Source organism: Rattus rattus, chromosome 3 (genome assembly GCF_011064425.1).
Source record: "Rattus rattus isolate New Zealand chromosome 3, Rrattus_CSIRO_v1, whole genome shotgun sequence".
NCBI lineage: Eukaryota > Metazoa > Chordata > Mammalia > Rodentia > Muridae > Rattus > Rattus rattus.
In genome coordinates, this window is record NC_046156.1 from 142,572,243 (window position 1) to 142,644,331 (window position 72,089).

Below are 72,089 nucleotides of genomic sequence, written 5' to 3' on the forward strand. Positions count from 1 at the left end.
AGGCTGGATGTACCAGTATGGAGGAATGCCAGGGCAGGGAGGTGGGAGGTACCAGGTGCGTGGGTGGGGAAGCACCTTCATGGGAGCAGGAGAAGGGAGGATGGGAAAGGGGGTTTCCAGAGGGGAAACTGGGAAAGGAGATAACATTTGAAGTATAAATAAAGAAAATATCCAGTAAAAGAAAAGAAAAATAGAGTTATCAAAATGATTCATCATTTTAAATAATAAGATAACTAAATGTTACCCAAGGGATTGTATTTGCAATGCAAATACTAGAACTTTTAAGAAATTATTTACACCATGAAGTATGAAGGATATCTCTAATAGAATCCAGAAATAAAATTGCTTCATGTGGTTCCTATTTTTCACAAAGTTTACAATCTACTAGAGAAAAAGAAAGTAGGATTATCTTTGTTTGTAACTTATACACTTTCTTCTGAGAGACCCATCAACTAGCTCAGGAGAGACATTCAATATAAAAGTGACAGGAAGTGAAGAAATCTAATCCACTGCCACCAAATTATAATTCTTCTTATAATAAGCATAATCAAAAATTTTTGAAAGTTGTAAGGCTTTAACAAAAATGTTAAAACAACTAAGCAAGAATAGGGAACTAAAGGTGAGCAAAGTGCAAGCCGTCCATGGGTGAGTGTCATTGTTTAAGCTCTTAATGTGAATACCTAGTTTTAAAAGGAAAAGAAGTCATGACAAAAATCATTTTCTCAGACAAACATAAACATAGTGAACATTTAAACAAAACTGTGTAAACTGAAAAACTAAATAAGATATCTGGCAAGACTCTTTTAGCTTTGTCAGGTTTTATTTATTTATAGGGTGACATATGTGTCATGGCATGCAAGTGGTCAACAGACAATCACAGGAGTTGGTTTGCTCCCTGCACTGTGTGGGTCAAACTCAGGTCATCAGGGTCTGGAACAAGGACCATCTCACCACTCAACCATCTCACCAGCCAAGAGATTAAAAACAATTACTGGCAGGAGTGAATCCTAAATATAAAAATGTAGTATGGAGCTGAGGATGTATGTCTCAAACAGAATACTTGCCTAGCGTGTGCAGGACTCTGAAGTGTATACAGCACAAGGGAAGGAAGGAAGGAAGGAAGGAAGGAAGGAAGGAAGGAAGGAAGGAAGGAAGGAAGGAAGGAAGGAAGGAAGGAAGGGTGGGAGGGAGGGTGGGAGGGAGGGAGGGAGGGAGGGAGGGAGGAAAAGGAAAGAAGGAACAAGCAAACAAACAAAGAGTAAGAAAAATCTTATGAAGCTCACAGGAATACAAAAAATTTTCAAGAGGAAAGAAATAGACCCAATTACATGAAGGAACTTCAATCACAATGAACTTTTACCAAGTTATTGGAAGAAAAGTAAATTATTCACTATATACTTCCAGGAAACTAGCTATTTGTGTAAAAATTATATATGCTACCAGAAATAATCATCAACTGCGGTTTACAGAAATGCAAATGTATTTGCAGAACAGTTTGATGGATATTGTTAGTGACATTCATGATTCCTAAATAATAAAGGAAATTCATTGCAATTAAACGCACTTTACAGGGGCTGGGAAAATGGCTAAGCAGTTAACAGTACTTGCTCTTGGCACGAAATGGGGTCCAGTTCCCAGCATCTACATGCTCATAACTGTCCATGCCTCCAGTTCCAAGGGATCCAGTACCCTCTTCTGACCTCCACAGACACCAGGCATGCACATGGTACACAGACATACATGCAAGCAAAATTTTCACATACATAAATAAAGTTAAGAAATTACAGGTTTGCCCAGATAAAGCTCAGTATTAACAAAACCTAAACAAAATCAACAATAATATTAATTATAATAGAATTCTATATATTTCTTCAGAAAAATTTTAATCTTTAAATGAACAAATAAGAATAAAAACTGCTCTGCAAAAATTATGCAACCCTATGTTTATTAACACTGTTTGGGTCACTAAAAGTCAACGAATAATAGCATAACGTTCTCAGCCACTTTGGGCTAAATAGAAAATGATTGATAAAGTCCAGATACATGCATTTAAATCACAGTTTAACAAAATCTCTTCCGGTATAGTTTAGTAGTAACAGGAGACAGTAGTGTTTTAAAGTATACCCAATTTGGGCCAGAAATCCCTATAGTATTAATCTGTATGGAAATGCAAGCATTAGCCTGTAATGCATCATTGATTGCAAGGGAAACCCAGGTGACAGCTGAGTTCATGAAAATGAATGGGATATGTTTATTTTCATGTACCCTTAAAATAAGAGAGACTAGAGGATTCCATCATTAGCATATATATGACCCTATGACCCAATATCACACTACATTTCCTCAACAAGCATTTGGTGTATTAAGCTCAATTTGGTGGCAGAGTCCTTATAACTGTAACTTCATCTTTCTTTGTAACTTTTCTCCCACATATGAACTGATCTAAGAGCTGAGTGTATGTATGCATATGTGTACACGTGTTGTAGATATATGTGCACAAGCATGTGAAGGTGTACACATATTATAAATATGTGTAAGGACGCGTGTATAAATACAAAAGGAGAACGCTCACCTGACATACATTTTATGAAACAAAAAAGTCACACACACACACACACACACACACACATCTAAAACAATGTGATTCATACAGAAACTATTGTCAATCACCCTGCCACCTGGAAATAGAATTAATATTAAAATGTTAATTTTTGAGTTAAATAAACTGAAGGGAAAACCAAAAGAGTTGGTTAGGATCTGAGCTCATTAACCTTTTTCGACTCCAACCCCTTCTTCCTGATAAAGTTTGACTTGACTACCCTTGTACAGATGCATAAAACCAGCACACAAATCAAATATTTAATGGAAATAAGTCATAAAGTAACTTACCATTTGTTAGTATACACATAATTTTACCCCTGAATGATGAAAGCAAACATGTTCACTAACGAGTGAATGTGGTCCTTTAGTTGTACATAAAGCATTAAATCTTGGCTCAATAAAACTCCGGGAAGTGTGGGGCAAATGCAGCTAGGGCAGGCACTGATGACACAGGCCTGGAGCAAGAGTGAGGTGCAGACCCTAAAACATCTCATCTTGAGCAGGAGAAGGATGGCACCCTACTTGTTTTAGGCCTGCATGCCTGGGGCATGTAGCCATGTTGAAGTAGTCACACAGCCCCATGGCCAAATTACAAGACTAAGCACCTGGAATTCCTCTAATGTACATGAAATGTTCCCAGCACCTCAGCTTCCCGACAATGTATTTTCACCTCAACCCCCACCTCCCACTCCCAAGGCTTATATTGCCCTCGTTACCCTGAATAAAGAGCTGATTCACTGAATATCAACTTGCAATAGTGCCTGAATACTCCAAGGGCAGAAGCAGAGCCAGGCCCACAGGGAAGTGTGCACCTTCAACTTCATTCAGTTACTGGTGCATAGGTTTTGTAAACATCAACACTAGTGTAAAATGACCAACGCGTGCACGTACCATCACGGAAGTCACTGGGTTCTGTCCTAATTCCAAGTTAAGGGTCATTCCATATTTGTTACTTAGCTAGTTTATTTGTTGATTTTTATAAAACTTAAGTCAGTAATTCAAGCCTCAGTGTTAAAGATCATACCTTCTAACACAAGACGATTCAAAGATACATTGATTTGACGCTTATGAAGAGATGGCCATAAGAAAATCTGAAAGTCTTCCTTTTTATTTTTAAATCACTGTGTTTCCATGACACCAGAGAAGTTCACATGTACAAATACTATGGTTCATAACAAACGACCTGGGCCCAGGTGTCTCAAGATCGCCCATTCAACAGCACTGCACAGGCAAAGAGCATTTTCAGTGACCGGGCATGTGCAGGGGTGAGAGGGCATGCGCAGGGGTGATAGCATGCACAGGGGTGAGAGGGCATGCGCAGGGGAGACAGGGCATGAACAGAAGTGACAGGGCATGCGCAGGAGTGACAGGGCATGTACAGCAGTGAGACCGCATGTGCAGCGGTGAGAGGGCATGTGCAGGGGTGAGAGGGCATGTGCAGGGGTGAGAGGGCATGGGCAGCAGTGAGAGGGCATGTGCAGGGGTGAGAGGGCATGTGCAGGGGTGAGAGGGCATGTGCAGCGGTGAGAGGGAATATGCGAAGAGGATATATGTAGGGTTAATCATGGGTGCTGTGTTTTGAGCCAAGGCTTCGGTGAAGTCCTGGGATGCAAAGAGGTTAAGCAGTACCCCGCACACCTTGGGCTCACTGTGCTGTCTTTTTAGTTCATTTTGGTTGAGGAGTGTTCAGGAATCTGTCACTATTGCCAAATGTTTCATGCCTTCTCCACTGGAATCACATTTTACCATTTAAGGAACTATGTCCTGAAGAAGTAAAATGAACAGCTCAAATGATTTAAAGATGACTTTCTAACTCAGAATTATTCCTCATTTCCCTCCTCCCGAAGCTTACAAAAATCATACCAGGATTTGTGAAGAAGTCCTAAGAAAACCCAACTTCTATAATTTTAAACACGTGGAGAACAAGTCATGTGGACAAAACAGAACTGTGCAGAGCTGTCCATATGAGCAAAGTGGAAATTCACTCATTAAGTCATAGCATAAAATAAGAGACGTGGTGCCCATTAGAATGAAATTTTTTAGAAAACAACTTCTGAGGTGAGGAACTAGTTCTGAGGGCTTTGCATAACCTCTTTTCATCCCTCTTTCATTTCATCCCCTCCTCCTACACCCTAAATCTAAACTGTGACTAAGGCAGGCCTGTCCTCAGCAAATACTTGGCATGTGTAACTCACTTCACAATCAGGAGTCTTGTGATGTAGCCTCACGGTTTACCCCTAAATGTGAACTAAGCTGAATGCCAGTAGGCAAACCGACTGCATCACATACTCACTAACCCTCCAGAGTGATCAGCACAGTAGATCACTCAGGAACTTGAAGAATCAAGACTTAAGCCTTCTTGTCTCACATGCGTCACTGTGATCCTTTACTTCCTACTGTAGAATCCAGAGTGTCTCTCCTCCCATGTCCCTAGCGCTCCATCTCTCTGTTACATCTGTGATGCTGCACAGTATAAGGCTGCTTCATTTACAACCCTAATTCAATCAATTACAACCCTGATTCTAATTCAATCAATTAGAAACAGAGTCTTCCAAACCTCACATAGAGCTGAAATGGACAAAGAAGAGAAGGAAGAGGGGAGCCTCCATAAGCATCTCAACAAAGCATCACTTCAGGGGCTTGAATATTCTTGCTTTCTATATGATTTGTGTCACACCAAGAACAAATACAATAAAATATCTGTTGAACTTATGAGAAAATATGGAAATCAGGAAAAGAAAAAGAGTCACACTCCATCACTGAGGGAAGTCAGGGCAGAAACTCAAGGCAGGAACCTGGAAGTAGGAAACAAAGAACAAGCCATGGAGGGGTGCTGCTTACTGGCTTGCTCCCCATGGCTTACTCAGCATCTGTTCTTATGTGACTCAGCTTCCCAGGAGTGGCATGACCCACAGTGAGCTGTGTCCTCCCACATCAATCATTTGTTAAGAAAATGCAGAGAATGGCATTGTCCAGCATCAATAGGAGGAAAAGCCCTTGGTCCTATGAAGACTTGTTTCCCCAGTGTAGGGTAATGCCAGGGTGTTGAGCTGGGACTGGGTGGGTGGGAGTGAGAACATCCACATAGAAGCAGGGGTGGGGGTGAGAGGATATGGGAGATGAGATAACATTTGAAATGTAAATACATAAAATATCCAAGGAAAATAAAATTTAAAAATAAGAAAGAAAAGAAATGCCCCACAGGGAACCTGATGAGGGCATGTTTTTATTTATTTATTTATTTATTTATTTATTTATATGTACATTTGGTGTTTGGCTTACATGTATGTCTGTGTGAGGGAGTCAGATCCATTGGATCTTGGTTACAGATAGGTATGAACTGCCATGTGGGTGCTGGGAGTTGAACCAAAGTCCTCTGGAAGAACAGCCAATGCTCTTAACAGCTGAGCCATACCTCCAGCCCCCTGTAGAGGTGTTTTTTCAATTGAGGTCCCCTCTCCCTAGATGACTCCAGCACATGTCAAGGTGACAAAAAACAATTATACCAGCCAGACATTTTAGTTTACATTTTTACTGTAATTATCTATGTAAATTTTACTGGGTCTATATCTCACATTAACCTCATATTGGTTACAAAAATATTGTGGTCAAATTACTTATAAATAACATGCTTTGCTTCATTGTCAGATGCTTGTAGAAGCTTGGTCACTAGAACACTTACTCTTTGGTTTCTTATTTCTAGGGATGGAACCAGGACCATGTGCAACCAATGTTCTATCAATGAGCTGCGTCCCAAGCCCTTCTTGTTTCATCCATTTGTTTGTTTGCCTGTTTGCTCATTGTAGAGTCTCATACATAAACAGAGCCTCCTGTAAGCCAATATCCCTGGCCTTTGCTCTCCATCATCCCCAGTCCTCTACTCTCTGTTATCCCTGAGCACTAGGATTACAGTCATGTATCACTGGGGATGGCTATTTGTTTTGTTTTGTTTTGCTTTGCTTTGTTTTGCTTTGCTTCTATGAATTTATAAAAACATGAATAAGTTTTTACCATGTAGCTCAGTCTCCACTGTAACAACTAGTCTTTTTACCTCTACTTCCCCAGTGGGAAGATCACAGGTTATGCAGCACCACCTCCAACTTAGTCCAGTGGTTTCTAAGTTGTTTATAATCTTGGCTAGAGGCTTGCAGGTAATCTTCTGCTGTAAAGTGTTCTTTTGGCATAAATAGACAAATAATTGAATCGTTGGTCAGAGCTTCTTCAGACTTCATAAAAATCGAAGTTAAATGAATGCCTTCTGGGCACAATGAACAAGCATTTGCTAGAACAAAAGCATCAAACTGGTGACACATCATGACCGGTCACTCTTTCCCAGAGTCCCACACGCTGGATGTCAGGTCTCTTTACTGTTACTGAAAACTATCATTTCTTTGGCTGCTGTCCCAGCATTACAGCCAAGGTCTATAAAATGCTGTGTCTCAAGCTCTGTCACACTTCAAGGCTAAGGAAAAAGAAAACATGGAAGGCTTTTCTCTAAGTAGATTTGTTGCTTAATGTCAACAAAATAAGTTTGATTTCCATTGGTATCATCAAAGTGTTAAGATTCACAACCTGGTGGCTTTAAATCTCCATTTCTTGTGTTGGTAAGGACCCTGGAGAAGGAGAAAGCAATTCTTTGTATACTATAAGAGAAGATAAAGAGGATTGGCAGAGGAAAAACAGAATGAGAATTTAAAAGAAGACAAGAAGGGTAATACAAAGAGCTTCTTTACCATAGATGCAAAGGAAGAGAAAATATACCAGCAGTGAAATATACTAGTAGATTTTCTTTGACTACAGATACAAAAGTGGAAAATATACTCACCGAGAAAAATATGGATGGCTCCCTTAAAACCACTCAATTTAATTGCTTTTTATTTCTATTCAAAAGTGATGCAAGCATAAAAATCTAATGCTTTCATTCACATTATCAACAATCCTGCTTGTCTCAACACAGTTACACTTAGTACAAAAAAGCTGTCAGATTTAATAATCTGTTTCTGGGGGCAAAAGGAAGTGGTTTATTTATAAGTGATCAACCTTTGTGCTGTGTGAATGCAGGAATACAGGAATGCATGGTAATGTGGCCAAAAGGATGCAAACCACAGTGAACAGCCTTGGATTAACCAGGAAAGGCTTCAGCTTCAAATTCTACAGGGAGAAGCAGAACCCAATGTGTGACAGAGACATTCACAATCAGCAGAACTTCAGAGAGAGAGGGTCCCCTCCACTCTTAAACAGGGAGTATCTGCTGATCTTCCATGCTGTATCTTTAATGAAACAATGATGCACTCTCTTTCCTTCTCCTTCCCCCTCCCCTACCTCTCCCTCTCCCTCTCTCCCCTCCATCTCTTTCTCAAATGGTGCCAGCTACACTGGGGTGATCTTCTGCCCACTCTCCTTTAGCTTCCATACCTTCAATGTAACCACATGGGGTTCTCTCATGTTCTTACCCACCCTGCTTTCCCGACATCCAGCTCTGCTGTGAATTTGCTGTAAAGTCACCATGTCTTTCTCCACCAACAAAGGTTCATCCTGAGATACCTCAAGACGACTCTGGCTATTTTTAACTTAGACGTAGTGAGTTTCTATTGCATAAAATAATGCTCTTGGTATTGAAAAATAAGAGGTAAGAAATAAAAATGCTCAGGCAAAATAGATTTTGCAACAACAAAGTTTCAAAACTGTGAAAAAAGAAGAATGAAGGAAAAAAATTCAAGCAACAGAAAGGCATTCTGGATGACTGAGGAGATGACCCATGTTCTAATTCCAACTTTAATGTTTCCCAGCTGTGGACTTTGAATAAGTTGCTTAATTTTTCTAAACATCAGATTTTCTTCTATAAAACAAATATAAAGAGAGACCACCACTTTTAAATGCTTAGATGAGCACAAACACACACACATACATACACACACACACACGCGCATGCACATATGCACACATATGTATGCATGGTGCTTGCCATCCTGAGCTAAAATGTTTCCTTGCTATCCTAATTTTTCAATTATGTTTCACAAGGCAGTAAAAAAATTCCTTAGTTCTTAGTTAAGGCCAAGGAAATAATTTAAAAAAAAAAAACTGTCTTGGCAATGCACAAGAGCCCTGCTATTCTTCCGGTGGCTTTTATTTTTATCACTGATATCTATGATTCATGCCATTTGTCCCACATGACATGAAGTCCCACCAGAAGGCAATATCACACTCTGCTTTGACCTGATGGCTATTTCATAATCACTTATAACAAACACTTTAGCCAGGTGCGGGGCTCACGCACATAATTCCAATAATTGAAAGACAAAGCCACTATACCATTCCTGAATATGTACCTAAAAGACCCCAAGTCAGCCCACTGCAGAAATCCTTGCACAGCCATATTTATTACATCACTATTTACAACAACCAAACTCAGCCTTGATGTCCATCAATAGCTGAATGGATAAAGAAAATTTAATATATGAAGGTAGCTAAGTTGGTACAGTACCTGTTGTACAAGCATGAGGATGTGTTTGAATCTCCAGTACCCATATAAAAACAAAGGGCATGGTGATACACTATAACCCTAGCATTAGAAGAACAGAGACAGAAGAATTCCAGGAGCTCACTAACCAGCATGTCTTACCCAGTCAGTAAGCTCCAAGTTCAGTGATAGACCCTGTATCAAAAGTAAGTTGGACAGTAATGGAGGGAAATACCCAACATTAACCTCTGACTTTCATATTCATCCACACACATGCATAGGCACCTGTATACATACATGCATACACACAAAAATGTGTACACACCAACATAGCATACATATATACACAAAGGAAGTGTGGTACATAAAGCATAATGGAGTTTTACTGTGGTATAAACAATGAAATTATATCATCTCCCAGGTATAGACATATCTGGACATAGAACAAAATCAGCTGAATTCAGAAAAGCAAATAGCGTATGTTTTATTTTTCATGTGGAATCTAAGGTGTTGGGTTTTGTTTTGTTTTTTTGTTTTTTGTTTTTTTTTTACTCTATCAGTTCCCTTGTCTACAGGTGTTTTTTAATGTATTTTTTCCAGATTTTATTCCCATCCCAGTCCACCTCGCAACTGTCCCACTTCCCATGTGGCATGAGATCAGAAGAGTTATTTGATAGAAAGAAGAAGCCCATTGTGACAGGGAGGAAGGGACAAGTGAGGGAAATGATTATTCAGTATGGACAAATTGCATGATGTGTGAACGGTCTCATAAATTGTCCCATTCTCTATGCTGGTTTTAAAAAAAAGAACTCATGAGGTTTTCTTTCTCTTTCAACAGGAAAAAAAAAACCTTCTGTGATATTAAATCACAGACAGTTTGGTCTCAGTTGTTAATCAAGAATGATCTGAGCACATTTCAGTACTATGGAAAATTGTTAAACAGACTTAGATAAAGTTATACTCATAATTTGGAAGATATAGATTATTCATCTTTTTAACACATCACTGCAGAACACCAGGTTCAGTCACCTTCATCCCCAAATATCCTTTTCAAGACCTGAGTACACGATGACTCAGATAAGAGTATTCAAAAGCTACTGTCTCAATACTGAGAGACATTAAACACAGAAAAAGAAAGCTATATCATTTAAAAACAATATTTTGGGGAACCCAGCCTAAGAAAATCAAACTGTTTCTAAAGAAATCAGTTGTGGTCTATAATAGAGTTGGAGAATATTTATAGACTATACAATTTTCAAGCATGCAACAAAGTAGCATTCACATTGGATAAAATCCATACTCCAATATTTAAGAAAATATTACAAATCAAATAGGATAATATGACCCACCATTTGCAATAGACCAAAAATAAATAAATAAGGCAGATGGCAGAATTAGTAAGAAGAACTTTAATTATATTCTATCATCTATCCTAACTTAAAGAGTTTAGAAGTCTGTACCTCAATTAGGCTTGACTTAAACTTGTATTACCAACTGAAAAACAACTTTTCAAATCTGAAACATCTTCCTAATGTTAGACAAGTTCAATTATAATACTATAACTACTCTTCAACCTCATCAGAGATCTAAGAAGGAATTAAATATTACCTGAATATATAGGAAGCACAAAGAGATAGCTTCCAAAATTTACACAATTTATAGAGACAACTGACTGCCTGGACAGTCTCTGACATTCCCTATAATGTTGAAGACCCTGTGTTCAGCCATCTGGTTCAGAACCATCCGATAGACCTTAAATGAAGCAAGATTTATGGAGGACTAGTTCACCTGCATTGGCAAAGCTTAAAGGTTGACTATCCCACATCCATTTTTTTACACAGTATTTTGTCTATAGGTGAAATTAAGGCAATTGTCACCCTAGCTTGTGACAGTTGGAACAACTCCATATGGAGCTAATGATGCACAATATCTTCTTTGAAGTGGGATGGGGCACTATCAGGAACAGCCATGTCTCCTAGTCAAAAGGTCTATTAATAATGATATGATTTTAAATGCCATATTCTATGGATTTCTGATGCTTTTGAAGAATATATATATAATCTGAACTCTTAAGTCTTGACTACCCTTAGCTATTTACTATTTGAATAATATCGAAAATGCTTTATTATAATTAAATCAGAACATAATATTACCATGCATTTATTATCTGACCATTAACTTGCCTTACTTAATCATCCTAAAGAGTTGAATATTAAGGGAAAGGCATGTGTATTCCATTTTGAAATCTCCAATTAATTCTTTAAAGTGAGTTATTGCCAGGCACGTTGGACTGCCATTCTTTAATCCTGGTGCAGAGTTCTGCTACTCACTCTAATGGTCTAGGGGCAGTATTTTATATTTTAATATGCCTTAAATAGTCTAATAGCTGGGCCACAGTCTAACCTTCATGCTGTTAACCTCTACCTCCTGCTTGTAATCCTAAGTTAATACTTGCTAATTTATGCTCTATCATGACTGTTCTAGACCCAGTTGGGCAGCCCTCTGGTCTACCCTCTCCTGGCTCCTTCACAGGGCAGTTTTGCCTCTGTCCTGCCCTCTTCTCAGGCATGGTGTCTCTCTTCTCCTCCACGCTCTCCCAGCATGGCAGATCTCCCTCTTCCTCTCCTTCTGGTCCCACGTCCAGGAATCCTAAAATTCTGCCTCTGTCTGTCTTTCTAACTTACTGGCTTTAAGCATCTTTATTTACCAGTCAGAATGAACTGGGGGCAGGTTCCCAGCAGCTACGTGCAGACACTCTCATACAGACACTCTAATGCAAGGACTTTTGGGGAAAACATAACTAGGATTTATAATACAAGCAGTTACTAAAGTATACATAAATTCTTTGAAAGGTTACTAAGGATGAAACTTTCTGGTGGCACAGCTGCTATGAGTCACCCATCTTTCCATAAGTAACCCCAATAAATGTACCTATTTCACCAAAATGGATTTGACAGAATCTTTGTTCAACCTGCTCTCTTTGCATTTGGAAGTCTTCTCAGGAAAGTTATTCCACACCAGAGATCAAAAATGTTAAAGCCTGAAGGAAGCTATGCAAAGAACATCAGAACCAATGTTTATAAACAAAGGCAGAGGGAGACATCAGCTACATGGATTATGCACATTAGTGATTAACTCTGAGTTACCAGTGTGTTTCATTATGGAAAAAATAAAAGCACATCTCTTGGACTCCAAACTTGAATTCTCTACTTCATGCCCCCTGTGTCTTCCATCTGTCTGCACATCTCTGTTTGTACTTCTGTGTGTGCCTGTGTGTGTCTGTTGTATGAGCTGCTGTATCTATGTGTAAGTGGTATCTCTCAGTTGTGTGTCTGTCTCTAACAAAGGGCCTTGCTCTTGAACAGCATAGAGTCACTCAGGAAAAGAATGGGATACATCCAGAAATCTTTAGAAGGGATCAAGTCTCCGAATCCAACTGATCCCAACTGACCCAAAGCACAAACATCATATTTTGTCAACCAATATCAGTAAATGATTGCTTTCAATGTCTACGGTAGATATTAAAAACTTGCTTTCAAATTCTGTATTTACTGTTTTCAGCAAATAATAGATCCATCATTTGGAGTCAGGGTCATGGGAAGAATATAAACATAAGACCACAACCATGCATTAGCTTGGGTTGTAAAAGTTAACTATGTGGGAAATCTAATTCATGTAAGATTGACTAGTATGTTTTCTCTTACAGACAGGTTAGACATATGCATATGCAGTAGACTAACATTCTTAGGTCTGAAGTGACTTCATGGTGGCTATGAGATCCAACAAAATTTTCAATGTCTTAGAATGTAAGAATATTGCATCGTCACAATCAATGAGTATATAGACAGCAAAGGTTTATAGACTTTTCATCAGACACTCTGAAAGCCAGTAGCTAGTAGAATTTATTTTTTTAAAGAACTAAACTCTTAAAATATTTTTAAAATTCATTCATAGAGAAAGCTAACAGGTTAGTAATCATCAGATACTAGAATCTGGGTGCTTAAGAGATTGGAATATTGGAAATGGCATGGGTCTGTGCTAGGTCCTCTGCATGAATGTTATGATTCTATAGATTAATGCTATTGTGAGACTCCTGGGAATCTGGGGGTCTCTGCCTTTTTTGCATGCACTCAAGACCCGTTTCCCTCATTCTGGATTGCCTCGTCCAGCCTTGATATGAGGAGTTGTGAGTAGTTTTATTGTAACTTGTTATTCCATGTTTCATTGCTATCCATGGGAGGCCTGCTCTTTTCTTAAGGGAAATGGAGAAAAAAAATCTGCATAGGAGGGAAGTATGGAGGGAGACCAGGAGGAGAGGAGGGAGAGGAAACTGTGGTTTGGAGGTATAAGAGAATAAATAAAAGAAGAAAAGAAGATAGAAATATAGCTGTGAAGTTATCAATAACACAAGGAATCTTTGTGACTGCAATTATTACACATTCTATAAAGCTTTGTGGACCATATATACAACTGGTGAAAATATAAATGAGGAATATGAATGTCATTAATATCAAAGTCATTAATTTCTGTTACAATTCTGTAAGACACTACCATTGAAAAACACTCAACCGGGAAGTCCCACACCCGCGGATCCCGGCCCGCAGGAGCTCTCTGCTCCCAGAACCCGTGGGAGAGATACCTTACCACCTGGTCAGGTGGGCACTCCTGAGGCTGCAGAGCGGAAGAGACCACCAACACTGCCCACCCCTGCCCACATCCCTGACCCAAGAGGAAACTGTACAAGGCCTCTGGGTTCCTGTGGGGGAGGGCCCAGGAGCAGCAGGAGCCCTGCCTGAGACACCGCCGGAACCTGAAGGAAACAGACCGGATAAACAGTTCTCTGCACCCAAATCCCGTGGGAGGGAGAGCTAAACCTTCAGAGAGGCAGACACGCCTGCGAAACCAGAAGAGACTGCTCTCTGCACACATTACTGATTCCAGAGGAAAGCACCAGAATCCATCTGAAACCCCGGTGCACTGAGGCTCCCGGAAGAGGCGGCGAGATCTTCCTGGTTGCTGCCACATGAGAGCCCGTGGGCAGCACCCCTGAGCCAACTTGAGCCTCGGGACCACAGGTAAGACCAACTTTTCTGCTGCAAGTGACCTGCCTGGTGAACTCAAGGCACAGGTCCACAGGAACAGCTGAAGACCTGTAGAAAGGAAAAAACTACACGCCCGAAAGCAGAACACTCTGTCCCCATAACTGACTGAAAGAGAGGAAAACAGGTCTACAGCACTCCTGACACACAGGCCTATAGGACAGTTTAGCCACTGTCAGAAATAGCAGAACAAAGTAACACTAGAGATAATTTGATGGCGAGAGGCAAGAGCAGGAACCCAAGCAACAGAAACCAAGACTACATGGCACCATCGGAGCCCAATTCTCCCATCAAAACAAACATGGAATATCCAAACACACCAGAAAAGCAAGATCTAGATTCAAAATCATATTTGACCATGATGCTGGAGAACTTCAAGAAAGACATGATGAACTCCCTTAGAGAACAAGTAGAAGCCTACAGAGAGGAATCGCAAAAATGCCTGAAAGAATTCCAGGAAAACATAAATAAACAAGTAGAAGCCCATAGAGAGGAGACACAAAAATCCCTGAAAGAATTCCAGGAAAACACAATCAAACAGTGGAAGGAATTAAAAATGGAAATAGAAGCAATCAAGAAAGAACACAGGGAAACAACCCTGGATATAGAAAACCAAAAGAAGAGACAAGGAGCTGTAGATACAAGCTTTACCAACAGAATACAAGAGATGGAAGAGAGAATCTCAGGAGCAGAAGATTCCATAGAAATCAATGACTCAACTGTCAAAGATAATGTAAAGCAGGAAAAGCTACTGGTCCAAAACATACAGGAAATCCAGGACTCAATGAGAAGATCAAACCTAAGGATAATAGGTATAGAAGAGAGTGAAGACTCCCAGCTCAAAGGACCAGTAAATATCTTCAACAAAATCATAGAAGAAAACTTCCCTAACCTAAAAAAAGAGATACCCATAGGCATACAAGAAGCCTACAGAACTCCAAATAGACTGGACCAGAAAAGAAACACCTCCCGTCACATAATAGTCAAAACACCAAACGCACAAAATAAAGAAAGAATATTAAAAGCGGTAAGGGAAAAAGGTCAAGTAACATATAAAGGCAGACCTATCAGAATCACACCAGACTTTTCGCCAGAAACTATGAAGGCCAGAAGATCCTGGACTGATGTCATACAGACCCTAAGAGAACACAAATGCCAGCCCAGGCTACTGTATCCTGCAAAACTCTCAATTAACATAGATGGAGAAACCAAGATATTCCATGACAAAACCAAATTTACACAATATCTTTCTACAAATCCAGCACTACAAAGGATAATAAATGGTAAAGCCCAACATAAGGAGGCAAGCTATACCCAAGAAGAGGCAAGAAACTAATCGCCTTGGCAACAAAACAAAGAGAAGAAAAGCACACAAACATAACACATCCAAGTATGAATATAACAGGAAGCAATAATCACTATTCCTTAATATCTCTCAACATCAATGGCCTCAACTCCCCAATAAAAAGACATAGATTAACAAACTGGATACAACGAGGACCCTGCATTCTGCTGCCTACAGGAAACACACCTCAGAGACAAAGACAGACACTACCTCAGAGTGAAAGGCTGGAAAACAACTTTCCAGGCAAATGGTCGGAAGAAGCAAGCTGGAGTAGCCATTCTAATATCAAATAAAGTCAATTTTCAACTAAAAGTCATCAAAAAAGATAAGGAAGGACACTTTATATTTATCAAAGGAAAAATCCAACAAGATGAACTCTCAATCCTAAATATCTATGCCCCAAATACAAGGGCACCTACATACGTAAAAGAAACCTTACTAAAGCTCAAAACACATATTGCACCTCACACAATAATAGTAGGAGACTTCAACACCCCACTCTCATCAATGGACAGATCATGGAAACAGAAATTAAACAGAGACGTAGACAGACTAAGAGAAGTCATGAGCCAAATGGACTTAACGGATATTTATAGAACGTTCTACCCTAATGCAAAAGGATATACCTTCTTCTCAGCTCCTCATGGTACTTTCTCCAAAATTGACCATATAATTGGTCAAAAAACGGGCCTCAACAGGTACAGAAAGATAGAAATAATCCCATGCGTGCTATCGGACCACCACGGCCTAAAGCTGGTCTTCAATAACAATAAGGGAAGAATGCCCACATATACGTGGAACTTGAACAATGCTCTACTCAATGATAACCTGGTCAAGGAAGAAATAAAGAAAGAAATTAAAAACTTCTTAGAATTTAATGAAAATGAAGGTACAACATACCCAAACTTATGGGACACGATGAAAGCTGTGCTAAGAGGAAAACTCATAGCACTGAGTGCCTGCAGAAAGAAACAGGAAAGAGCATATGTCAGCAGCTTGACAGCACACCTAAAAGCTCTAGAAGAAAAAGAAGCAAATACACCCAGGAGGAGGAGAAGGCAGGAAATAATCAAACTCAGAGCTGAAATCAACCAAGTAGAAACAAAAGGACCATAGAAAGAATCAACAGAACCAAAAGTTGGTTCTTTGAGAAAATCAACAAGATAGATAAACCCTTAGCCAGACTAACGAGAGGACACAGAGAGTGTGTCCAAATTAACAAAATCAGAAATGAAAAGGAGACATAACTACAGATTCAGAGGAAATTCAAAAAATCATCAGATCTTACTATAAAAGCCTATATTCAACAAAACTTGAAAATCTGCAGGAAATGGACAATTTCCTAGACAGATACCAGGTACCGAAGTTAAATCAGGAACAGATAAACCAGTTAAACAACCCCATAACTCCTAAGGAAATAGAAGCAGTCATTAAAGGTCTCCCAACCAAAAAGAGCCCAGGTCCAGACAGGTTTAGTGCAGAATTCTATCAGACCTTCATAGAAGACCTCATACCAATATTATTCAAACTATTCCACAAAAAATTGAAACAGATGGAGCACTACCAACTCCTTCTATGAAGCCACAATTATTTTATACCTAAACCACAAAAAGACCCAACAAAGAAAGAGAACTTCAGACCAATTTCCTTATGAACATCGACGCAAAAATACTCAACAAAATTCTGGCAAACCGAATCCAAGAGCACATCAAAACAATCATCCACCATGATCAAGTAGGTTTCATCCCAGGCATGCAGGGATGGTTTAATATACGGAAAACCATCAACGGATCCATTATATAAACAAACTGAAAGAACAAAACCACATGATCATTTCATTAGATGCTGAGAAAGCATTCACAAAAATTCAACACCCCTTCATGATAAAAGTCCTGGAAAGAATAGGAATCCAAGGCCCATACCTAAACATAGTAAAAGCCATATACAGCAAACCAGTGGCTAACATTAAACTAAATGGAGAGAAACTTGAAGCAATCCCACTAAAATCAGGGACTAGACAAGGCTGCCCACTCTCTCCCTACTTATTCAATATAGTTCTTGAAGTTCTAGCCAGAGCAATCAGACAACAAAAGGAGGTCAAGGGGATACAGATCGGAAAAGAAGAAGTCAAAATATCACTATTTGCAGATGATATGATAGTATATTTAAGTGATCCCAAAAGTTCCACCAGGGAACTCCTAAAGCTGATAAACAACTTCAGCAAAGTGGCTGGGTATAAAATTAACTCAAATAAATCAGTAGCCTTCCTCTACACAAAAGAGAAACAAGCCGAGAAAGAAATTAGGGAAACGACACCTTCATAATAGACCCAAATAATATAAAGTACCTCGGTGTGACTTTTAACCAAGCAAGTAAAAGATTTGTACAACAAGAACTTCAAGACTTGAAGAAAGAAATTGAAGAAGACCTCAGAAGATGGAAAGATCTCCCATGCTCATGGATTGGCAGGATTAATATAGTAAAATGGCCATTCTGCCAAAAAAGCGATCTACAGATTCAATGCAATCCCCATCAAAATACCAATCCAATTCTTCAAAGAGTTAGACAGAACAATTTGCAAATTCATCTGAATAACAAAAACCCAGGATAGCTAAAACTATCCTCAACAATAAAAGGACTTCAGGGGGAATCAAGCTATCCCTGAACTCAAGCAGTATTACAGAGCAATAGTGATAAAACTGCATGGTACTGGTACAGAGACAGACAGATAGACCAGTGGAATAGAATTGAAAACCCAGAAATGAACCCACACACCTATGGTCACTTGATTTTTTGACAAAGGAGCCAAAACCATCCAATGGAAAAAAAGATAGCATTTTCAGCAAATGGTGCTGGTTCAACTGGAGGTCAACATGTAGAAGAATGCAGATCGATCCATGCTTATCACCCTGTACAAAGCTTAAGTCCAAGTGGATCAAGGACCTCCACAACAAACCAGACACACTCAAACTAATAGAAGAAAAACTAGGAAGCATCTGGAACACATGGGCACTGGAAAAATTTCCTGAACAAAACACCAATGGCTTATGCTCTAAGATCAAGAATCGACAAATGGGATCTCATAAACTGCAAAGCTTCTGTAAGGCAAAGGACACTGTGGTCAGGACAAACGGCAACCAACAGATTGGGAAAAGATCTTTACCAATCCTACAACAGATAGAGGCCTTATATCCAAAATATACAAAGAACTCAAAAAGTTAGACCGCAGGGAGACAAATAAACCTATTAAAAAATGGGGTTCAGAGCTAAACAAAGAATTCACAGCTGAGGAATGCCGAATGGCTGAGAAACACCTAAAGAAATGTTCAACATCTTTAGTCATCAGGGAAATGCAAATCAAAACAACCCTGAGATTTCACCTCACACCAGTGAGAATGGCTAAGATCAAAAACTCAGGTGACAGCAAATGCTGGCGAGGATGCAGAGAAAGAGGAACACTCCTCCATTGTTGGTGGGGTTGCAGACTGGTACAACCATTCTGGAAATCAGTCTGGAGGTTCCTCAGAAAATTGGACATTGAACTGCCTGAGGATCCAGCTATACCTCTCTTGGGCATATACCCAAAAGATGCCCCAACATATAAAAAAGACATGTGCTCCACTATGTTCATCGCAGCCTTATTTATAGTAGCCAGAAGCTGGAAAGAACCCAGATGCCCTTCAACAGAGGAATGGATACAGAAAATGTGGTACATCTACACAATGGAATATTACTCAGCTATCAAAAAAACAACGAGTTTATGAAATTCGAGGGCAAATGGTTGAACTGGAAAATATCATCCTGAGTGAGGTAACCCAATCACAGAAAGACATACATGGTATGCACTCACTGATAAGTGGCTATTAGCCCAAATGCTTGAATTACCCTAGTTGCCTAGAACAAATGAAACTCAAGACGGATGATCAAAATGTGAATGCTTCACTCCTTCTTTAAAAGGGGAACAAGAATACCCTTGGCAGGGAAGAGAGAGGCAAAGATTAAAACAGAGACTGAAGGAACACCCATTCAGAGCCTGCCCCACATGTGGCCCATACATATAGAGCCACCCAATTAGACAAGATGGATGAAGCAAAGAAGTGCAGACGGACAGGAGCCGGATGTAGATCGATCCTGAGAGACACAGCCAGAATACAGCAAATACAGAGGCGAATGCCAGCAGCAAACCACTGAACTGAGAACGGGACCCCTGCTGAAGGAATCAGAGAATGAACTGAAGAGCTTGAAGGGGCTTGAGACCCCATATATGTACAACAATGCCAAGCAACCAGAGCTTCCAGGGACTAAGCCACTACCTAAAGACTATACATGGACTGACCCTGGACTCTGACCTCATAGGTAGCAATGAATATCCTAGTAAGAGCACTAGTGGAAGGGGAAGCCCTGGGTCCTGCTAAGACTGAACCCCCAGTGAACTAGACTGTCGGGGAGGGCGGCAATGGGGGGGGGTGGGAGGGGAACACCCATAAGGAAGGGGGGGAAGGAAGGGATGTTTGCCCGAAACTGGGAAAGGGAATAACACTTAAATGTACATAAGAAATACTCAAATTAATAAAAAAAAATGATATATTAATGAACAGTGCATATCAGTGAGAAAGCTCAATGGAAATGAAACCTGCTGCCTAGCACAGTGACCTGGGTGTGATTCCTGGTGACTCAAATGGTACACAGAGAAAACTGACTGTGGACAATTTTCCTCTGCCTCTCAGGATCACCCATAGACCCCTGGTGAGACATCATCTGTTTGTCCTCAGAGAACAGACTTTCTGGTGCCAGGATCTCGCACCAGGTAGGTGAGTTACTTCAAAGTAGTGATTGAGGGCACAACCCCTGCATACCATCACCCTCCTGCCTCCTGTGTAGAAATAAGAGCACATGGATGCAGGATTGTGTGTGATACATCCTAAGAATCCATGTCAGCTCTGACGTCGTCTCTTTAGAAACCATGTCATCCTGTCTGTCTCTGGTCCTGAGAACCTGACTTCTGTTCTCTGTTTGTGAATTTGTAAATTTTTTAATAAATGTGGAATTGTAAATCAAAAAGAAAAAAAGAAAAACACTCAACCAAGTTTATAACAAATTGCAAACAAACTTTTGCAATTTTCTTACATCTACAATTATTTTAATTTCTAATTTCTAATTTTTATTTACATTTATTTACATATTGGGGTTGGGGTATGAACAAGTGCCATGGTACACTTGTGGAGGTCAAAGGGCTATATGCAGGAGCTGGTTCTCTCCTCCCACCATGTGATTTCTGTGACTTGGACTCAGATCAATAGTCTTAGTGGCAATTGCTGATACTCACTGAGCCATATTGCCAGCAATAGTTACTTTAGCTTTTTCTTTTTCACTAAAACTAAGGGGCTGGAGGATGACTCAGAAATTGAAAACACTGACTGCTCTTTCAAAGGGTCCAGGTTCACTTCCCAGCACCCACATGGCAGCTCATTATTATCTGTAACTCAAGTTCCTGTAAGTCTGATGTCATTTTCTGGCTTCTGTGAGAACCAGACCTGTACATGATACACAGACATTCCCTTAAGCAAAAACCTCACTCACATAACCTAAATTTAAAAAAATAAAATATGACAATATGCACAACTTAAAAGAATTCAGAAAAACTAAAACTGTACAGTAAAAGGCAAGAACAGAACAGCAGAAAGAAGCAAATGAAGTCTGTATATACACAGAAGAATGGAAAACCCCAGAAATAATGTGTGCAGGCAAATATTAAAGACAATTACACTTATGAAATTTTTATTTGGGGGGATATAATTGACTTTTTTAAAATCACTTTTAACAATGTAGCATGAGATATATATTATAAGATGAGCAAAATGTAAAAAAAAAAAAAAAAAAAAAAAACTATCTCAAAATCCAGAAGGGAGGAAATGAAAATGTCTGGCTCTGAAGTTCCTACTGACTCATGGCACAGTGCAATGGCACTTGAAGATACAGTGTACTGAGTGAGTGACCTGTAAGACATAAGGCACCAACTTTAATGTGGAAGTTGTAATGTGTTTAAAACGTAAAATAAAAAACAGGCAAGAAACAAAGAAATAAAACAGAAACAAGGGCACAAAAGACAATAAGAAAGCTAACCATAAGCTTCAGGTTTCAACCCTAAAATATCAGTTATCACATTAAACCTGCATGAACCAAGATGCTGTTGTAATCAAACCATCCTGGAAAAAACTCACAAAAGTTCTAACCCTCGGGGCTCTGACTATGAAGTAACCTAGAAGTAGCATGATGGCCACGTAAGTGATGGAGATTAAACAACATATACTGACTAGTTTCTTTTTTTTAATTGGATATTTTATTTATTTATATTTCAAATCTTATCCCATTTCCCGGTTTCCCCTCCACAAACCCCAATCACTTCCCCCTCTCCCTGCTTCTACGAGGATATTCCCCCACTCACCCACCCACTCTCACCTCCCTGCCCTGGCATTCCCCTACACTGGGACATCGAGCCTTCACTGGACCAAGGGCTTCTTCTCCTATGGATGCCAGACAATGACATCCTCTGCTCCATATGCTGCTGGGGCCATGGGTCTCCCCCATGTATATTCTTTGGTTGGTGGTTTAGTCCCTGGGAGCTCTGGGAGGACTGGTTGGTTAATATTGTTGTTCTTCCTATGGGAAGCTCCTTCAGTCCTTTCCCTGACTCCTCATTTGGGGCCCTATGCTCAGTCCAATGATTGGCTGCGAGCATCTGCCTTTGTATTTGTCAGGCTCTGGCAGAGTCTCTCAGTAGACACCTATATCAGGCTCCTTCCACCAAGCACTTATGCTCCTTTCATCAGCAATAATGTCTAGGTTTGGTGCCCGTTTATGGGATAGATCCCTGGGTCTCTAGATGGCCTTTCCCTCAGTCTCCACCCCACACTTTTTCCCTTATTTCCTTTAGACAGGAGCAATTCTGGGTTGAAAATTTGGAGATGAGTTGGTGGCCCCAAGCCCTCAAACAGGGGCCTTGCCTACCCTCTGGATATGATCTCTACAGGTTCTCCCTCCCCTTCATTGGGTATTTCAGCTAATGTCATCCCATTGGAACCTGGGAGTCTCTTGCTTTCCTGGCATCTGGGACATGCTGGTGGCTACCACCAGTTCCACATCCCCTATTGCTACAGACCTCTGTTCAATTCCCTGGTCCCCTGTCTATCATCCCCATCTCCTCCCATACTTGATCCTGCTGCCCGTTTTTACCTTCTTCCTCTTCTCGTCCTCCCAAGTCTCTCCCACCCTCCACCTCCTGTATTTTGTGCCCCTTTCTAAGAAGCACTGAAGCCTCCACACTTTGGTCTTCCCTCTCCCTGATCTTATGATTTGTGACTTGTATCATGGGTATGTCACCAAGCGTTTTGCCTAATATTCATTTGTAAGTCAGAATATACCATGTGTATTCTTTTGTAACTGAGTTACCTTACTCAGGATAATATTTTCTACTTCCATCCATATGCCTACAAATTTCATGAAGTCATTGTTTTTAATACCTGAGTAGTATTCCATTGTGTAAATGTACCACATTTTCTGTATCCATTCCTCTCTTGAGGGATATCTGGGTTGTTTCCAGCTTCTGACTATTATAAATAAGGTAAACTATGCTATGAACATAGTGGAACATGTGTCCTTGTATGTTGGAGCATCATTTGGGTGTAGTCCCAGGAGTGGTATATATACCTGAGTCCTCAGGTAGTACTATGTCCAATATTCTGAGAAACTGCCAAACTGATTTCCACAGTGGTTGTACAAGTTTACAATCCCATCAGCTATGGACGAGTGTTCCTTTTCCTATACATCCTCACTAGCATCTGCTGACACCTGAGTTTTTGACCTTAGCCATCTGATTGGTGTGAGATAGCATCTCAGGGTCATCTTGATTCATAATTTCCTGATAGTTAAGTATGTTAAACGTTTCTTTAGATGCTTTTTGGCCATTCCACAGTCCTCATCTCAGTACTCTTTGTTAAGCTCTGTACCCCATTTTTAATAGGATTATTTGATTGTAGTCTAACGTCTTGGTTTCTTTGTATATTGAATATTAGCCCTCTATCAGATGTAGGATTGATAATGATATTTCCCAATAATATTGGTGGCTATTTTGTCCTATTAAGAGTATTCTTTGTCTTAGAGAAGCTTTGTAGTTTTATGAGGTCCCATTTGTCTATTTTTTTTATCTTAGAGCATAAGTCATTGATGTTCTGTTCAAGAAATATTCCCCTGTGATAATGTGTTCAAGGCTTTTCCCCACTTTCTCTTCTATTCGTATCAATGTATCTGATTTTATGTGGAGGTCCTTTATGTACTTGGACTTGAGCTTTCTACAATGAGATAACGGTGGATAAATTTGCATTCTTCTACATGCTGACCACCAGTTGAACCAGCATCATTTGCTGAAAATAGTCTTTTTTCCACTAGATGGTTTTAGTTCCTTTGTCAAAGATCAAGTGACAAAAAGTGTGTGAGTCATTTCTGGGTCTTCAATTCTATTCTGTTGATGTATGTGCCTGTCTCTGTCCCAATACCATACTGGTTCTATCACTATTGCTCTGTAGTATAGATTGAGGTCAGGGGCAGTGATGCCCCCAGATATTCTTTTATTGTTGAGAATAGTTTTTGCTATCCTGGGTTTTTTTGTTATTCCACATGAATTTGAGAATTGCTCTTTCTAACTCTATGAAGAATTGAGTTGGAATTTTGATGGGGATTGTGTTCAACCTATAGATTGCTTTCAGTTTCTGTTTCCATGATCTGTCCATTGCTGAAAGTGGGGTGTTAAATTCTCCCACTATTATTGTGTGAGGTGCAATGTGTGAGCTTTAGTAAGGTTTCTTTTAAGAACATAGGTGCCCTTGCATTTGGAGCATAGACATTTAGCATTGAGAGTTCATCTTGGTGGATTTTGCATTTATGAATATGAAGTGTCCTTCCTTATCTTTTTTGATAACTTTTGGTTGAAAGTCAATTTTATTTGATATTAGAATGGCTATTCCAGCTTGCTTCTTGGGACCATTTGCTTGGAATTTTTTTCCAGCCATTTACTCTGTTAGTCTATGTGTTTTTATTCAGGAATTATTCTTGTCATGGAATATCTTGGTTTCTCCATCTATGTTAATTGAGAGTTTTTCTGGGTATAATAGCCTGGGCTGGCATTTGTGTTTGCTTAGCATCTGTATGACATCTAACCAGGATCTTCTGGCTTTTAAAATCTCTGTTGAGAAGTATGGTGTGATTCTGATAGGTCTGCCTTTATATGTTACTTGACCTTTTTCCCCTCCTGCTTTTAATATACTTTCTTTGTTTTGTGCATTTGATTTTTTGATTATTATGTGACTGAGGAATTTCTTTTCTGGTCCAATCAATTTGGAGTTCTGTAGGCTTCTTGTATGTTTATGGACATCTCTATATGTTAGAGAAGTTTTCTTCTATAATTTTGTTGAAAATATTTACTGTCCCTTTTAGTTGGGAATCTTTGCTCTCTTCTATACCTATTATCGTTACTTTTGGTCTTCTCATTGGGTCCTGGATTTCCTGGATGATTTGGGTTAGGAGCTTTTTGCATTTTACATTTTCTTTGTTTGTATCAATGTTTTCTATGATATCTTCTGCACCTCAGATTCTCTTTTCTATCTCTTGATGATGCTTGAGTCTATGACTCCTAATCTCTTTGCAAGGAATTCTAGATCCAGGGTTGTGATTACTTTAGTGTTATTATTTCCATTTTTAAATCCTGGATGGTTTTGTTCAATTCCTTTACCTGTTTGGTTGTGTTTTCCTATTTTTCCTTAAGAGATTTATATGTTTCCTCTTTAAGGGCTTCTACCTATTTACTTGTGTTCTACTGTATACTTTTTTTTTTTAATTAAATTGAGTATTTCTTATGTACATTTTGAGTGTTATTCCTTTCCCGGTTTCCGGCAAACATCCCTTCCCTCCCCCCTTCCTTATGGGTGTTCCCCCCCCCCCCCCCCCCCAATTGCCGCCCCCCCCCCCACACGTCTCGTCCACCGGGGGTTCAGTCTTAGCAGGACCCAGGGCTTCCCCTTCCACTGGTGCTCTTACTAGGGTATTCATTGCTACCTACTTAGGTCAGAGTCCAGGGTCAGTCCATGTATAGTCTTTAGGTAGTGGCTTGGTCCCTGGAAGCTCTGGTTGCTTGGCATTGTTGTACATATGGGGTCTCGAGCCCCTTCAAGCTCTTCCAGGTCTTTCTCTGATTCCTTCAACGGGGGTCCTATTCTCAGTTCAGTGGTTTGCTGCTGGCATTCGCCTCTGTATTTGCTGTATTCTGGCTGTGTCTCTCAGGAGCGATCTGCATCCAGCTCCTGTCGGTCTGCACTTCTTTTGCTTCATCCATCTTGTCTAATTGGGTGGCTCTATATGTATGGGCCACATGTGGGGCAGGCTCTGAATGGGTGTTCCTTCAGTCTCTGTTTTAATCTTTGCCTCTCTCTTCCCTGCCAAGGGTATATTGTTCCCCTTTTAAAGAAGGAGTGAAGCCTTCACATTTTGATCATCCGTCTTGAGTTTCATTTGTTCTAGGCAACTAGGGTAATTCAAGCATTTGGGCTAATAGCCACTTATCAGTGAGTGCATACCATGTATGTCTTTCTGTGATTGGGTTACCTCACTCAGGATGATATTTTCCAGTTCCAACCATTTGCCTCACAATTTCATAAACTCGTTGTTTTGATAGCTGAGTAATATTCCATTGTGTAGATGTACCACATTTTCTGTATCCATTCCTCTGTTGAAGGGCATCTGGGTTCTTTCCAGCTTCTGGCTATTATAAATAAGACTGCGATGAACTTAGTGGAGCACGTGTCTTTTTTATATGTTGGGGCATCTTTTGGGTATATGCCCAAGAGAGGTATAGCTGGATCCTCAGGCAGTTCAATGTCCAATTTTCTGAGAAACCTCCAGACTGATTTCCAGAATGGTTGTAGCAGTCTGCAACCCCACCAACAATGGAGGAGTGTTCCTCTTTCTCTGCATCCTCGCCAGCATTTGCTGTCACCTGAGTTTTTGATCTTAGCCATTCTCACTGGTGTGAGGTGAAATCTCAGGGTTGTTTTGATTTGCATTTCCCTGATGACTAAAGATGTTGAACATTTCTTTAGGTGTTTCTCAGCCATTCGGCATTCCTCAGCTGTGAATTCTTTGTTTAGCTCTGAACCCCATTTTTTAATAGGGTTATTTGTCTCCCCTCTTGGGTCTAACTTTTTGAGTTCTTTGTATATTTTGGATATAAGGCCTCTATCTGTTGTAGGATTGGTAAAGATCTTTTCCCAATCTGTTGGTTGCCGTTTTGTGCTGACCACAGTGTCCTTTGCCTTACAGAAGCTTTGTAGTTTTATAGAGATCCCATTTGTCGATTCTTGATCTTAGAGCATAAGCCATTGGTGTTTTGTTCAGGAAATTTTTTCCAGTGCCCATGTGTTCCAGATGCTTCCTAGTTTTTCTTCTATTAGTTTGAGGTGTCTGGTTTGATGTGGAGGTCCTTGATCCACTTGGACTTAAGCTTTGTTGACAGGGTGATAAGCATGGATCGATCTGCATTCTTCACATGTTGACCTCCAGTTGAACCAGCACCATTTGCTGAAAATGCTATCTTTTTTCCATTGGATGGTTTTGGCTCCTTTGTCAAAAAAATCAAGTGACCATAGGTGTGTGGGTTCATTTCTGGGTTTTCAATTCTATTCCATTGGTCTATCTGTCTGTCTCTGTACCAGTACCATGCAGTTTTTATCACTATTGCTCTGTAATACTGCTTGAGTTCAGGGATAGCGATTCCCCCTGAAGTCCTTTTATTGTTGAGGATAGTTTTAGCTATCCTGGGTTTTTTGTTATTCCAGATGAATTTGCAAATTGTTCTGTCTAACTCTTTGAAGAATTGGATTGTTATTTTGATGGGGATTGCATTGAATCTGTAGATCGCTTTTGGCAGAATGGCCATTTTACTATATTAATCCTGCCAATCCATGAGCATGGGAGATCTTTCCATCTTCTGAGGTCTTCTTCAATTTCTTTCTTCAGAGTCTTGAAGTTCTTGTTGTACAAATCTTTTACTTGCTTGGTTAAAGTCACACCGAGGTACTTTATATTATTTGGGTCTATTATGAAGGGTGTCAAGTTTCCCTAATTTCTTTCTCGGCTTGTTTCTTTTGTGTAGAGGAAGGCTACTGATTTATTTGAGTTAATTTTATACCCAGCCACTTTGCTGAAGTTGTTTATCAGCTTTAGGAGTTCCTGGTGGAACTTTTTGGGATCACTTAAATATACTATCATATCATCTGCAAATAGTGATATTTTGACTTCTTCTTTTCCGATCTGTATCCCCTTGACCTCCTTTTGTTGTCTGATTGCTCTGGCTAGAACTTCAAGAACTATATTGAATAAGTAGGGAGAGAGTGGGCAGCCTTGTCTAGTCCCTGATTTTAGTGGGATTGCTTCAAGTTTCTCTCCATTTAGTTTAATGTTAGCCACTGGTTTGCTGTATATGGCTTTTACTATGTTTAGGTATGGGCCTTGGATTCCTATTCTTTCCAGGACTTTTATCATGAAGGGGTGTTGAATTTTGTCAAATGCTTTCTCAGCATCTAATGAAATGATCATGTGGTTTTGTTCTTTCAGTTTGTTTATATAATGGATCACGTTGATGGTTTTCCAGATATTAAACCATCCCTGCATGCCTGGGATGAAGCCTACTTGATCATGGTGGATGATTGTTTTGATGTGCTCTTGGATTCGGTTTGCCAGAATTTTGTTGAGTATTTTTAAGGCCGATGTTCATAAGGGAAATTGGTCTGAAGTTCTCTTTCTTTGTTGGGTCTTTGTGTGGTTTAGGTATAAGAGTAATTGTGGCTTCATAGAAGGAGTTCGGTAGTGCTCCATCTGTTTCAATTTTGTGGAATAGTTTGAATAATATTGGTATGAGGTCTTCTATGAAGGTCTGATAGAATTCTGCACTAAAACCTCGTCTGGACCTGGGCTCTTTTTGGTTGGGAGACCTTTAATGACTGCTTCTATTTCCTTAGGAGTTATGGGGTTGTTTAACTGGTTTATCTGTTCCTGATTTAACTTCGGTACCTGGTATCTGTCTAGGAAATTGTCCATTTCCTGCAGATTTTCAAGTTTTGTTGAATATAGGCTTTTATAGTAAGATCTGATGATTTTTTGAATTTCCTCTGAATCTGTAGTTATGTCTCCTTTTCATTTCTGATTTTGTTAATTTGGACACACTCTGTGTCCTCTCGTTAGTCTGGCTAAGGGTTTATCTATCTTGTTGATTTTCTCTCAAAGAACCAACTTTTTGGTTCTGTTGATTCTTTCTATTGTCCTTTTTGTTTCTACTTGGTTGATTTCAGCTCTGAGTTTGATTATTTCCTGCCTTCTACTCCTCCTGGGTGTATTTGCTTCTTTTTCTTCTAGAGCTTTTAGGTGTGCTGTCAAGCTGCTGACATATGCTCTTTCCTGTTTCTTTCTGCAGGCACTCAGTGCTATGAGTTTTCCTCTTAGCACAGCTTTCATCGTGTCCCATAAGTTTGGGTATGTTGTACCTTCATTTTCATTAAATTCTAAAAAGTTTTTAATTTCTTTCTTTATTTCTTCCTTGACCAGGTTATCATTGAGTAGACCATTGTTCAATTTCCACGTATATGTGGGCATTCTTCCTTTATTGTTATTGAAGACCAGCTTTAGCCCATGGTGGTCCGATAGCACGCATGGGATTATTTCTATCTTTCTGTACCTGTTGAGGCCCGTTTTTTGACCAATTATATGGTCAATTTTGGAGAAAGTACCATGAGGAGCTGAGAAGAAGGTATATCCTTTTGCATTAGGGTAGAACGTTCTATAAATATCCGTTAAGTCCATTTGGCTCATGACTTCTCTTAGTCTGTCTACGTCTCTGTTTAATTTCTGTTTCCATGATCTGTCCATTGATGAGAGTGGGGTGTTGAAGTCTCCTACTATTATTGTGTGAGGTGCAATATGTGTTTTGAGCTTTAGTAAGGTTTCTTTTACGTATGTAGGTGCCCTTGTATTTGGGGCATAGATATTTAGGATTGAGAGTTCATCTTGTTGGATTTTTCCTTTGATAAATATAAAGTGTCCTTCCTTATCTTTTTTGATGACTTTTAGTTGAAAATTGACTTTATTTGATATTAGAATGGCTACTCCAGCTTGCTTCTTCCGACCATTTGCCTGGAAAGTTGTTTTCCAGCCTTTCACTCTGAGGTAGTGTCTGTCTTTGTCTCTGAGGTGTGTTTCCTGTAGGCAGCAGAATGCAGGGTCCTCGTTGCGTATCCAGTTTGTTAATCTATGTCTTTTTATTGGGGAGTTGAGGCCATTGATGTTGAGAGATATTAAGGAATAGTGATTATTGCTTCCTGTTATATTCATACTTGGATGTGTTATGTTTGTGTGCTTTTCTTCTCTTTGTTTTGTTGCCAAGACGATTAGTTTCTTGCCTCTTCTTGGGTATAGCTTGCCTCCTTATGTTGGGCTTTACCATTTATTATCCTTTGTAGTGCTGGATTTGTAGAAAGATATTGTGTAAATTTGGTTTTGTCATGGAATATCTTGGTTTCTCCATCTATGTTAATTGAGAGTTTTGCAGGATACAGTAGCCTGGGCTGGCATTTGTGTTCTCTTAGGGTTGTATGACATCAGTCCAGGATCTTCTGGCCTTCATAGTTTCTGGCTAAAAGTCTGGTGTGATTCTGATAGGTCTGCCTTTATATGTTACTTGACCTTTTTCCCTTACCGCTTTTAATATTCTTTCTTTATTTTGTGCGTTTGGTGTTTTGACTATTATGTGACGGGAGGTGTTTCTTTTCTGGTCCAGTCTATTTGGAGTTCTGTAGGCTTCTTGTATGCCTATGGGTATCTCTTTTTAGGTTAGGGAAGTTTTCTTCTATGATTTTGTTGAAGATATTTACTGGTCCTTTGAGCTGGGGAGTCTTCACTCTCTTCTATACCTATTATCCTTAGGTTTGATCTTCTCATTGAGTCCTGGATTTCCTGTATGTTTTGGACCAGTAGCTTTTTCCGCTTTACATTATCTTTGACAGTTGAGTCATTGATTTCTATGGAATCTTCTGCTCCTGAGATTCTCTCTTCCATCTCTTGTATTCTGTTGGTAAAGCTTGTATCTACAGCTCCTTGTCTCTTCTTTTGGTTTTCTATATCCAGGGTTGTTTCCCTGTGTTCTTTCTTGATTGCTTCTATTTCCATTTTTAATTCCTTCCACTGTTTGATTTTGTTTTCCTGGAATTCTTTCAGGGATTTTTGTGTCTCCTCTCTATGGGCTTCTACTTGTTTATTTATGTTTTCCTGGAATTCTTTCAGGCATTTTTGCGATTCCTCTCTGTAGGCTTCTACTTGTTCTCTAAGGGAGTCCATCATGTCTTTCTTGAAGTTCTCCAGCATCATGGTCAAATATGATTTTGTATCTAGGTCTTGCTTTTCTGGTGTGTTTGGATATTCCATGTTTGTTTTGATGGGAGAATTGGGCTCCGATGGTGCCATGTAGTCTTGGTTTCTGTTGCTTGGGTTCCTGAGCTTGCCTCTCGCCATCAAATTATCTCTAGTGTTACTTTGTTCTGCTATTTCTGACAGTGGCTAAACTGTCCTATAGGCCTGTGTGTCAGGAGAGTGCTGTAGACCTGTTTTCCTCTTTTCAGTCAGTTATGGGGACAGAGTGTTCTGCTTTTCATGCGTGTAGTTTTTCCTTTCTACAGGTCTTCAGCTGTTCCTGTGGACCTGTGCCTTGAGTTCACCAGGCAGGTCACTTGCAGCAGAAAAGTTGGTCTTACCTGTGGTCCCGAGGCTCAAGTTCGCATGGGGTGCTGCCCACGGGCTCTCCGCTGTGGCAGCAACCAGGAAAATCTGCGCCGCCTCTTCCGGGAGCCTCAGTGCACCGGGGTTTCAGATGGATTCTGGTGCTTTCCTCTGGAATCAGCAATGTGTGCAGAGAGCAGTCTCTTCTGGTTTCGCAGGCGTGTCTGCCTCTCTGAAGGTTTAGCTCTCCCTCCCACGGGATATGGGTCCAGAGAACTGTTTATCCGGTCTGTTTCCTTCAGGTTCCGGCGGTGTCGCAGGCAGGGCTCCTGCTGCTCCTGGGCCCCCCCCCACAGGAACCCAGAGGCCTTGTACAGTTTCCTCTTGGGTCAGGGATGTGGGCAGGGGTGGGCAGTGTTGGTGGTCTCTTCCGCTCTGCAGCCTCAGGAGTGCCCACCTGACCAGGCGGTAAGGTATCTCTCCCACGGGTTCTGGGAGCAGAGAGCTGCTGCGGGCCGGGCTCTACTGTATTCTTTAAAGGAGTTATTTATGTCCTTCTTAAAGTACTCTGTCATGATCATGCGATATGATTTTAAATCCAAATCTTGCTTTTCCACTGTGTTGGGGTATCTAGGACTTGCTGTTGTGGGAGAACTGGGTTCTAATGATGTCAATACACTTGGTTTCTGTTGCTTATGTTCTTGTGCTTGCCTCCCAACATCTGGTTATCTCTCGTGTTAGCTGGTCTTGCTGTCTCTGACTGGAACTTGTCCCTCCTGGGAGCCTGTGAGTCTGTGATCTTGGGTGTGACAGCACTCCTGGGGGACCAGCTCTCTCTGGGTGGGATTTGGGTATAGAGAACTGTGCCACAGGTTTATCTCCAGGGCACAGATGGAAACTGGACCTGACTAGTTTCTTGATTTGAGAATTTTCAAAGAATTTTTTAAATAACCCTATGGCTCCACCCATCCTCTGGTATGTATTCCAGCTGGAATTGAATGCATTTTTGCCAAAATGTATAAATAACCCATGTCAGAGGCCAATCAACAGGTTAATAGATAAGCAAATAAAAAATTAATTTGGCAATGAGGACATACAAATCACATTATTATCTATAACAAGGGATGAGCTTCTTATATAGCTGAGCCTTGAAATTATTATGCTAAAAAACTCAGATGCAAGGAGAAAATAGTATATGCTTTCACATATACAAACAATATCAAGTAGTCAACTCCATAAAAACAGAAGGCAAACGGAGACTCCTAGGGAAGAGGAGGGAGGTCAGAGTCTTACAGTTAAGGGTTACAATTTCAATTTGGAGTGTTTTATTCTTAGGTTTTAAATATATTGGTGATGGTTACATAATGTACTTAAGGATAGACCTATGAACTTAACAAAGATCAAAACAATAAATGTGAGCCAGCAAGACAGTGAATAAAAGGCTTGCTGCAGAAACCTGATGATGAGCTCAATTCCCGGATTCTATGCTGCAAGGAGAGGAATAGCTCCAGAAAGCTTTCCTCTGACCTCAGTCACTCTGGCATGTACACACACACACACACACACACACACACACACACCCCTCCATACACAAACATAAATGCATACATATACACATACCTGCGCACACATACATACACACAAACACACACATATACATACACATGAATCTTCTAATAATAATAATAATAATAAAATTAATTAAATTTTAAGTGTTACATATTATATAGTGGTGGGAAAGGAAGATAAGAGTGTAGCTCAGAGGCAAACACATGTCTACTACATGTAGAGCCCTGAGTTCACTCCTTAGCAGTTTAAATATATGAATATATATTTGAAGAAAGATAAAGCAAGAGGATAACATCTACAGGCCAAGGAGATGGGTTTCAAAAGAAACTCTAGTTGTTCATGCCTTGAATTTAGATTTATTCCCCATACCTGTGAGAGAGAAAATATGTTTACTAAACTTGTAAGTTTCTAGTATTGTGTTATGAGAGTCCTAGAAGATTATTATAAGGTCAATGGTAAAATCACAGGAAAACACATAAAGCAAAATCATGCCTGTACAAAGCACACAAGAATATATAAATAAGTCTCTGGAATTGGTGAGTGTAGCAAGAGTGTGAACACTATGTCCATTCACATCTTCTAAGGAGACTATAAATAATTAAAACTTGGAATCTGAAATCAGTATTTACAAAAGTTCAAGAATAACTGAGGTATAAATATGTACATAATCGGACAAAATAAATACAAAAATGTCCTTTAGAGTACAGTCATTTTAAATTGGTGTACATAAGTTGAACAACATAATATTTCACTATGATATTTTTATAATGAAATTCAACCATGTCCCATGACCATCTCTAGTCCTACCTCCCCTCCTGATTTGCTCCCTTCTTCTTCCCAAGGGGTCTTCCTTACACTCTTATAAAGTCTATTTGAACCAAGATTCTTCGTAAGAGATTTTTTAAAATGTATTGTAATTGCCACTGAGTCTGGTTGGCCTTACATGATGAGAAGCAGTTTTGTCTACTCTCCTGCCAGTGAAATACTTGGTCTGTATTGCTGAATAATGCTCCACTGTGTAGCATTGCACATTTTCATTATCCCTTCATCCATCGATGGGCTAGGCTGATTTCATAGACTTACAAATACCGCCATCATAAACATATGCACATGTGGTGGGCTGCAAAAGGAAGTTCTACTCTTATTGTGATTTGAGCAGCCTACTCAAAAGAACTGATTTCTGTATGACTGGATTAATTTATATTCCTTTTTTCCCACATCGTCTGCAGAATTCGGTCCTTTGTTATTCATTTTCTTTTCACGATGGTGATAGCTGCGCTGCTGTAAAGAAAGCTAGCTTTGGTTTGCATTTCCTGTTGGACGTGTAAGTGGGATTATTTTATCTTCACAGTTTGGACCCATTATTGGCAACTTGCTTTGTGGTAGTGGGACTTTGTGACTGCCCTTGCTGACATTTCGGTTGGTTAGAAAAATATATGCATAAAACCGTGAAGAGTTATCTGCAAGTGTCCATTTCTGCTACTTAGGCCCCATGTCCTAAAGGCTCTACAATATCTCAAACAGTGCAAAGAAGGAAGGACCATGAGCCTCTGGGGAACATTTCATACCTGAATTATAAATTCCACCCTCAGCCTCCCTAGGCTCATCACCACCTCATAATGAAAGATGATCGCCATTTTGGGGTTTGTTTTTTTTTTCCATCAGTGGCCTTTTTTTTTAGCTGGAGGTGGTATGCTATATCTGCAATCCTGCGTTCAAGAGGTTGGGTGGGAAAGATTATGCCAGATTCAAGCCCAGCTTCAGAAACATCGTGAGTTATAAGCCTATATAGCCTCAAAATAAGAGCTTGTCTCAAAATAAAGTTAAAAAATACTTTCAAGTAATGTTAAATATTTTTAAAAATTGAAATGAAAATGTAGGGCATAGCTCACATATTGACAAATATATAGTGAATTTTCTTCACATAGCAATACAGTACAGAATAATTTCTCTGTTCTTAACATGCCACTTCCCATCTATTGGGTCATCTATTGACCGACCCCTCCTGGCACTCACACCTGTCAAGCACTGGTCCTTTCTACTTTCCCCATAGTTTTACCTTTTCAAACTTTGATACAGTAGGACTCATACAAAAGGCTGTTTTTGAAAACTGCCTTCTTCCCCTCTGCAATATGTTTAAGTTCCATGTCGTTTCATGATTTGTAGCTGATTCTTCTTTGAAATTTTAAGATATAATCTTTCTGTGTAGCTCAGGCTAGGCTTGAACTTACGATTCTGTGCCTCAGTCTCAAAAGTACTGTGATAACTGATTGTATCACAACAAAGTAATTGTTTTATACACTGGAAATTAAACTGGGGACTGTGCCTACTGAAGGTGGTCTCTATGGGTTGTATCTCCCTTTTGTTGGGTATTTCTGCTAAAGTCATCACCATTGGCTCCTGGGAGCTTCTCATTTCCCTGGAGTCTGGGACTTTCTAGTGGCTATGCTCTGTTCCCCACTCCCCATTGCTACATATTTCTATTCAACTTCCTGCCTTCCCTTTTCCCTCTCACCCTCCTGTCTCCCTCCCAGGTCTCTTTCTCCTCTACCTCCTATGATTATTTTTTCCCCATTCTAGGTAGGATTGAAGCATCTACACCTTGGTCTTCCTTCTTCTTAAGCTGCATATGTTCGTGGGTTGTATCATGGGTATTCTAAGCTTTTGGGCTAAAATCCACTTATCAGTGAGTACATACCATATGTATTCTTTAGTGTCTGGATTACCTCACTCAGGACGATATTTTTTAGTTCCATCCATTTATCTGCAAATTTTATGAAGTCGATGTTTTTAATGGCTGAGTAGTACTCCATTATGTTAAGTGTACCACATTTTCTATATTATTCATTCTTCTGTTGAGGGACATCTGGGTTGTTTCCAACTCCTGGCTATTATAAATAAGGCTGCTATAAATATGGTGGATTATGTGTCCCTGTTAAATGTTGGAGCATCTTTTGGGTATATGTCCAGGAGTGGTATAGCTGGGTCCTAGGAAGTATATGTCCAGTTTTCTGAGGAACCACCAGACTGATTTCCACAGTGGTTGTACCAGTCTGCAATCCCACCAGCAATGGAGGAGTGTTCCTCTTTCTCTACATCCTCACCAGCATCTGCTATGGTGTGAGGTGGAATCTCAGGGTTGTTTTGATTTGCATGACTAAGGATTTTGAACATTTCTTTAAGTGCTTCTTAGCCCCTCGAGATTCCTCAGTTGATTATTCTAGTTCTCTTCAATGACTTTCTGTCTAGGCTGTTACTTTGTGGGGTATAGAGGTAGGGGTTGTCACAGAAGCCTTTTATGTCCCCACTTCTCAACTTTGAGTCTCGAGTCATCAATTCCATTCCCTTTATAGTTCATGTGAGCATTGATCATGGACTTCCAAGTGGTGTCCCGCATCAGTCCAGGCCATGGACCACAGCATGATCTAAGGTGGCAGTACATACCACAGACATCAACATGGCTTCAGGTAGCAGCATAGACCTTGGGCATCAAATGGCCTTCAATGGTAACATGGACCATGGACCTCAACATAGCCCCTGACTTCTGTAAGACCCTGAACAACCACATGGGCCTTGAGTTTTAACATAGATTGGGGTGGCAGGCCATGGATACCAACAGGGCCTCCAAGGGCAGCATGGACCTAATAAGTCTGCTGAGGAGATCCAGTACAGAAAATGAACCGTTCATCATCTTGGACATCCTGTCATTGCATAAAACCAGGGTGACTGCAGCTGGGCAGTGTGTTTGGGAGCTGAGCCTGCAAAAGCTCTGCTGCATGCTACTCTGTCAGCCCTACTCAGCAGTCACATGCTCCGTGCACCACAAACTTCTCTCACACCTGTCACACTGCCCACCTAGAGCCACCCCTCTCCATTGTGAACTCACTGCTTCATTCCTCTCTCCTTCTCCTGTGTCCATCATTTATCACAGTGGCTTTGCTACTGCAGTGTGTCATAGCATACATTGTATTCTTGCCCAAACAGCAATAAATATTCACTGCAGTGAGGCATTGGTCTCCTTCAAGGTTTCTTGTTTCTGAAGCAGCATAAACACTGGCCTATTGCTGACACTCATCTCAGCTATCCTGCTGTTGCAGAGTCAGGCTGATGTTGCATCTAGGCATGGCGACTGATGGAAGCTTTTTTGCAAGTGCCTTACTTCTTTATACCTCCTGCCCTTCACTTCTACCATCCTGAGGCTCACTGAGCTCGACCTCTGTGCTTGTAGCCTGTGGGTGGCAGCGCTGCTCAGCGCTTTCTCTCTCTCTCTCTCTCTCTCTCTCTCTCTCTCTCTCTCTCTCTCTCTCTCAAGGGCAAGCAGCATGGACTGGAGCAGCAGTGGCATCATGATGAGTGCTGGTGCATTCAATATTGAGCTGTTTCTTTTTTTTTCCAGGAGCTCCAGGCCTTTACACATCTCTCTGTGGTTGGTGCCAGCATCGCCCCATCTCCCTCCCCAACCCTACCTCCCCCCACTGCACCTCCCACTGATCAGGCAAGACCTTTGTGTTTGCAGCCTGCTGGCTGACACATTAAGGGTATAGATTCAGTTCTGTTCAGCTATCTTTCTTTCCGATTTCATTAGTCCACTTTTTAAAGCATCTTCCAATAAGACTTGCTTTATTTTTTTCTCAATTATTCTGGGGCTATCGAGGGCTAAGCAGTCTCTTTTTCCATTGTCACCACCTCCCTTTGGAGCTTCTATTGAGTCTCTTAGGCTCCTCAGAGCTCTGCTGCCAGTGCAGATAGCCACCACCATCTTTGTTTTTCAGCCAAAATTTCCTCTTTTATAAGGATGACACTTTTAAAGAATTAAAGGTCCACCCTTTTTTGGCATGACTTAATCTTAACCATTTACACCCCCAGCAATGCTACTTCTAAAGAATATCATTATAAGGTAAAAACATTGATGGGTAGAAGTGACCTCCATCAGTGATTGGAGCTAATTGTTGCAGAATGACTAGGGAACTATTCCAGCAAGCCTTTTCTTTCATTTCCCTGGCTAATGGACTCTCTCTTGATTGGTCTCACTCCTTCCACCTTACTTGTCTATCAACCCAGGGCAGTTAGGGCTCATATGTGACTATGTTCTGCTCCCAGAATGTCACTGTCGTCAGTACATCACTCAGGCCCACAGCTGAGGCAGGCCAGCTCCTGCTTCCACTGTGGGAAATGTACTTCCACATTACATTGGAAGGCTTGTTCCTGCCTTCAGTGGATTCACTGGTCCTGCTCACTTAAGCGAACTCGGTTCCTGCCTCAGAGGCAGACCCACTCCTTGTGCTTCTTCTGCTCTTCCTGGCAACCTATTCTCTACAGATTTCCAAATCCTTCTGTCCATGGTCACCCGCACCACCCACAACCACCACCGCCAAAAGTTCGGAACTTCCACGTTTCAACTTGAGTTGTCACTTCCAGGTGAACAAACTCATACTGACTGTTCCCTCTTTACTGTCCGTCTGCTTCAGCATTTGGTCCTATAAGACCACTTGCCCTGGAGTGGAATGGTAACACCCACAGTGACCTGGGCCCTCCCAAATCAATCATTAATCAAGAAAATGCCGCACAAACATGCCCACAGGCCAGTCTGATGGAGTAGGGTGATGGTTCTCAATTGTGAGTTCACATTCTTAGCTAACTCTACTATATATCGAACTGCCAGAAAATTAACCAACACAAAACCTTTCACTCCCTGGGTTAGATTTACTCCACACTTTTTTTTTGTTCTTTTTTTCGGAGCTGGGGACCGAACCCAGGGCCTTGTGCTTCCTAGGCAAGCGCTCTACCACTGAGCTAAATCCCCAGCCCCTACTCCACACTTTTTAAGCTACTGTAAATGGTACACGTTCCATGACTTTCTTCTCGGCATGTTTGCCATTGGTATATAGGAAAACTACTGATTTTGGCATGCTAATTTTGTGTGTCACTTGGGTAAATGTGTTCATCAGCTTTAGTATGCTTCTCATGGATTCTTTAAGGTCTTTACATATAAAATCAGAGCATCTGCATATAATGGTACTTTATCACTGTTCATACTTCCTTTTTCTTCTTCTTTTGTTTTATTGATTGAGCTAAGACTTCAAACACTGTTGAATTGGAGGGGAGAGTAGACATCCATGCCTTGTTCCTGGTCCTACAGGAAATGATTCAAGTTTTTCCCCATTTAGCATGATGTTTTGTTGTGGGATTGCTGCATGATGACTTACTGTGTTGAGATATGTCCCCTGTATCCCTAGATTCTCCAGAATGTCTGTCATGAAGGCATGTTGAATGTTGTCAAAGATCTTTTCTGCATCTAATGAGATGGTTTCTGTCCTTGAGGCTTTTTGTGTATTCGGTTACATTTATGTATTTACTTATATTGAACTGAATCTCTGCAGTATATCTGTCTTTAGAGTAGTTAAGAGAGGGAAGATAGTACGAAACAGTTACCACATAGTGTAGAAAAGGGAATAATGGTGTTGAAAGTATAAGTGGGGAGAAAAATATGGGGGTAAGGCAGAGGAAGGGACTGTGACTGATAACTAACATTAGTGATAGATGAAAAGGTCATTTGGAAACTGACTTTTTTCATGGTTGGTTTTAGAACCTCTTTTCATATAAAAGAGTTACCCTACACAGTGAAATATGCTCAATCCCATCAAAGCCATTGGTAGCCAAATGAAAACCCCAGTGCTGGTGTGGAATACTTGCCCTCAGGTTGATGGTCATAGGAATCCTGGAGAACCCCAAAACAATACAGACCATTCCTATTTCTGTTGTTATTGCTATTGTTTCCCTGAAAAACCTTGATGACAAGATCCTATTGCTGAAGATCACACACACTGGTTTGAGGACATGGAGAAATCAAGTTGTTAGTGAGCAGTAAGCTTCCTCCATACTGTCTAGTTTTTATGGTACTGAAAAGTGCTTTACAGGCTTCTGGAGGTATGGACAGCCATCTACAGTTTTATAAGAACCCTATAAAGTGCAATGAGGACAGTATGCCATGATATGCCTGTGGATGGAGTAGTGACACAAATGTTATAGGTATCCCCTTATTTTCTGATTATATAGAAAGCTCATTGTGCAGGAGGAAAAGTATGTCTGGTATTATAAATCCGGATTAAAAATCCAAAGTTGGAACGCTCATAGACCACAGAGGTGAACCTACGACCATCATTTTACCAAACGGTCACAGTGTCTAACTGCCACCTAAACTCATCTCTCTACACGTGGACAAATGCAGCTGTAGCTCTAAGGCCTCATCTGAGTAGTGACTTTGTACAGTAGACAATGTCTAATGCCAACACTCACAACTGGTAAACATATAGAGACTAACTGTGGCATGCTCAGCCACAAATGAGACATCCATATCCCTCTTCTGCAAAATAGGAAGGCAAGAAGATTATAACAGCCAGAGCTCCTGAGAGACACAGCCAGAATACAGCAAATACAGAGGCGAATGCCAGCAGCAAACCACTGAACTGAGACCAGGACCCCCCATTGAAGGAATCAGAGAAAGAACTGGAAGAGCCTGAAGGGGCTCGAGACCCCATATGAACAACAATGCCAAGCAACCAGAGCTTCCAGGGACTAAGCCACTACCTAAAGACTATACATGGACTGACTCTGGACTCTGACCTCATAGGTAGCATTGAATATCCTAGTAAGATCACCAGTGTAAGGGGAAGCCCTGGGTCCTGCTAAGACTGAACCCCCAGTGAACATAGATTGTTGCGGGGAGGGCGGCAATGGGGGGAGGATGGGGAGGGGAACACCCATAAAGAAGGGGAGGGGGAGGGGTTAGGGGGATGTTGGCCCGTAAACCGGGAAAGGGAATAACACTCAAAATGTAAATAAGAAATACTCAAGTTAATAAAAAGAAAAAAAAATAACAGCCAGAGCTCTGGAAGAACCAGAGCAAATTATCTGGACATGACAGGACTGTATTCATGAAGTACAGCAGCTGTGGCTGCCTGCAGAAGACCAGCACAGCATCAGGCCGTCAACATTCTAGCATGGAGTGGGAAATGGATCGATGACTCCCCAACCATAACTGAGAAGCTAATGATGGTGATGTTCTCTGGGTTCTCCTAGAAGGTCCACCATGCTCCACTGGATGACCACACATCCAGTAGTGTATAGGCAACACAAATTGCAGTGGATGGGTTATTGAAGTGAGAAAAAGGAAGAACATAAGTTGGGGTAGAAAAGTGGGGGTGGATTTGGGAGGAGTTAAGAGGAGTTGGGTTAATATGATTGTCTTAGTTCCTTTCCTATTGCTGTGAAGAGATACCATAACCATCATATCCTATAAAGGTAAGCATTTAGTTTAGGACTCATGGTTCTAGATGACTATAGGTCCTATAACAGGCAACATAGCAGTAGACAGGCAGGCATGAAATAGCAGTTAGAAAATTACATACTGGGTCAACAGCCACAAGGCAAGGAGAGAGAGCTAACAGAATTGTGTGGGCTTTTGAATCCTCAAAGTTTGCTGCCACTGACATGCCTCCAACAAGGCCATACCTTGTAATCCTACCCTAAGTGTTCCACCAACTACAGATAAAGCATTCAAATATATGAGCCTATGGGGGCCATTCACTTCCAAACCACCACAATAATTAAAATACATTGTATGAAATCGTCAAAGAATAAAAGTATTTTTAAATAGTAGCTTTCTTCTCCTCTTCCTCTTTTACCCATCCCAAGCCTACATTCCATTAGGTCATTAGCATATACACTAATAATGCAGGTCATTTCTTGATTGGTCATTTAAAATCTCTTCTAAATGTGCAAGAAAATATAATTTTATATTATTCTAGTAGCTTATAAATTCAATTTTTTTCCTTGAGAGTGTATTAAAAAGACAAATTTCCTAATTAGTCAGTGTGTATATACCAACTATCATCTTATTCCAAATATTATTATTCAACTATAGTTTCATTATTGAGAGAAAATTTTAGTAAATTGTATCTTGGGTCCTCCCTCTTGATTTATACAGTAAATTTTATAGCAGTGTCTCTATCAAATTTTAATTTACAAATCTCTGGAATGTGATAGAGAGCAATAAAACCATTGTCTGAAATATTAACTTGGTGATAAAAGGGCTGTATATGATTTCTTTGTAATATGTAAACTGCTAGTCCCTGCAATTATAAGCAACTATAAAACTCATGCCTTGAAGGACAGAAAGATGTAAGAACAGAGAAATTTGATACTTCATTATTCTAGCCTCTTACACACCATGGCATCAAATGGAAATCTTCCAGTCTATACAGAATCAACCCTTCTTCCAGGGCATCATTGGAGATGCTGTCTCAAGGGCCACCCATTGTACAGAAGGACAAAAGATCCCAAAAATGCCACATGGATCTGGATCAGATACAAACTTGCTATAAATTCTCTATCTATAACTGTACCGTTCCTGGCCAGTTCTTGTCCGGTATCCTTTCGCTGTCACTCTTACAAGGACGTGTGTTTTGCCACTGACCTGACCTCTTCCCTTAAGTGCTTACATCAGCAGCTTCCTTTAACACTCGCCAAAGAGAATGAATATTCTCTGCCATGGAGAAAAAGCAGAAGGATGCAAGTTTTGTTCTTGGGCAGTCATTGTTTCCTCTGCATAGGTGAAGCTGCCTTGCAGAGAGCACTGAGTTTACCCAGCTGCTACCTATGCTTCCCATAGACAATTCACCTGCAGAATTATTTTTGCTGGAAATTCCCACTCTTTCCTTAAGTAGATTTTCAGTTGAGTTCCAGTCTTCCTTTTTTAGCCCACACACTCTTCCTTTCCTATTACGTCATTACCTGTGCCATAAACATAGTGCCTGTAAGCCAAGGTCAAAGCGTGCCTGTCATCCCAAATGTTAGGTGTCAGAGGCAGAAGAATAAAGAGTAGGACACCAGCAAGACCCTGTCTCAGAATCAAGAATAAAAAATAAATAAACAAACAGGAATAAGGTCTGTATTAAACATGAGTAATATTCAAAAAGCAAGAGCAAGACTCCATGCTCCATTTTTTGTGTATTTGTTTATCTCGAAAAGAGTCATTCACCAACGTAACACAGACTTTAATTTGGGGTCTTCGAAAAACTGCCAAGATGTTCCCTAGCAAACCGACGGCGTCCGGCACGTATTGCTTGCTAAAGCAGGTGAGCGAAGTTCACAAAAATGAGTTCCATGCAGTGACTGAGCCGGAGCCCTGTGCACTTACACTACGGCCACGGGCACACAGACACGGCAATCCCGGATTACCCCAAAGGAAAAGAGTAAAACTCATTATAAAGTAGATTGGAAGACAGGAAGCCACAATTGTACATGTAATAGCCCCACCCCCAATATTTCTACTTCAAAATCCAAATTCTATAAAATAGGGATTACTCTAATCCAGACATAACTAATTTTTGTTGTTATCGCTCTGTTGAACTAAATGAGCTACACATTTTCAAGAAGATGAAGACGCTTTTAAATGCTTCGTTGTAAGGCTAAAAAATAATAAATTAAAGAAAAACAAACATATGTTGTATCTGACAGAGTTTTATTATCCACACTCTACACTAGCACCTACATATTAGCCAAAAGTTGACCATTCCCATATTAAATTCAAACAAATTCACTAAAATTAAGTCAGCAATTAACACAGAAAGACAAATTTTGAAGTAATAAAATGAGAAAGTGGCCTCAATAATAACCAAAGGATTAATAATTAAAGTAACATGCATATATATAAAGTATTTTGAAGGATTATTTTACTTTTATATTATTGTTTCAGCTTTTTGTAGTATTACATAACTCCATCATTTTTCCCTTCCCTTTTCTCCCTCAATCTCTCCCATATATCACTCCTTGCTTTCTTCCAAATTCATAACCTCTTTTTTCATTAATTGGTACATGCGTATAGTTATATACATATATATTCCTAAATAAAATCTGCTTGGTCTCTATGATAACTATGTGAATACATTTTCAGAACTGACCACTTAGCATTGGATAACCAGTCAGTGTTATTCCCTGGTGTCTTAGGGTTTCTACTCCTGCACAAACATCGTGACCAAGAAGCAAGTTGGAGAGGAAAGGGTTTATTCAGCTTATACTTCCTCATTGCTGTTCATCACCAAAGGAAGTCAGAACTGGAACTCAAGCAGGTCAGGAAGCAGGAGCTGATGCAGAGGCCATGAGGGATGTTATTTACTGGCTTGCTTCCCCTGGCTTGCTCAGCTTGTCCTCTTATAACACCAGCCCAGGGATGGCACCACCCACAATGGGCCCTCCCACCTTAGATCGATAATTGAGAAAATGCCTTACAACTGGGTCCCATGGAGGCATTTCCTCAAGGGAGGCTCCTTTCTCTGTGATAACTCCAGCTTGTGTCAAGTTGATTCACAAAAGCAGCCAGTACACCTGAGAAACTATTTCTCCCACTCTGAGCATTCCTTAGTTGTCTAAGTTCTTTGTGTAGGGCTTAGACCTTGTGCTCTTCCCCTCATCCACTTGAACCTATTGTTGTTGTGTTTCTTCAGCTCACATGTAAGCAGTCATGTTGATGAGACCTTATGGTATAGATTCAGACATCATTAGGATAATAATCTCACAGCAAACTCTCTTATCTTCTGGATCTTCAATCATCCCAACACCTCTTCCACAATTTCCCATGAGCCTTACATGAGGGATTTATTTTGTAGGTGTATCAATGGAGACTGGGCTCCACTACTGTACATTTTAAATGGATGTGGGTTTTGTAATGGTCTCTAAAAAAGAATATTCTATCCAAAAAAGAATATTCCTTATAAGAGGTGAGGACTACACTTACCTATAGATATAAGGACAAATATTTAGAATATAGTTATGGATTGTACTGTTTTGGTAAAATGGTGGTTGCAGGTTCTCCTCCAAGATTCATACTCTCACTATGCCTGGATAGATGGCCAGGTTTCTTGTACCAGGCAGGATTTACCTCTACTTGAGCAGGTCTCAAGTCTAATAGTGAGCAGTGGTTGGTTGGTTGGTCGGTTGGTTGGTTACGCCCACGGTATGTGTGCCACTACTGTACCCTTAGAGTTATTGTGCCACGTTGGTCACTGCTGTGATTCATTGGCATCACAGCCAGGTAGGACTGTTACTTGCCCGCCTCATTTGGAAGCTTCCAGGTGTTGTGGATTGCCCTGGAGCTGTTTGTATTTTGATGCTAATTCCACTTCCGCAAGGAAGGCTGCCTAGTCACACACTCAGGACTCTGGTGACTTCATCAGAACCCATTTTAACTGGTAAAATAAAGGTGAGAGCCAGTGGTTGGGCAAGGGAATGGAAAGTGGAACTGAAGAACTGGGGGGAGAGAGGTGCGAAGCCTGTGTTCATATTAATTGAGTTGTGTTTTCTTTGCACGGGCTTATTTGTGTTGGAGAACTTACCACATCTATGCCTCTTTCTGATAACGAGAAAGCTAGTCCTTAGGCAGGAGGCATTCAGGTCAGTTCCAGCTCAGTGGCCCCTAGACCCTGTGTCTTCAGCAATCAGGACATTCCTTCTACCTCTAGAAACAATGAAGGAAAATAGCAACAGTTGGATATGTGAGGAAACTCTTAGACAACCCTGACCAACAACCGTGAAGAGGGATTCTTATGCCTAATGTTGAGAATTTTGTTAGACGATCTTTGACTCCTGGAGGGTGCATTGTCGGCTAGTTTAGAAATTTTCATTCAAATTATGTATGTGCATTATACACAAACATATATTCATTATGACTCTTTCAGACATTTAGAGGGCTAACTTTAAAGATATATTTCTATCCTGCTACTGTTTCTGATAAATTACTGACAATATATGGCTCAAAAGTTTGAATTTCCTAAAGTGGATAATGTTCATTACATGTAAAACAGATATCATGGTATTCTCAGAATCTTTGATGCCATGTATACTACCAGAGGCAGTGACTACTAGTCCTCACCCAACCAGCAAAATAAGATATTACCAAGTACGGGAAGTGAGAGAGACAGACTTGTCCTTCAAATGAACTGTTTCTTGCTAAAGGAACATTTTTATTACATTTTTATGATGTCAGCTCTATAAAGTCTAAAGAGGCACATGAAATTAATATTGTCTTCTGACATCAACAATAAAAAAAAATATGTCAGAAGCCAAAAATTAAGTCAGCGCAGCATCTGCAATTTCATCCATATCTCTGGCTTCTTTTGAATTGAATGTTGAAGGGAAACGGATAGCATCTACTCCCTCCAGTATTCACTGCAGAACTTATAGTTCTGTACTTTGTGACATCACCCAACAGACACTAGCTTTCACTTAATCCTTTACTAATTCATATGTGCGGTTGAACTTAGGCTGGTGTGGATGCTAAATAAACACTGTCATACTGAAGGACAGTCACTGCTCCCTTTGTCTCTTTGTGTTTTTAACTTCCCAAACAATGTCTCAGGCAGTTGCTTCAGATACCCTTGAACTCACTGGACAGCTTAGGCAGTTTCTAAGCCTGCCATCCTTCTGCCTCAGCTTCTGAGGTAGCTGGGATTTCAGGCCAGCACCGTCAGATTCAGCTCCAAAAACTGGTAATCGTTACTTTGATCCACGATACTAGTAAGTTGGTGTTTGTGCCATTGCCCAGGCATAAACATCAACTAGAGTTACTCATTACAGGTCTACTTTCATCTAACACTGCAAAAAGCAGTATTATCTAATAAATTAAGGAGACTATAAATGGAAAGACCTAAGTGTTGGTAAAATTGCCAGACTTCAAACCGACCTTTCTTCAAAACTCATTTCTCATCAATTTTGATCGAGCAATATAATTGACCTATTGGTTCCCAGAGCTTTATGCTTTCATTACGTATGTCTGAGAAGTATCTGAACCTAAAATAAAACCAATGACTGTGTCAGTTATATTACATTTCCTTTGCTTTGACATTTTTACGTCACTTTAAGTCCAATGCAAATATGGACAGTTCATCATATTTTCATCTCCAAATCATATTTAAAAATAATATTAGTGGAAAGCAATAGTAAACATGATAACTAATAGTTCTTGGTCATAAAGAATTCAGTTAGACATTCATTTAGAATAAAGCTATTATTTAAATAACTGTATAATTAAAATAACTTTAATGAAAGAAATAATGAATTTTCAAGGAGGCGATGGGAAAAGCACTATCACACAGCTTGATGTATATTTCCCCTTAAGCCAAGAACCAAGAGGAATCCACTAACTTGGGAACTGTGATCCAATCCTGTTCTCCCTGTGGAAGAAAGCTTCTGGGGAGGAAGATCTCAGAAAGAAACTTCCCCTTACATTTACCTTTCTACAAAGCTGATCTGGGGAGAATGAAAGGTTTTGCATCCAGAGCAAATGCCTTGGGAGAGCATAGGAATAGAAGTGAAAGTAAATTGTTGAACAAGAAAAGGAGGAGGGAGACGAAGGAGAGGAGGAGGAGAGCAAACAGTGCAATGGTTACTTTTTTCTTACTTCTGTGACTAGATAATAGACAGAAGTATTAGGCAAGAAAGGGTAATCGTTGGCTCACAGTTTTAAGGTACATTCTATCATGTGAAGGAGGCAGAGCAGTGGGAATGGCTTCACTGTGACAGCAGGACCATGTGGCAGCCAGTCATGTGTCTACAGTCAGGAGGCAGAGAGTTGAATGTTGCTCTTCCACTCACCTTCTTTTTATCACCTGTGGGAAGATGACATCCACATTCCACATGGGTTTTCTCACTTCACAGTGGTTTAAACCACTCTGAAAGCACCACCCTCCTTCCGAAGGTGTATCTCCTAGGTGCCTAAATGCCATCAGAGGACATTCAGATCACTGAGTTTCTAACAGTTCTCCCATTCAGGATCAATTCTCCCATTGGAAGTGCTGTGTTCCTTGATAAACTGTCTCTGCCTCCACCATTATTCTCCTGTTCTTATCAGATTTCTGTTCTGAAAAACCTGGAATCCCAGCAGGCACTCACCAATTTCAGGTTTCTGCCTTCATTAGTAAGATTAGGTCCAACTACATCTGCCCTCTGATCTCAACTCCTTCCAGCCTGAACAAGAAAATGACTCTGTCTCTGTCTCTGTCTCTGTCTCTGTCTCTGTCTCTCTGTCTCTCTCTGTCTCTCTCTCTCTCTCTCTCTCTCTCTCTCACACACACACACACACACACACACACACACACACACACACAATTCAAGATTGGTCACAGCTTCTGCTTTCATTGCATCATGCCTTTTTCGTTTTGTAGAATTAAAATGCCTTATATTTGGTTTAATTGGATTCAAATTTTTGTTAGTTCATTGAGAACTTGTTCCATGTGTTTTGATCATATTCAATATTGGCTCTTAACTCTTCCCAGATCTACACATCTCTTTTCTACCCACTCAACTTTGTACTTTGAATTCATTTTTTCAATTTTTTTGAAAATATTTTTTCTCAAATTATATATTCTGGCTCATGGTTTCCTCTTCTGCCCATCCTCCCAGTTCCTCCCCAACTCCCCTTGAATCCGAATCTACTTCCTTTCTGTCTCTCATTAGAAAACAGACCATTATTATTATCTAAGGGATAATAATAAAACATAAAATAAAATATGATAAGATAAAACTAAAGCTAAAACATTAGAATAGAATAGGACAAAACAAACATGAAGCAAAAAGTCCAAGAAAAGGCACAAGAAACCCACTCATTTGTACATACAGGAATCTCATTAAAACACTAAAATGGAAACCATAATATATATGCAAAGGAGCTGGTTCAGCCCCAAGAAGGCCCTGTGCACGCTGCCTCAGTCTCTGGAAGGATTCCCCTGAGAATTGATGGAGGCATTCCATTTAGGGCAGAGTATTCCAAGGTCTCTCTCTCTGTCTCTCTGTCTCTGTCTCTCTGTCTCTCTCTCTCTCTGTCTCTCTCTCTCTCTCTCTCTCTCTCTCTCTCTCTCTCTCTCTCTCTCTCCCTCCCTCCCTCCCTCCCTCTCTTCTTCTCTCTCTACATAAAGTCTGACTGTAGTTCTCTGGTTTTTTTTTCCTGTCTGCTGCAGAAGGAATCATCTCTGATAATAATGGCGAGAACGACTCATCTATGTGTACACCAGAATGTCATTAAGAGTCATTCTGTTGCTACTTTTTTAAGCACAGTAGTATTCAGTTTTACTCTAGGTTCCTGGGATACCTGGGTTATCTTCTTCCATTATTCTGTGATTTCATTTAGATTGCCTTCATATGTGTATATATTTTGGGAAGCCTCTGTTGTATGAAATTTCATACTAACCTTCAAATGCCCCTTAGTTTTAGCTGTCTCACATTATACCCTGTCACCCTTTCCATTCATTCTTCCCAATTTATTCCCCCAATCCAGCCTCTCCCAGTCTACCCAGATCAATCTATTCTATTCCCTCTCCTAGCAAGATCCTCCTGTACCCTCTAGTCCCTTACTATGTGTTTAATTCTGGTCATGTCATTTTTGTCTTTCGGTTTGTCTGAATGATAGATTGCTTATCACAACTTGCCATTGCTATGTTGAAATATATCCTTTTTAATCTTTGAAAAATGGTGAATCTTATCGAGTGCTTTTCCTAGGTCTTCTGAGATCACTGTGTGAGTTCTTTCATTCTATTAATATAATATATAACATAAATGTATTTGTGTGTGTGGAATCATCTTTGGATCCCTTATTTGGTTACAGTGCATAATTTTGGGTATGACGCTGGACTCAGTTTGAATTATTTTGTTGAAGATATTTTCTTCTATGATCATAGAGAATTACAGTTTTCTTGTCTCCTAGTGTCCTGACATTGAAACCAAAGTAACATCACCTTTTCGAAATTATCTTAGAAAAGTTCATACTTCTTATACTATTTGCAAAAGTTAAAAGTATTTATCTACCAAAGGGTGTCAATTTTGTTCAGCTTATTTTTAAAATTTACTTGATTTTCAGTGATTTTGCCATTGCTTTGCTTTCAATTTTCATTTCTGTACCAGCGGCTATCGTTGCTCTTCATTCAGAGAAGAGGAGGTATTTAGAAGGAGGAGGGCCTACCTGCCTCATGATTTCGAAGATCTGAGCTCATGTCACTGCAGGCCTGAGATAAGGCAGAAACATTATATGAGATGGGAATGGCAGAGGGGAGCTGCTCTTATCACAGTAAAGGACAGAGAGTTCATGGACAAATATAACCTATAACAGCATGACTCCAGCAAGCTACCCCTCCAAGCAGGCCCCACCTACTAATAACCAACCTGGCTATAAATTTATCAAAGCATTTATCCACTGATGGAAGTTAGCTTTAAGCCATATCTCCATGATCCAGTCACCCCTCAATGGTACCATCAACCGGTGACCAAGCCTTCAACACACAGGCCTGTTGGAGTGAGATATCTTATCCTAGCCTTAACAATTCTTTCTTCTCCCTTTTGCTATCTTTGGGCTTGGTTTGTTCTTCCTTTGACTTTCTAGCTCCTTGAACATAAAATTAGGCTGTTTGTGTCTTCTTTTGATGTTGGTATTTATAGCACTAAACTTCCCACACATTTCAAGTCAGTGATGTTACAATTTATATGCGTTTCTATTGTACATTCAGAGAAAACTTTTATGATTACAGTTACTCTTGCTGCTTTTAAGTTTTATCCCAGAATTAGTATTGAATGCAGATTGTGGTGACTGCATGTCTATAATCCTAGCACTCAGGAGATTTGTGGGTTCTAGGCCCTACTACATGAGTGCTGCCACTGTGGCTGCAGCTCTGCTCCTCCCAATGCTGCTGTTTCTTTTCTTCATATTAGCAGCTGTGCTACAGTCTGCTCTATCACAGCACTTAACAGAAGGCTTTTATCCCACGTAACATCACAATAGCAGAGGAGATGTCACAGGATGTGTCCCCGACTGCTCACCAAGTGAGACAACAACCAGGCAGCAGGCACCAGGCACAAGCCTTACATGCAAATACAAGCTTATGTTGATAATAACCACACTGTGTCACTTTGCCCGGTCACAGTACTCCTTTTGCTAGGCCACCAGAGGTGCTCCCCTTCTGGAAATGGCTTCACGGTCATCTGTTGTTGTTGATCAGTACTTGTGATGGCAAAAAGTCGAGTGCATGATGGTTAAATGAACGCCAGAAGAGGATGCACCTTCAGGATCTGGAGCAGGGTGTGATCACTGCGTAGCTTCCTTGTGGTCTCCATGAAGTGCTCAGAGCAGCTGGTACTGCCATAAAGGTAATCCAGCTAGACTGCTTGATTGGCAGCCTTTCACTCAAGGCAGCCATGACAACAGGAAGGACCCAATGGTTGCTAATTAAAGAATCAAATTAAGTCATTCCTTAATATCTTTGTTTATGTACAAGAAAATGAGCATCTGATGTGCACTGACAGTACAAACTTAGAGAGGTAATCATGAACGTTAACAGTCATTTAAAAGATTTTGACAATAATCCAGCAACCCTTCACACCTGACTGCTGCCCCAGAGAGGGGCAAGTCCCCTTTATCTGTCTCGGGCTTACTGTGAATGGCCACTCTAACCTTTTCTTTCCCCAAGAAAAGCTTTCTCTCTCCTATACCTCTGAAAGACAGCTTTCATTTTCATAATATTGTTTCTTGTCAAGTGCTGCTGCTGCTGCTGCTGATGTTCTTGTTGCTGTTGTTGCTGTTGTTGTTCTTGCTGTTGGTGGTGGTGGTGGTGGTGGTGGTGGTGGTAGTGGTGTTAGGTGTGGTGGTGGTAGTGGTGGTAGTGGTGGTGATGGTAGTGGTGGTAGTGGTGGTGGTGGTGGTAGGGTGGTGGTGGTGGTGGTGGTGGTGGTGGTGGTGGTGGTGGTGGTGGTGGTGGTGGGTGGTGTCATCCCCATCTTCAGACTTTGGAAATGTGGAACATTATGGCTTTTTCCATGTTCTGCCTGCCTCTTCCTTCTGAAACTCCCACAGTGTACCCGCAGGTCACCTGAGAGGTCTTCTAAGTTGCTCAGCCTTACTTCAATGTTCTTTTCTTGCTTGTTTTGTTTCTTCTGATTTTCTTATTAGGGTATTTTGGTGATGTGGGGGCAGGAGGTGTTGTGTTATTATTCTGACTGGTAACTTCAAATGGCCTTTCTTTAAGTTCTCTAACTCTTTCTTCTATTTGATCAATTCTGTTACAGAAAATCTAAGTTAGAGTCAGTAATGGTGCAGAATACATAAGATTCAAATGCACACTGTGTGCATGTATGAACTTCTCAAAAAATTAATAAAAATGTTATATTGTTAAGAATAAAAACTTGATAGCAAGCTTGGTTCAGTCACCAAGTCTTTCCCAGTCTCCAGTCTTTCCCAGATTTGGAACAGACAAACAATGCACATTTTGAATAAATAAACAAATAAATGTTTTCCAACCATATTATGTTACCAGTGACAGCAATCACTCAGAATGTAGAGTCCTTCAACTTCAATGCCAATGCAGCCATCAGTTAATGGTACTGGAATTACTAAACTCTTTAGGAAGATTTCTCAGAAGAACTAAAAAGCCCCATTTAATTTGATAGCCTACGTTGTCAGGGAGAAACAACGTCCCCACATTGTAAGGTAACATCATTTAAGCTCTCTATATAAAGTACATAATTTAGGCAGCTTCAATAGTAGCAGGCTTTTTCAAAGACCTTTAATTATCCCTTCCCATAGTCCCAACTGTTCCTTGCCCTCCATCCCATTTAACCCTTTCTGTTCCATTATTCTACATCCCCCCCCCCTTTATGCCACCTGCACTCCGTCTCCCTTCCTTGGAATCCACTCCCAAAAGGCCCTTACCAGTTTTAACTTTTATGGTATTCCCATTTAAACATACTCAAAGATTTGACACTAGCATCCACCTATGAGAAAACATGTGGTGCTGTCTTTATGGATCTGGATTACCTCACCCAGAACGATTATTTCTAGATTCATCTACTAACTTGGAAATCTCATAATTTCATTGTTTTACAGCTGAATAATATTCCACTGTGTTTCTGTGTCACTCAATGGCTAATGGACATGTAGACAGTTTCCATTCCTTGGGGAGAGTAAATAGAGCGGCAATGAACATGCAAGGTTCTCAGTAGTAGGATACAGAGTACTTTGGGGATGTGCTCAGGAGTAGCATAGCTAGATACACTGTAGTTCTATTTCTAGTTTCATGAGGAGCATGCACTCTGACTGCCACAGTGGCTGCACCAATTTGTCTCCCTACCATGGTAAATAAATGCTCCATTTCTGATACCCGTGCCACCATTCCTTGGCACTTGGATATGGTTCATTCATTTTGTTTTTTTATCTCAGCCATTCTGACTTGGGTAAGATGAAATCTCAAAGAAGACTTAATTTACATTTTTAAAGTTATTTTTATGGGATATTTAATTTATTTACATTTCAAATAATATCCCCTTTCCCAGTTTCCCCTCTGGAAACACCCTAATCATCTCCCCACCCTCTGCTTCTATGAGGGTGCTCCCACCCACCCATCCACTCCCCCTCCTTTCCCTGGCATTTCGTTACACTAGGGCATGGAGTCTTCCCAGGACCAAGGGCCTCTCCTCTGATTGATATACGACAAGACCATCCTCTGCTATATATTTGGCTGAAGCCATTGGTCCCTCCATATCTACTCTTGGTTGGTACTTTAGTTCCTGGGAACTCTGGGGGGGGGAGGAGTCTGATTGGTTGATATTGGTGTTCTTCCTATGGGGTTGTGAACCCTGTCAGCTTCTTCAGTCCTTCCCCTAACTCCTCTATTGGGTCCCCATGCTCAGTCCAATGGTTGGCTTCAAGCATCTGCCTCTGTATTTGTCAGGCTCTGCCAGAGCCTCTCAGGAGACAGCATATCAGGCTCAATGCCAGCAAGCACTTTTTTTGTCATTTATTTATTTGAGGAATTTCAAATAGTACTGTGTTGTCACACGAATTCTGTATTGGAAAGGTGCTTCACAAGCAGAGGGAAAAGTGGGACTAGACCAACAAATTAATATTTGAGATCTAATCAATGGTATTAAAGTAGCAGGAAGATTCAGAACTACAGTCTTTCCAACATGACACAGATAACATAGGAAGGCAAACTCTCCGTACAGCTTTTATATTAATGACACCTCACGGTGTTTGAAAAGTTACCAGATGTCTAGTAGAGGTTTGAAGAAATGACATTTACATGAATAGAACTTCAGCTTCTCAGCAGATGCTCAGCAAGCACTTCTTGACATCTACAATAGTATGTGGGTTCGGCGTCTGTATATGGGATGGATCCCCCAGGTGGGAAATCTCTGAATGGCCTTTCTTTCAGTCTCTGCTCCATACTTTGTCTCCACATTTCCTCCTTTGAGTATTTTGTTTCTCCTTCTAAGAAGACTGAAGCATCTACACTTTGGTCTTCCTTCTTCTTAAGCTTCATGTGGTCTGTGAATTGTATCTTGGGTAATCCAAGCTTTTGGGCTAATATTCACTTATCAGTGAGTGCATACCATGTGTGTTCTTTTGTGACTGGGATATTTCACTCAGAATATTTTCTAATTCCATCCATCTAAGAATTTCATGAAGTCATTGTTTTTAATAGCTGAATAGTATTCCATTGTGTAAATGTACCACATTTTCTGTATCACATCCTCTGTTGAATGACATTTGGGTTCTTTACAGCTTCTGACTATTATAAATAAGGCTGCAATGAATATAGTGGAGCATGTGTCCTTGTTATATGTTGAAGCATATTTTGTGTGTATGCCCAGGAGTGGTATAGCTGGGTCCTCGGGTACTGCAATGTCCAATTTTCTGAGGAACGTCCAGACTGATTTCCAGATTGGTTGTACCAACTTGCAGTCCCACCAACAATGGAGGAGTGTTTCTCTTTCTCCACATCCTCACCAGCATCTGTTGTCACCTGAGTTTTTTATCTTAGCCATTCTGACTGGTGTGAGGTGGAATCTCAGGGTTCTTTTGATTTGCATTTCCCTGATGACTAAGAACGTTCTACATTTCTTTAGGTGCTTCTCTGTCATTCAGTATTCCTCAGTTAAAAATCTTTTTTTAGCTCTGTACCCCACTTTTAACAGGGGTATTTGGTTCTCTGGAGTCAAACTTCTTGAGTTCTTTGTATATATTGGATATTAGCCCTCTATCATATATAGGATTGGTAAAAATCTTTTCCCAATCTGTTGGTTGCCATTTTGTCCTATTGTCACTGTCTTTTGCCTTGCAAAAGCTTTGCAATTTTATGAGGTCCCACTGTCAATTGTTGATCTTAAACCATAAGTCATTGGTGTTCTTTTCACTCTCTCCTTACCTACTCAATATAGTACTCAAAGTCCTAACCAGAGCAATTAAACAACAAAAAAAGGGATACAAATTAGAAAAGAATAAGTCACAAATATCACTATTTGCAGATGATATGATAGTATACTTAAGTGACCCTAAAAATCCCACCAGAGAACTCCTAAACCTGATAAACAACTTCAGCAAAGTGGCTGGGTATAAAATTAACCCAAACAATTCAGTAGCCTTCCTCTACTCAAAGGATAAACAGGCTGAGAAAAAAATTAGGGAAACAACACCCTTCACAATAGTCACGGATAATAGAAAATACTTCAGTATGACTCTAACCAAGCAAGTGAAAGATCTGTATGACAACGACTTCAAATCTCTGGGAAAAAAAAGCGAAGAAGATCTCAGAAGATGGAAAGATCTCCCACACTCATGGATTGGCAGGATTAATATAGTAAAAATGGCCATCGTGTCAAAAGTAATCTAAAGATTCAATGAAATCCCCATCAAAATTCCAACTCAATTCTTCATCGACTTAGAAAAAAACAATTTTCAAATTTATTTTGAATAACCAAAAAAAAAAAAAAACCAGGATAGCAAAAACTGTACTCAACAATAAAAGAATTTCTGGGGAAATCACCATCCCTGACCTCAAGCTGTATTAGAGAGCAATAGTGATAAAAACTGCATGGTATTGGTACAAAGACAGGCAGGTAAATCAATGAAATAGAACTGAAGACCCAGAAATGAACCCACACACCTTTGGTCACTTGATCCTTGACAAAGGAGCTAATACCATCCAATGGAAAAAAGATAGCATTTTCAACAAACGGTGCTGGTTCAACTGGAGATCAGCTTGTAGAAGAATGCAAATTGATCCATTTTTATCACCTTGTATAAAGCTTAAGTCCAAGTGGATCGAGGACCTCCACATAAAACCAGATACACTCAAACTAATAGAAGAGAAAGTAGACAAGAGTCTCAAGCATATGGGTACAGGGGAAATTTTAAATTCTTTGATGTCTAGTAGGGATACCAAATATGCCATGTTTGGGTTACTGCTTTTTTAATTGTTCATCAATGGAGCTGTTGCCATTGCTCTAGATTACCCTCATAAGTGTATGATTTTAATCCTGAAGATACCACACACGTCAGTCACAGAACACAGGGGGGGAAAAGCTTATACCAACCTGAAACTCACATGTCTACTGACTAGCCTTTGTAGTGTAAAGGTTCTATGCATGCCGCTCGAGAGAAAAGTAATCAACACCTTTACCCATCAGAGAACTCTGCAAGCTATACTAACAATTGGCCTTACAAGAGAAGTCCTCTGGAGCAATAGTAGCAAAATGTTATAGGAGTAATCAACCCCATTATCATTGAATTTAAAACCAATACCAGTATTGGTGCTTAGTACTGTCAGCCAGACCAAATACCATGGCTCATTAAATTATAAGTCATAGGTGAGAACCTAATATTATTAATCTGCTAAATAGACATATTGATAAACAACCTCTTAATTTCTTATCTTCATACTCTTAGATCGGTGCATCTCTCAACCATCATCAGAGAGACTTCTTTTTGTAGTAAATGAAAATTAATACAGAGTTCTGGTCAACATCCAGAAGAGACATGAAATGCTCAGTTGTAAATGAGACAACCATACCACATCCCTCTCCCCAGAGCTCAGGGATCATCACAGGAAAGGGTACAGGAAGATTATAAAAGGCAAAGGTAGTGGAGAATGGTGTTTGTTAGGTGAGACAGGACAATTGTTGATGTGAACTCATGCAAGTATGACTGTATGTCCAAGACATGCATAATATGGAGCCAGATGAAATCCTGTCATGGATGCGGAAGGAGGTTCATGAAGCCACACCCCTAGCTGAGGCACCATTGGCAATTGATGGCTGCTGGGGGAGGGGAGTCAGTTTTGTTCAAGGATGAGACCGGGAGAGGCTACCCATACTCTAGCAAATCCTCATACACCCATGTTCGAACAGAGAGCAGTAAGTGGACTCCGTGGGCTTAAAAAGAAACAGCACGTGAAGGTGGGAGGGAGACCCACTGGGGAGAATAGGGAATGTTCTTGGCAGATGATGGAAAATGGATTTGATCAAAGTGCATTACATGCATGCATAAAATCACCAAACAAATTTTAAAAGCCTCATTTAAGCCACCGAGTGGCTGGGAAACAGCTGTTGATGAAGCATTTGTCTTCTAAGTAGGAGGACTTGGGTTTGACCCCAGAACCCACATAAAAATGCCAAGCATGTCTACACCAGTATATTAGAAGAGTTCCACTGTTTTATGCAACAAAGTCACAACTAATTGCCTTTCTATCAATGACACAAATGGTATAGGATGCAAAGTTACTTTAACAGAGTTGACCAGAGGTCGAGTGTTGTCTGCTCTCACAATCTAAGCTTTGACCAAGGTTTTATCCCTCAAAGTCCTGCTTTAGTTGTCCAGAAAAGCAGATGACTAGTGGCTGTCTCTCCAGAAGATAAAGGCAAGGTTTGTATAGCACTATTTTTAGGTGCCTGTTAGAAACACAGACTTTGTGCTTCCAAAGCACTGTTATATGCACTTTAGTGGTTTAGTCTCTAGTGACTATTTCATCAACTCAAATGTTAAGTCTTTGGAAAGATCTACAAACTCTGAGATGGTGGTGGTGGTGGTGGTGGTGGTGGTGATAAAACTCTTTCTGGCTTTTAGCAAAACCAATCAGGCTAGGTGGCATATTCTTGTAATCTCAATCTCAGTGCTGCAGGGACAGAGACAGACTGATTCTCCATGCTCACTGCCTAACCAACCTGATCCACTTAGTGGGTTCCAGGCCAATGAAGGCCAGATCTCAAGACAAAGGTAGATCTCTCCTAATGAAGGACAAACAAGACTGTCCTCTGGTCTCCATATACACACGCATACATATGGTATACACACAAGCACACACACATACACACATACACACACACACACACATACACACACACATACACATACACACACACACATACACACACACACACACACACAAACAAGTATGCACAAACAAAGAAAAAAAAGAAACAAATATATAATATAAGACTACAGAAGGAATTACCCAGTAAGGATGCAAATCTGGTTGAAACTAACTATTGTCAATGTATAGTGGAAGACTTCTCACCAGTCAGTAGATTTCCTCATCAAAACTCTGTAGCCCAGAAAGAAAGCAGTTACTGAAGGAAAAGCCTGCCCTGAGAAACAACATAAGCAACAATGGCAACAATCATGTAATAAACTCCCTATGCCCAACTATTTTCCCAAGGGAAACTCATTTACTAATTACAGCTTGAACAGTAGACTCTGAGCTAAGTCTGTCCAGTCAGATTCTCTAGGATAGTGGTCCTCAACCTGTGAGTCACAACCCCTTGTCATTGGAAAGACCCCCTTCACAGGGGTGACCTGAGACCAACAAACAACACAAATATTCAGACATTTGCATGATTCATAACAGTAGCAAAATTACAGTTATGAGGTAGCAACAAAAAAATTATGATTGGGGTCATCACAACTTGGGTACCTGTATCAAAGGGTAATAGCACTAGGAAGTTTGAGAAGCACTGCTTTAGGTCTTTCCCAATGAACAGAAACTGGTCTACATTCTACCAATGGGTGCATGATGACTGCTCACTATGATAGTTAGGCTAAAACTTTTTATTTTGTTCTAATACTGTTAAATTTCAACTTCATTAACACCATAAGCAGGATTGGTAATAAAATTCTAAGTCCTGTCTTTTAGAATTTTGTTCCTTTTGAAATAAATTACTTTGTTTATACTGGATTTTTTTTAAGAAAATGGAGTCCCTAGATCTCTCTTGAGAGACACAGCCAGAATACAGCAAATACAGAGGCGAATACCAGCAGCAAACCACTGAACTGAGAATAGGACCCCCGTTGAAGGAATCAGAGAAAGAACTGGAAGACCTTGAAGGGGCTCGAGACCCCATATGAACAACAATGCCAACCAACCAGAGCTTCCAGGGACTAAGCCACTACCCAAAGACTATACATGGACTGACCCTGGACTCTGACCTCGTAGGTAGCAATGAATATCCTAGTAAGAGCACCAGTGGAAGGGGAAGCCCTTGGTCCTGCTAAGACTGAACCCCCAGTGAACTAGACTGTTTGGGGGAGGGCGGCAATGGGGGGAGGGTGGGGAGGGGAACACCCATATATTAGGGGAGGGGGAGGGGTAAGGGGGATGTTGGCCCAGAAACCGGGAAAGGGAATAACATTCGAAATGTAATAAGAAATACTCAAGTTAATAAAAAAGAAAAGAAAAGAAAATGGAGTCCCAAATGAAAACGTAAGACTCACTCCTCTACCTAAATGTTACAGGAAAAACATGGAGGAGTTCAGTTAACAGAGGATCTGAGCGTCCAATGGACAGATTCACAGATAAAGCAAACTAGAGTGAGTTTTAAGGCATTGAGAAAGCAGAAGAGAGAACAAGCCAGAGACACAGATATAGATGAAATGAGAGTTTGAAAGCAGCCTTCCTCTGTTTGCTGTTTTTAAAGCAGTGTCTAATTCTTGGTAATCTATAAAGAAAAGAAGCTTCTTTGGCTCATGGTTCTGATACTTGACAGTCCAAACAGTATAATGCCAACAGCTGGCAAGGGCTTCCTTCTCTGCATCAAAATATGGCAGTGACAAAGGTGCAAAAAGAAAAAGAGACACCTGAAGAAGGCTGAGCTTGAAAGCTGGCTGAATTTTTATAACTCATTTTGTTAGGATCCAGCCCAATCTACTGGAACTACATTAACATCCTTCCAAGCTAATGCCACATGACCTTATCACCCTCCTTAAAGGTTCACCACCATTAATTCCACTGGAGCCAAGCTTCCAGCAGATGAAACTTTGAGAGAAGTTCTCAAGTCACAGCCAATTCAAAGAACGAATAAAAGAAAGGAGCAGCTGGCAGTGCTTTGCTTTGTATAAAGTAGATTTTCTAACTGTAATAGCTTTTCGGTCCTGCACTTTGTGCTTTAGAACAAAATCAAGCATTTTCCCTGTCTGTTTTGTTCCTAAATACACTTCAAGTTAGAAGAGCTGTGTCCTTACTAGAAACAGTAGGGTGCACCAAACCTCAGTCCATGAATATTTTATAGGCAGAGAGAATTAAAAGATCAGACTAAGTTCAGGGCAGTAAGTGAATCTCTGCTCAGAATTAATGTGTCTCATTACCTGAGTGACATCTTTTCAAGAGTAGATGCTGCTCATTACCCAGTCAGAGCCCTGAACGAATGACATGCTCCTAGTTCAATTAAGGAATTTTAAAAGTTATGTTTGGGCATTTATGCAAACTTTATCATGGTGAAAACTAATATAATTCATGCCCTGGTGTGTGTCGCAAAGCTTAAGTATTTCAACGACAAGCAATATAATCTTCCCCAATTGGTAAAGCTTAGTTGGAAAAAATAAAATTTGAATGTAGCAATGTGCAATACAATGTTTACTTAAATCCAAATCTGCTCAATGTTTAGAATAGATACTGCATTTCATTTCATTTGGAATCTTCTACTCCATTATTTCAATAATCTGCCATTTCAGTTGCTTGAGTACTTCTCATTTACCTTTCTCTGTATCCATGAAAAACATCAGAGTTTACTTTCTGGCTAGTTAGCTCCCTTGCAGGGATGATTTGAATAATCTAATCCATCGCTATACATAAGGCCCTTTTTGTAAACATCATGGGCTTCCTCCATTCTTTGAATTTAAATGTGCATATTTAACTGGCTATGGCCAACATGTAATACCACGTGCTAACCACTTTTCTCATCACTGTGGCCTGACAAGAAGCTGCTTAAGGAAAGCTGGGTTTATTTTAACTGGTTTTAGGAGATGACACCATCCCTCATGGTGGACAAAATAAGGTGAAGTGGTGGCGGGGCATGTGCTTGTGAGGAGTAACGGGGGTAAGGAGCATCCAACAGCACTTTCACAAGACCAATCAAGTGCTCTGCAAATCTCTGTGGCCCTGGAAGTAAAGACGGGACAGAAAGTGGATTAGACTAAAAATACCAAGACCCATCTTCTCATGGCTTACTAATGAAGCCCCATCTCATAAAGGATCCTCAAGCTCTCAAAACAGCAGCACAGGCTGAGGATCAAGTGTTCAAAACCATGAACGTACAAGATATTTCCTTACTCACATCGCAACAGCAAGCAATCCAATAAACAAAGATTTTTTAAGACACTGAGGTCATTGACTTCAAGTAGGACAGTGTGAAAGAACCTCTCCCATAGCATAGACCATTTGAAGTAACACAGAGTATTTCAGCTTGACAACCCATTAGCTGCCTAACATAAAGCTGTTTTCAATAACCTAATTCTACTTCAGCTATCGATGAATAATATCTCCACTGGAATGATCCAGAAAACTCTTTCAAAACTTTCAAGATGGGCTCAGCCCAGATTGCTGACTCTCATAACCATAAGCAAATAAATTGCTCTTTTGCCAATGCAATCCATATGATTTGTTATAGACAGTAAGTATGCTGTTGCCCTCTGAAATAAATAGCTTCCATCCATTTAAAGAGGAAAAACGAGAAACATCTGACTGAACAGAGAAAAAAGAAATAAATATATCAGTGTGGTAACCACCAGTTTAATTTTATCATAACCCATAGCCCTACCAACCCTCTCACAAATACTCACTCTTCTCAGTTAGCTGAGTGCTGGAAATCTGCGTAAATAACTAGCTTCCATGTAGCTTCATACAAAATTTTCTACTGTCCTGTGATCCGTATTTGCTTCCAGCAACATTCTACATGGGCTCGCATCTGTCTGTCTGCTTCAACAGGCAGACGTCCTTCTGCTAAAAGTTAGTGAGATTCTCACTTAGCCTAGTCCTCAGAACATGAGAAAACTCCATTCCCGACAGACTTTGACCAGAGATGGGAGTCATAATTGTGCATAGATTTTTTTAATACAACAAGTTTATTCCTTGTCTACAGGAATAGTAATTGACCTGGTGTGAGATGGGACACTAACATCTGTTTGGTTTTGTTTGCCATCATGGGTGATTGTCATGCACAGTGCTAAGAAAAGCAGGAAAGACAGAAAGTACACAAACTGGAAGCAATTGAGGAGTAAAGGGGGTAAGGGACATTCAACTGCACTTCCACAGGACCAATCAAATGCCTGGAATTACAGTGATGTCTTCTTTGGCTGGAAATAAATCACCCATAGCCAGGGAAGTGATAGTAGAAAGAAAGGGCCCAGAATCAAAACCCAAGATTCTCTCCTACTTCCTTATTCAGCCTCAGTCACCACCATCTTTCCTTGAGCAAAGGTAAAAAACAAACAGCTGCTTTCTGGATTACTGATTAGTATACTATTCAGCAAACTCTAAAATAGCATCTTAAAATATATTCTAGGGGGAAATAAGCTTTTAACATCTTTCTTTAAAAAAACAAAAGAAAAGAAAAGAAAACTGAATCAATTGAATTTTATTAAGCCAAATATTTAATAAAACCCTAAGAACACAGAACACAGGGAGCCCCTGGCCAGAGAAAGAGGAAACCTCCACATAAGGTAGCGTCTAAGAAGGAAAAATCCGGTCTTTCTGTCTGTTAGGGAAGTCGTGAGCGGTCCAAGGCAGGTGGGCATCAACATAAAGAAGCCTATGCATAAAGAATGTCTTTGGAAACCCTAAATGGCCAGGAATTAGAATTTCTTCAAATCCTCAATAAATCCCTTATATTCCTAAGTTAAAGGAGGAGTGACAGAAGGGGAGGATGGAATGTGTCTTGGGATGATGTCTTTGTTCAGAGACTTGATATGAGGGAGACAGCGCTCCATCCATTTTTATTTGAAATCATGTTGCTTCTACCTTGTACAAATGAAAGCTGTTGTGGTTGGAATCTGAACAATTCCCATAGGCTTATGCCCTGAGCGCTTGTTTCCATCTTGGGGTGCCACTTTGGATTCTTAGTACAGTGGTTCTCAACCTATGGGTCTCAACCTTTGGGAGCCAACCGACCCTTTCATAGGATCACCTAAGACCATCAGAAAACCTGGAAGTTTATTATGATTTATAAAAGTAGCAAGATGACAGTTAAGAAGTAGCAACAATTTTATGGCTTGGGGTCATCACAACATGAGATACCACGTTGAAGCGTTGCAACATTAGGAAGGTTGAGAATCACTGCCTTAGTGGATGGGTCAGGCTGTTGGACACAGGTTATGAGGGCAGACTTTGAGGGTATGACCCAGTTCTAACTCAAGCATGGCTCTCTCTGCTCCCCAGCCCGATGCCTATGACTCAAGCCACAGTGCCCTGCACCCCTTGGTCCTCACATGGCCTGACATGGTAGCCTAAATCTCTTTTGAAACTGAGCCAGACCAAGTTATTTCCCCATATGTGGTCTCTGTTAGTCTTGTTTTGTTTTCAGTAAAGTTTCTTTTTTTTTCTTTCATTGAAATAGGGTTTTTTTTTTTCATGTAATATCACCTGATGGTGGTTTCCCTTTCCTCTTCTCCTATGTCCTCTCCACCTCACCCCTCATCCAGATCCATTCCTTTCTGCCTTTCATTAGAAATGAGAAAATAATTGTTAAGGGATAATAATTAAATACAATATAATGAGACAAAACATACAAGCAGAAGGAAGAGAAAACTCACAAGAAACAGAGACGGATACCAAGCCCCACCCACCTTGTTCCCACCCTTAGGAATCCCATAAAAATAAAAAACTAACAGCCGTAATATACAGAAGAGATCTGCGGGGTAAAAGTAAATTAAATTAAGAGATATTTTAAAAGAGGGGGAGGAGGAGAAAATTTTAAAAATGTCCCTGACAGGAAATTATGAGGCAAGGAGCCTCCAAAGATGCCTGAGAGTTCATTTTCTGTGGCATCGACATGGGCCGGCACCCTGGACCTAAGAGCAGTTAGAAGACTGAGTTTCCATTTGCATGTGGTTATCAGTTGGAGGTGGTTTCTGGTGTAGACCCGTGTAAGCCCTCATGCCCGCTGCCTCAGTCTCTTTGAGTTTGTATGGGTACTGGTTTTGTTGTATCTGGAAGGTCTTGTTCTTTTGGTGTCCTCCATTCCCTCTGGTTCTTACACTCTTTTCTACGAGTTTTTCTGAGCCCTGAGGGGAAGGATTTGATAGAGACACCCTGTCTAGTACTGAGTCTTCAAAGGTTTCTCACTGTTGTCTGGCTGAGGGTCTCTGTATTAGTTCCCATCTGCTGCAGAAAGAGGCTTCTCTGGTGACGGCTGAGCAAGGCACTGGTCTATGAGTACAGCAGAATGTAACCAGGACTCGCTTTGGTGCAACAATATTAGATTTAACCCCTGGTCCCTGGACTGTCTAGTCTCAGGTTCTTGGTCACCGAAGAGCAGTGTCTGGTATAGACTCAATCTCACGGAGTGTGCCTTCAGTCAACTCAGATATTGATTAGTTACTCTCACCAGCTTTGCGTCACCATTGCATGAGCAGATCTTGCAGACAGTTGTGGCTGGGTTGGTGTTTACACTTCACCTTCGGTATCTTGCACAGTACTTTCTTGTATCAAAGATGCTGAAACACAGAAGAAAAGGCTCTCAGTAGGTGTGAGCTTATCTGTCAGGTTTTTAGGGACAGTGACAAAGAAAGAAAGAAAGAAAGAAAGAAAGAAAGAAAGAAAGAAAGAAAGAAAGAGAAAGAAAGAAAGAGAGAGAGAAAGAGAGAGACAGACAGACAGGCAGAGGGGGAGAGAGAGGGGGAGAGATAGGGGGAGAGAGGAGGGAGAAAAGAAGGAAGGAAGGAAGGAAGGAAGGAAGGAAGGAAGGAAGGAAGGAAGGAAGGAAGGAAGGAAAGAGAAAAGCATAGTCACTACACAAACCTAGATCTGTAATAGCAGAAGAGAGGGAGAAATGTGCAGATATGATAAAAATAAAAGTGACCCTCTTGAAGATTTGACTTATATAATTAATTCTGTGGGGAGAGCTTTTCTTTGGGTGGTAATGATTTATGTTAATTTATTGAGACCAAAACATTCAACACAAAAAAAACTTCAAAAATGTTTCAGACATTAAAGAAGAACTTGAATATTAAAACACTAAATGACACAAGTAAATGTTTTCATTTCAAGCTTAGAAAAATGTGAAAGCCATATCTGTGCATTTATTTTTAATGAAATAAGACATCCATTGAGGAAAATCTGACAACTCTTTTATATTTTCTTCATACATAAAATCCAAAGTTATGTGAAAAGAACTTGGTGACAATGTCAAGCTTATTGTGAAGCTTACGTTCTGCCTCTGTATTTCTTTACCTCAAAACCTCTTAAGCAGTCTTCCTCATTTCCAGCAGTAGGCACAAAGGTTTATACTCGTTCCTTATGGATTGGTGGGAAATGATATCTTGAAGCTATCAGGATGTGTTGCACTGCTGTCTGAGTTGGAAGACTGACAATTAAAGTGTGTCATCTTGCCAAGTAGATGTCCAGCGTGGGGTCACTCTGTAAATATGCAGTGTTTAAACAATCTTACTCTCTGTCTAGTTGTGTAGAAGTTACCTAGGGTCAACTGGACATTGTGGTATAGAGCTATAATACCAGCAATTGAGAAGCTGAGGCAGGATGGTTGCAAGCCTGAGCCCATCTTTGGGAACAAAGCAAAACTTTGTGCCAAAAACAGTAAGAAAAAAAGGGATCATTAAACCTGACAAGGCACATAAATAACAAGATGATATGGTAGATATTGAAATAAAAGTGTTAAAAACACTTAAATAATATCATACATTGTGAGGGTACTTGGTACTTGTGTATTATATCCAATGAAAGAAATATATATTGGTTTTCTCTTAGCATACCACAAACTTACCAGATTAAAACAATGCCTATTGGTAATGGGGAAAGGATGGGGAGGGGAACAGTTATATAGAAGGGGAGGGGAAGGGGCAAGGGGAATGTTGGCCCGGAAACTGGGAAAGGGAATAACATTTGAAATGTAAATAAGAAATACTCAAGTTAATAAAGAAAAAAGAAAAAATATTATATGCCAAAAAGAAAACAGAAAAAAAAACATGCCTATTCATCCTCTGTTTTGCATCCAAGCCACAATCAGCTGCATCCGCTCTTCAGAGCACTAAGATGCTAAAATCCAGGCTCCAGCCTATATCCTTGGTGTAGCTTCCAATGGTCATGAAAGCCCAGACCAGAGTTGGCAGACCTTTCCATGGTAAACCTGTTTCACCACTGCATGTGAGCCTGGGTTGCTCCCAGCTCCTGAAGACTGCTCTCTATGCTTTGCCCACATCCTCCTAACGAGCTGTGTTAAAGGCAGCTCAGTTCTCTGAGACTTACAGAGGATACCCACCCCCGTCCGCCAATACAACTTCTTACCGCCGCAGGATGTTTGCCACCTCCTATGGCTCTGACACATATGTGACTAGGTGGGCACAAGTTAGAAGTTCTGGCTGAATTTAAAGGGAGAGACTTGTACAGTGGCACAACTCTTTGGGGGATTACTTTAGGGCGTACCTTGTCTTATTCTGTTTCTTGGTTGTTTTAAGGTTTGTTTGTTTGTTTGTTTGTTTGTTTGTTTGTTTGTTTTAAGAGAGAGAGAATGTGAAGTTGGGTACGCAAAGAGGTTGCAAGGATCTGAGAAGGTGGAGGAGCAAAGAATATGAGCAAAATATATTGTATGAGAAACTATAAATAAAAATGGCAAGCAAATCTCAAAAGAGAGAGAAAGTTGGTCACTCACCGAAAGAAGAAAAGGCTCACAGGAAACAGACCCCTAAATTCTCAAAAAAGAAAAAAATGAATGCTGGAGAAAAGTGCCTGTACTCCAACAGCATTTCGTAGTTTTTATAAAGTAAAAATAGTTTTTAAGGCATCTTAGATCTAACCACAATGGTTTCATTTCAAAAATCAGTTAAGAACAAAATATTTTAATGTCCATTGGCTAAAAATGACCTTAGATGTCTACACAGAAAACTGAACATCCACATGTAGAAAGATGAAACCAGATCATTACCTCTCGTGCTACATACAAATAACATAAGACCTAAAACTTTGAAACTCTTAGGAAAAAATTTCACTGAAAAATCTGACGATATAGGTACAAGAAGGGACTTCCTGGACAATACCCCAGTCACTTGGACTATAAAGCAAACAATCTGCAAACGAGGCCTCGTGTAGCTAGCGTGCTTCTGCATGGGAAGAGAAATCAGAGGAGCCATGGTGACTCCAGAGCTTCACTGAGACGCTCTTCACATTTACCTCTCTCCTGTTAGAAATACCTGCAATGATTTATCATCACATCAAACTTTATAGTCACCTCCACACAAATCTGTGGTTGATTAATTAACTAAAATCTGAAGGCATTTAGATGATGAAAAGTGCTAAGTAGTCCTATGAATGATAATTAGCATTAGTATGGTACTCCAACTGAATTATGCATGTCAGAATTGGGAATCGATCAGCAGAGACAGGGTCAGACATCTGGTGACCAAAACCAGGTAAAATGGTTTAATTAAGGCAGAAAAAAATAACAAGAACAGTTATTAACAACAAAATAAAATCAGAAAAATTCTTATTAAACACCCAGCGTAGGCCAGGCCCTATCCGGGCTCCTGGAGGCACAATGCTAAATAACAAAGGAAGACACCACTTAAGGATCTTACAATGGCTTCTCATAGCCCCATGGAGCATGGTTCACAGGAGCCTTATAGTCACTAATGTGGCCATGGTCACTGTGATTCTGGGTCAACCATCCTTCCTGGGAATGGTGACATAAGAAAAGGCAAGGGTGCAGAACTGGAAAAATCACACATGGCACAATGGAGACGTGCAGGGGTTCTTCACCGGAACAAGGCAGTGATCTGCTCCTGAGAAGAAATGAGCTGGACACTGGAAATGAATTAGGCACAGACAACAAGGAGGGTCAAGGTAAGACTGGTCTTCAGAGATACGTTTTTAATCAAACAGAAGTGGTCTCCAGAAGCTACCTACAGTGCTTGATACCTATGCTCTCGAGACAGCAGCTAGGGCTGAGGAGCTGAAGAAAAAGAAAGAGCCTGACCAGGAAGTCCTCTTCTCAAGTTGGCTCTGTACCTTTATTCAGCTGAAGTGCTGTCAAGATGACAGTGTGCCCCTCTACTGAAAACAGGTTTTGTTTCTATGAATTTGAATGATAAAGTTTACTCACCCGATAATTCTGCCTATGCATAATTGGCACCTTTGCTGGAGGCTCATTCTAATCTTTCTGTAAGTGGTGAACCTGCCAAGAGTAAAGCCATCCTAACAAGGGTATCTCCTCTCTCTGTACTACCCTGGATCGCATGGACCTTCAAGATCTGCTCAGTTTTCTGATTCATATTTTTACCAGGGAGTCAGTTTCTTCTAATCCTATGGTTCACCCACTTCGCTGCTGCAGAAACAAATGCCTGTCTTAACTTTAGCTTTGCTGTTTTTTAGAAGGTCCTCAGGGTTCGCTTTCCTTTAGTGATGCTGTATGGATACCCAGAGGTTGCGATCCTGTTTTCAGAGGTTCAATGATTTCTCAAAAGAAAAATCTTTAATACATTGTTTTATAGTGATGAGCTGTAGTGATGATCAGTAGGTTAGTTGTAATAAATGAATTGTTTAACTTATAATACTTTCAATGTATAAGGAATTTGTTAGAATATAACTCCATCATAAGTCAAGAAGCATGTGACTGTCATGAGAAATACATTACATATGTTTTATAAAAATTAACTATTCTGTGTGTCTCTGTATCTGCTTCCATCAGCTGCTGAGGAAAACTTCTCTGACCAAGATTAGGCTAGGAACTTATCTATAGGGATAGCACAATATCATTAGAAATCATTCCATTGACTTTGAGTGGCTATTATCAGTGTATTTTGATCCACCCTGGGTCCCTAGGCCACCCAGCCTCCAGTTGCTGGCCATTCAGGCAATGTCATGGTGTGCACCTTGAGTTAACCAGTCACTGGCTGGCCACTCACACAAGTTCTGAGCCACCCTTAACCCAGAACATTTTGAAAACATTAGGTAGAGCTCAGCGAATCCCACAGAAGATGGGAAAGAAGTATTATAAGAGCCAGAGGGGTCGAGAACAACAGAAGAACAACTGCATGGTTCATAGAAACTGAACAGCAATCATGGAGCCTGCAAGGGTCTGTGCTAGGATCTCTGCATGCATGCTAAGGTTGGTTATGTTGGGGTGCTTGCGGAACTCCTTACAGTAGGAAAATGGTGACTCTGACTCTTTTGCCTGCTCATGGAAACCTTTTCCTCTTACTGGGTTGTCCAATGCAGCCTTGCTATGAGGATTTGTACATAGTTCTATTGCATCTTGCTATGCTGTTCTCTTCTGAAAGGAAACGGAAGAGCAGTGGAAGGGGGAAGGGCGGGGAAAATGGGAGGAGAGGAGAGGGGGAGGCTGTGGTGGGATATGTTATATGAGAGAAGAATAAATACAAAGAAAAACTACCTATGCATCATGCTATGTACTAGATGTGCTGAGCCCTTTGATAACAGTTCTTCGGGGATGGGGAGTCCTGGTGATGCCGGGCAAGCCCTCCACCCCCGAGACATACCCCTACTCTCCTTTTTCCACTTCTTTTTCAATGCATTCTCACTAACTTGTCTAGATTGAACTTGAATTTACTTTGTAGCCCAGGCAAGCCTTGAACTTGTAATCCTTTGACCTCAGCCTCCCAAGCAACTAGGATTGCAGTTGAGCAACCAGGCATTGCTTTCAAATATAACTTTTAACCCTGTGCATGGCATATACACATCTTTAGTTTGCAGAACCAAAACCCAAAAAGGTTAAGCAGGACTTGATTGGGATTTAGACCAACAGCAGACAGCTGAGCTTCATCCTCTCTCCTGGCTCATCTCTATGTCTACGTTCTTGCCAGAGAATTTTTATGAGTAGAAAAAAAACCATTATAAAAATGGTTAAGAATACTGAGACAAATCTTGAGTTGAAGAGAACACAGATAAAATCACTGGTTTTCATTATATATTAATCTGCACAAAATATTTAAGCATATGTCACAAATAGGTTACATTAAGATATCATGTAGCAGCAGGGAATAAGCTGAAAGATGGCAGTTAAGCTCCTGAGAATGCCAAATTGCTTTGAATTCTTTCAAGACTTCGGCCTACGGTGGTGTCTTCTGACTGGGAACTGATCTATGAGGCAACATGCAGGTCACAGTGACAGTACCTGTGTGCTTGCTGCTGCTTTGATTGGATGAGAGGGGTCTTGTAGTCCCCCCAATGAACTTTTTTCAGCCAGCATTCTTTCCTTCACTCTCAGGTGGCTGAGCCGGAAATGGAAACCTGAGCCAAGTTAATCCAATTTGGATTTTCTCTCCTAGGAATTTACTAGGAAAATGCTGCATTGTCTCCGCTAGCCGGAAACATTGGACATTTGGGAGTCTGTGAAGGTCATTTGCTACTATGTGCATAAGTAAGTCAAGCTGATAAGAGAGAAAAATGGAATACAAAAACGAAGGGGAGATCAAGAGTGCTGAGAGACACCATGTGAGCCCAGGAACAGTCACAGACAAAACCACAGGAGAACAAAGTGACTCCTGCTTCAGAGTCCAGCCCTGGGAGGTCTAGCTTCACTTTTATCACTTCCCTGCATCCTTTCAAAATACACACTGTTTCCACTTAAATAATTTGACTATTTCTTGTTGGCAGTCAAATGATCAATGACTAAAACAGAAATATATTCCAAAGGAAAGAGAATACTAAGAAAACCCATAAGAACCTTAGTGATCCATGTTTAATTCATTTACTTCAGCAGAACCCACCAGGGCAACTTTAAACCAAAGATGTTCCCACAAGAATCTAGGTGAGAAGATTGCGCTCTTAGCCCTCAGGACACCTCTGCAGTAAGGAGCATAGACATGAACTCTTCTAGAAAGGCTGTCTGTCCACTTTTCTGTAACTAGTTCTAAGTCTAAACAAACCTAAAGCTTGGTCAACAGAGATGATTAGAGAGTTCCCTTTACTACAAGCTTTCCTTCTGAATATAATTTTATATGAATTCTTTGCATATAGTGTATTTTGATCACTCACTGCCCTACTCTTACCTCCTCCCAGGTTCACCTTATACACACCATCTCCTTTTCCACTGTGTCTACTTTTCTTAAATAACCCAACAAGTCCAATTGTGTCGTCCAAAAGAAATAACAGGCGTGGAGACATCCACTGCCGGAGAATGGCCCACCTACCAGGAGCTACATCACTAAAGAGAACTGAGTCTCCCTCTCCGAGAAACCACCAATAACTCCTCAGCTAAGAGCTGGTGAGAGACTCCTCCTCCAGCTAACAATATTGGCTTATACAACTGAAATAACAGTCTTATCATGTCTAGAAGACATGTGTTTGCTTTGGTCCACGCAAACCTCTAACCTTATCATCTTTTTGTTATACTTCTGTGATGTTCCCTGGACTTTGCAGGGAGTGGGTGATACAGGTGTTCCATTTGTGGCTGAGCACTCCACAGACACTGTCAAAATTTCTGTGAAAAAATGGCATATGTTGGTCAGAAGAAAATATATATATATACATATATATATATATATATTAGACCATAAACACTGGCTATTTATCATTGGATAATTACTACTAATGCAATCATGAATAGTAATATAGATGTTAATAAAATAGAGTCTTCTAGAAAGTAAATGTGACTGGGAGAGTTATTATAGCCTCCATTCTTCCAAGTAGTCCGTTTGTTCTTCTCAATAGTGACAATTCAAAAAGAAATGTGAGACAAGGGTCCTGTGCCGTGCACTTCCCAAGTCATCATTTTTACATGACACTTATTATTAGAAACATGTGGCTCAAAAGCAGATTAAATGCCATACTCTCCTTGATCTTATGCGAAAAGCAATTGCCTGCCTGACTGACCCTGTTAGTTGACTGTAGATGAATCTCCTGCCCTCTGAGGATTGCTTCTAATGAATGGCTTGGAT